General features: G+C 39.0%; 1 non-coding gene across 1 annotated transcript; it reads right to left on the bottom strand.

The window, feature by feature from the left end:
* Positions 1-19,493: 19,493 nt before the first annotated feature.
* On the bottom strand, positions 19,494-19,598 carry LOC119621098 (small nucleolar RNA U13). The gene has a single exon (XR_005237621.2). It is a non-coding gene; the product is annotated as a small nucleolar RNA U13 (small nucleolar RNA).
* Between the last annotated feature and the right edge of the window lie 41,350 nt (positions 19,599-60,948).

The raw sequence follows: 60,948 nt of genomic DNA, 5'->3' as shown, positions 1-60,948 counted from the left end.
AGATGCCCAGCCCGGAGAGAATTCTGGCAGTCTGGCCACAGCAGCCTTGCTGAACTTTAGTGGGTTTTGCCAAGTTTGAGCTTCCTGGCTGCTTTGTTTACACTGTGAGTGTAAAACCACCTACTAAAGTCTCAGCAATGGTGGACGCCCCTCCCCCCACCAAGCTCCAGTGTCCCAGGTTGATCTCAGACTGCTGCTGTGCTGGCAGTGAGAATTTCAAGCCAGTGGATCTTAGTTTGCTGGGCTCTGTGGGGATGAGTCTTGCTGAGCTAGATCACTTGGCTCCCTGACTTCAGCACCCCTTTCCAAGGGAGTGGACGGTTCTGTCTCACTAGTGATTCAGGCACCACTGGGGTATGGAAAAAAAAAAAAAAAAAAAAAGAAAAAACTCTTGCAGCTAGTTTGGTGTCTGCCCAAATGGCTGCCCAGTTTTGTGTTGAAACCCAGGGCCCTGGTAGGGTAGGCACCAGAGGGAATCTCCTAGTCTGTGGGTTACGAAGATCATGGGACAAGCAGAATATCTGGGCTGGAGTGTGCACGGTTCCTCAGGTTCAGTCCCTCACAGCTTCCCTTGGGTAGGGGAGAAAATTCCCTGACTCCTTGTTCTTCCCAGGTGAGGTGATATCCCACCCTGCTGCTGCTTGCCTCTGGGGTCTGCACCCGCTGTTCAACTAGTCCCAGTGAGATGAACTGGGTACCTCAGTTGGAAATGCAGAAATCACCTGCTTTCTGCATCGATCTCGTTGGGAGTTGCAGACCAGAGCTGTTTCTATTCAGCCATCTTGCCAGAAATTCTGTATTTTTTGTCTGTTCTCTTATTGGGCATTGGGTACAACCAGCTGGAAAAGCTATTTGTTGTGTTTCTCTAGGAACCCCTCTTCCGCTACAAAATTCCTAAAGAATAGAGAACTGTCTATATTTCTTCAAATCTTTAGCATCCAGGAAGTGCCTTGAATAAATCATCGTTTTAGGGCTAAAGGAATCTCAGAAATCATAATCTAATCCCTTTCATTTGATGGATCAAGAAGTTGAAGCCCAGAAAAAATGAGTGTGTTCCTGGATCTCTCAGCTGCCAGTTTGTTATCTGTTCAGGTATCCAGCAATGATTAGTTTTGTGGTTGATGATGATGAATTAGATTTCTAGGACTTTATTAGAGAAAAATTTTCCTGTTAATGTAGTCTAATGGGTGACATTACTCTTTGCGGATTCAAGGATAAGTCTCATTTATTCATACTCTTTTTATTAATAACAAAAGGCTAAGTTAATGTACTTTGTTTTCCTCCCACGAGAAACCCCAGCAAATTCTACAAAATGTTTGAGCCCCAAAATGAACTCATGCATTCACTGTAATGGCAGTGCTGGCTGGATTAAGCATGTTTTTCTTTCTTCTTCTTCCTCTACCTTTTTAATTTTTTTGAGAACGTAGCATAGGTAGACAGCTCTCAGCTGGAGAATAAAATAAGAAACAATTTTTTCTTCCTAAGCCATGGGTGCCCTCAGTTTACACCACTTGTCTTTATAGGCCACCCTCTTATTTTCTATTTTCCCATAAATAATGGTTAAGTCCTTGATAGTGCCTTCAAATGTGGAGTAAAGAATGCAGGCCATGCAGAATGCAAATTATTTGCTCAAATGGGGCACATGGGAATTTGGAGATGACAAATCCTTTACTAAGATCTCCATGCTTAGAATAGGTTGCAAACTCAATACATACAGAGGTCTCATAGGTAATGCAAATGAGTAAAATCATCTCAGTCGACACTAGGAACCTGGACAGTGAAAGCCCTAATATGATGATAGTTCCTTCTCAAATCCAGTCATTTGTTGCTATGAGGGAATTTGTACAAATTCTACCCAGTTGTCTGATTTTCCAAGTCAGTGCATAAATCTAGGCTTTTATGTGACGTGTATCAAATCTGAAATAATGAGCATAGGTTAAAGATTTTAAAACTCTATGCAAGCAAATAAACAAACAAAATACTATTGAAGACTGGCCTGAAGTTCTCTTAGCTTGCAATTTCTTGTTTCAAAAATTCTAGAAAATTTCTTCTAGTTATTAGATATGCAACTAATCCATCTATTATCAATAGTTTGGAGGTATTCTGTGTGTGTCAAATATTGTTTAGGATATTTAAGGGAATTTGTAGAAATTAAAGGCACGTTTTGGTGTGCAAAAATCTTTCGGTCTAGTTGGATAACATGAAATCACTTATGAAAACGTAACTAACAATTTACAGTGTAAATGCAAAGTGAGGGAAGCTACAAGTTAAATGAAGTCCCTAGACCCCACCCTTTGAGGCCAAGTTATACCTCACCTATGAGTTACATAATATGCTCTGCAAACATGTACATCTCTCTGTAAGTCCGTTCAGCTCATTATAGTACAATTAAGAATTAAGAAACTGCTTGAATCTTTTAAAATTCAAAACTTTGAGATCATGACTGTCACAATTTATATTTTGACTTCCCACCCTTAGCACAGTGACTATACATGATAGTGTAAACTAAATGTTTGTTGAGTGAATCAATAGCAAATTGAATTTTATAGGAGTAATTGATCATTACAAATGATTCATTAATTGGGAAGGAAATGGTGCAGATGGTAAAGAAAAACTTTGTAGAGAAAGTAACATTTTAGTTGGATTTTGATGTGAGTGAATAGGATTCCATACATGAAGAATCCTATGGAGAACATTTTAGATGGGGAACATTACCAATGAGGTTATAAAGAGACTAAATAGACTGATTTGGAATATGGAATTCCACTTTTTTACTATAATTTTGTTTGAATATGGTTTTGAGGTGGTTCATATATTGCACCTCAATGTTATGTGTCCATACTTTTCAGAGTATTCCCATCCCAGTTGATTAACACATTTAGTAATACACCTGTCATCCTCCAGGGAGATGGAGCTGAAGAGGTGGGGTTGTGCTTTGTTGTAATGGTAAATTTTTCCTTTATCCATTCCATTAATTGGGAGATGAATACTGAGCAAGGGGAAGTATTTTATTAGCTAGAAGCAATTTTGAATTGCTTATGTCCCTCTTTACAGTGCTGATAGGGGATAATTTTTAGAGCTGGCTAATATGAAGAGCCAATAGCTTTTAGGGATTGGGCTTTATTCTTTAAAGCATTTCCCTATTCTCTGGTTAATAGGATGTGCTCAAGAAGCCCTAGTGGGGGAAATTTATCCCTCTGGGATGGTGCCTTCTCTACATAACATGCCCAACAAGGAATTGGGTTGAGAGAACTAGGATTGAGCTTTCTACAATTTTCTGGGTGCCTTTGTAACGTGGGAATCGTGTCCATAAAATTCTCTGTCCTTGAAATTTTCTTTACCTGTTCTCTGATATCACAGCCTTATTCTAGAAGCTTCTTGAAGTTCTTCATAGAGCAAAAGGATAGTTACATGTCAGAACCCAGATCACTGTTAGCTGTAGACTTTTTGTTAGAGACGATGACAAGAATATTTTAAGAATTCAAAAAAGGAAAATTATCAAGTCTAAAGGCTTATTTTTTTACTGTAATTTTATTTATCCATGTGTATTCCAAGTGATCAATCATTCTGCCAAGCATCTTGTACTAAATGTGTTAATGAACTAGTGAATCAAATATTTTGAAAGTATGGACATGTATAACATTGATTTTCAATATTTGAATCACATCAACAATCTGCTCAAGGGAAACAACTTTATAAGGATGGATTTCCATATACCTTATTAGTAGTTGGCAGGAAGAACACTTGTGAAATTCATCACTAACTTATTTCCTTTAACTCTCCATATCTTCAATCCTCTAAGTATTTAGTGACAATATTAGTAATAATGGAATTGTAATATTCATTATCTACTGAGCGCTAATGAAGCCGTTCTTTAGGCCTACATGAATTATTACCAAAAGTAATTCACAGGTTTCTCAGGTTATTTTGAGAAACAGATCATTGATACTAGTTGAATGCTGGTAGAAAGCAAACAAACAACAAGAAGAAGAAGCAACAGTGAAGGGAAGAATTAAATGGAGAAGAGGGGCAAGGCAATGCACCGTAATGCAGAAAATGTATAAAGGATATGGAAAAATGAGAATTGAGTTCCAATATGCTCTAACTCTGAACTGGGTGAGTCTCAGCTTCTTCATCTCTACACCAGGGACAACAATATCTATCTATCTCTAACAGGAATGTGAACAATTAAGTGGATACAAATATCTGGAAAGCACCCAGCCCAGAGTAGCCCAAGATAATTTGGTTCTTTTTGTCTTTCCGCTTCTCTTCATCCTCTGACCCTTTCTTTTTCCTTTCACTACCCATTGCTTTCTAAAAATAAAGAGATAAATCTGACTTATATGTGTAGAAATTGATGTATTTGATGTGTCAAATAACATATGGTTTCAAAAGAATGACAATGTTAACTCGGTAGACTGACAAGAATGGGCAGCCAGTTTTGTCGGACACCCAAGCTTTCTTATTTTCTGTCATAGGTGGAGAGAAAAATGACATTTGTGGAGTGCTTTCTATGTACCAAGCACTGTGCTCATCTAATTTAAATCTCATAATAACGATATTAGTCTGTTTTCATGCTATTGAGAAGAAATCTCCAAGACTGGGTGTATTAGTCTGCTTTCATGCTGCTGACAAAGACATACCCGAGACTGGGCAACTTACAAATGAAAGAGGTTTAATGAACTTACAGTTCCACGTGGCTGGGGAGGCCTCAGGATCCTGGCAGAAGGCAAGGAGGAACAAGTCACATCTTTCATGGATGACAGCAGGAAAAAGAGAGCCTGTGAAAGGAAACTCCCCTTTTTAAAACCATCTGATCTCATGAGACTTATTCACTATCACAAGAACAGCATGGGAAAGATCTGACCCCATGATTCAATTACCTCCCACTGGGTCTCTCTCACAACATATGGGAATTCAATGTAAGATTTGGGTGGGGACAGAGTCAAACCATATCACTGGGTAATTTATTAATATAAAGAAAAGAGGTTTAATTAATTCAGTTCAGCATGGGTGGGAAGGCCTCAGAAAACTTACAATCGTGGTGGAAAGAGAAGCAAACATGTCCTTCTTCACATGGTGGCAGCAAGGAGGAGTGCCAAGCAAAAGGTGGAATAGCCCCTTATAAAACCGTCAGATCTCATGAGAACTCACTCACTATCACCTGAGGGTAACTGTCACCATGATTAATTTACCACCCACTGGATCCCTTCCACAACACACAGGGATTATGAGAGCTACAATTCAAGATGTGATTTGCATGGGGACACCAAGCCTAGCCATAATTAATAACTCTGTAAGGTATCAGTGTCTTCATTTTTCAGATGAGGAACTGAAGTGAAGAAAGGTTATTAACTTGTCTGATACCACATGGGTAATGAATACATCAACTGTTATTTAGACCATGTTGGCTATTACTACTAAATCATGCTGTCTGTCTCCATGGTTCTTAGCTGGTGAGAGAAGTACATCTCAATCATCTGTGGAAGCATATGATTGGTTTGAAAAATTTCCCCCAGTAATTCTGATGGGCCCTTCTTTGGCTGGGAAACTTGACTTGAGATCCCTAAGAGTCTCTGTTGGCTCTCCTTTCTAGCCTGGGGAGGGAGAAATACTAACTCTACTCAGTGATCATCAAAACAACCTGCAAATCTGAAGCAACATTATTTCTTTCTTAATGGATTTTGAGTCCTTTGTGGATATTTTCTGCATACCGTTTACCAAAGCAAATGCATTAAAGAACCAAAACTTGAGTATAGTATCTTTAGGATCTATTTTAGAATAACAAAAAAATTTAAAATAGGGAACAATGTTTATAGTTTTTTAAAGGCAAGAGAAACCTTTTTCTTATAGCTTGGCAGAAGAGATGAGGAGGTAATCATGGGCACTGGTGCTGTTGTTTACTAGCTGAGGTGCCAAAGATACCCATCTGTCAAGAAAATGTGTAGGATGTTGATCAAGCCTGGAGCCTCTGACGCTGAACAACCCGCTGGGGACTAAAGATGCCACTCCAATGAGAGAGTGCCTGCCTGATGGTGCACTGCGTCTGTAAGGAGGAATTTCCATCCATCTTCCCACTGAAAAATAGGGCTTTTATTACAGCTGAGAAAAGGGCACGAGAAAATTGCCTTGATCTTCAAAACAGGAGATGCAACCTGAGTGTTACATATCTCAGAAACTCTTTTCGAAAGATCATTTCATTTCGGACTTTGACAAACCAAAGCAACTGGCATTTTAAATACAATGAAAATAGTCACCTTTCACCCCAGTCACCATTGAGGGTAGGTCTAAAAAGGCAGATATTTGAATAATCAGGCTTCCATGACCTGTATCTTCTCCTTTTTTTCTCCCTCATCAATGCTGTAAGTTGTCGAGAGAGAGAGAGAGAGAGGTGAGAGAGAGACAGAGAGAGAGAGAGAGAGAGAGAGAGAGCGCGAGCACCACCTACTAATAAGTATGTAATTGTTGAGTAATTACATTCTTTTGTTGGTTGATATTAGACATTGGGAAAAAAAACTTGGACTTGGGCTGTAAGGATACCAACTTCCCAGGAGCTCATGAATTGACATTTTCAGTGCACCTGGGGAGGTGTCACACCATGAGGATGACAGGGACATGAGCATCACCTGGAGACAAGATCTTCCTTGTGGGGTGAAGGTAACATTGTTTTAGATTTGTTCTTCCTCTCTACCCTATGTTAGAAGCAAAAATACTTTATTTGTTTTGCATATACATTGTCATGGTGATAGAGGTGAAAATGCAAGATGAGCAGAGTTTGAGAAAATAAGGCAAAAGGTTTTATCTCTCTACAACTTTGTCTGAAAGTACTCTTTTTTGTTTAGCTTAAGACATGGGATTACTTATGGCTATGTTGCTGGTAGGCATCTTAGGAACCGGACAGTAGGGAATGCTAATCAATCACTGGTCTATGATTCCAGAATGGCTAAAGCTTCCAAGGACAGTGGCTGGGGTAGTCTCTGGAGCTTAAGAACACAGACAAGGCAGTTACTTGGTGTCCGCTGGGTAGAACAACTAGCAGTAATTAAACTCTTTCCTTTTCAGCTAATTTCTTTGATATTATGGGATTGTGTAATTATTCTCATTATTCTCCCCTGCTCCCACCTGCTCCACGGCCTTTTTCTGATGTTCTTAGGGAGGCACTATGATGATCGCCTGAAAGGTTTGCTTCTAGAGTGCATCAAGTTTGTGTAAGCTGTTCCTCTACCTGCTCACTACCTCTCCCCCTTCACCTGGTTAACTCCTATTCATGCTTTGGATCTCATTTCAAATGTCATTTCTCCAAGAAAGCCTTCTTGCATCTCTTCTACCTGGCCCTGAATTTTTCCTTCAGAGCACTTATAATTAGTAATTACAATTTGTTTGAAAAAATGCAATCTCCCCCTCAAGACTATAGGCTCCATGAGGGCAAAGACTGCTCCTGTTTTGTGGACAGTGCACACTGTAAGCCACCCAGTGCCTACAGCAGTGTCTGCCACATGGATTCCAGAATATTTATGGAAGGAGTCAGTGAAGTGCTGCATTACGCTTATTGACCAGTGTTCACCAAATGCTTCACAGCAAGCCTTGTGTTGTGTTCTTGGCAATGTAGGGGATATAAAAGATGTAGAAGCATGGATCGTGTTCCCAAAGAGCTTACAACTGGTTAGGGAAAGACCGTTCTTCAGAAGAGCAATCTTATTCTTTTTAAAAGTACATTGATGTGTTAAGCACATTGCTTCAAAAATAGTAAGTATTAATAGAGTAATATTAATGTTTTGCAATAGAAGTGTAATAAGAACAAAATTTACATTATATGTGTAGACAAATTTCTATGGCTTATGGGTACATTTATTTTTTCATATCCTACTACCTTCTTTCTAGTTCTTGTGAACACAACTATATGATCTTCTTCTTCTCTTGTTCTATCACCATCACTTCTTTGCATTTATTTTGGTCTTGTCTTAGTCCATTTGTGTTGTGATAAAGGACTACTTGAGGTTGGATAATTTATAAAGAAAATAGTTTATTTGGCTCATGTATCTGCAGGTTGTTCAAGAAGCATGGCGTCAGCATCTACTTCTGGTGAGGGTCTCAGGACTCTTCCATTCATGGTGTAGGGTGAAGGGGAGCATCACATGGTGAGAGAGGAAGGAAGACAGAGAGGGGAGGGAGGTGCTACATTCTTTTCAATAATCAGTTCTTGTGAGAACCGATCCAGTGAGAGCTCACTCATTCCTGGGAGGACAGCACCAAGCCATTCATGAGGGATTCACTCCCATGACCCAAACACCTCTCTCCAGGCCCACCTCCAACACTGGGAACTACATTTCAATGTGGGACTTGATGGGGTGCCATGCAAACCCTATCCAAACCACAGAAGGCCTCACTGCGCACTGTTGTGACTGGTGATTTGAAAAGCTGTTTGACAATATATACCATGATAAATCCAGACAGTTTAGAAAGACAACTATTTATAGGTAGAGGTCTCATTCTTATGTGGGATATAAAATAGTTAATCTAATAAAAGTAGAGAGTAGAATAGCAGTTACCAGAGGGTGGGGAGAAGTTGGTCAATGGGTGAAAGTTACGCTTAGATAGGAGGAGTAAGTTCTGGTATTCCATTGCACAGTAGGGTGACTATAGGCAACAATAAATATTGTGTACTTCGAAATAGCTAGAAGAGGCTGGGCAAGGTGGCTCATGCCTGTAATCCCAGCACTTTAGGAGGCTGAGTCTAGTGGATCACTAGTCAGGAGTTCAAGACCAGCCTGGACAACTTGGCGAAACCCTGTCTCTACTGTTCAGCATAGTGGCAGGCACCTGTAATCCTAGCTACTTGGGAGGCTGAAGCAGGAGGATTGGTTGAACCTAGGAGGCAAAGGTTGCAGTGAGTCAAGATTGCACGACTGCACTCCAGCCTGTGCAACAGAATGAGACTCCATCTCAAAAACAACAACAACAGCAACATCAACAACAACAACAAAATAGCTAGAAGAAAGAATTTTGAATATTCTCATCACAAAAAAATGGCAAATGTTTGAAGTGATGGATATGCCAGTTACCATAATTTGATCATTATACAATGTATATGTGTATCAAAACGTCATACTGTACTCCATAGACATATAGTGATTTCAATGAAACAGAAAATAAAACTTAGAAAAGATAGAAGGAAATAAAGTAGAAATTTGTTAAAACCTTTAAAAAGAGATTGACTTTCTATGCTCTAAAGTGAGAGAAGAAACGATAAGAAAGAAACCTATAGATTTTAGTTGAGAAAATCTTTAGTTCCTTTATCAGCAAAGTGTTAAGTATAGCTGGCACAGAGTAAATATATCAAAATGTTATTTATTATTATTGTTTTATAATTGTGTTGTAACCATTATAAAGGACATAGCCAAAGTAAAACAACAAAAAGAACCTAGAGAAAGTTCTTTAAAACAGAAAATATAGAAAAGTATACAGTTAATAGTTTTTTCTTAATTTTAAAATATTAATGACAATAAAGATTATATATACTCAAGGTAATTAATGTGATAATTTGATATATGTATACATTGTGTAATGATTATCAACATCAAATTAATATACATGTCCATACCATCCATACTGTACATCAGATTCCTGAACTTCATCTTATAACTATGTTAGTGTCCTTTGACCAAAATCTCCCCATTTCCCCCAAACCTAAGCTCCTGGCAACCCATTGTTCTACTTCCTGTTTCTGTAAGTTTGACTTTTTTAGATTTCACATATAGGTGAGATCATACAGTATTTGTTCTTCTGTTCCTGGCTTATTTTGCTTAGCATAATGTCCTACAGGTTCGTCTATGTAGCCACAAATGGCAGGATTTCTTGCTTTCCATGACTGACTAATATTCAGTGTGTGTGTGTGTGTGTGTGTGTGTGTATATGTGTGTATAATATGTACATCTGGCATTTTCTTGATCTAGTCATCTGTCCATGGACACATAGACTGTTTCCTTACCTCGGCTATTGTAAACAATGCTGCAGTAAACATGGAGGTGTCAATATCTCTTTGAGCTACTGATTCCATTTCCTGCGGATATATATATCCAGAAGTGTGATTGCTAGAGTATATAGTAGTGTTATTTTTAAGTTTTTGAGGAATCTCCATACTGTTTTCCATTCTGCTGTATGATGTCAATAGTTTTATTAAGGAGTTCATGCTCTTAATAATTTGACAAAAGTCCCTATAGACCTAATGTTCAAAAGAAGAAATCCTAGAAAATATACATATAGAAAAAATATTCCATCTCCTTAGGTTCGTATATTAAGTTTAGTGAATAGGATCATACAAGTAATAAATCATGTAAGTTGCAAAGGGATTCAATAGTATACGTGAACGATACACTATGCTAAGAAATCATCACCTAAAACATTGAAAACCCATATGCTCAGAGAATTTCACCAGAGCATTGCTTTTCATATTAGTGAAAAACCAGCATCCACTTACAATTTAACAACAGAGAAACGGTTGAAGTATTTTTTATTTATGTGCCCAATATTACAAAACTATGAAAAAGTTCAGGTACATAATTTTAAGCAACAGTATATACAGATGAGATTAGCTTTGGAGGCAACATGGCAGTATTTATCATAATTTCAAGTGTCCCCTGACCCACTGCTTTCACTTCCGGGTATCTGTTTAATATAGCATGTGCACAAAGACACATGTACAACATACACACTGCTTGTGAGGGTATTGATTTTAGAGCAAAAAGCAGAAATAACCTAAATATCGGAGTGTGGTTGAATTGAGTTTGGAATTTTAGTGTGATGGAAAGTTATATAGGCAATCAAAAGAATGATGTTCCAGTGTTGAAAAATTTCTAAATTATACTGTTAAGTTTAAAAAATCAAATTGCTAAATAATATATATGATATGACCTATTTTTATAAAGACAGTACAAGCTATATATGTGTCATTCAAACACATGGCTATGTATAAATCTATAGAATAAATTTGAGAACAACATGCACCAAGATGCTTCCAGATCTGGCCTCTGGGAAGGTAGAAGTTTTGGGAATGAGAGATGAGAAATGATGGAAATTTTCATTTATCACTCGTTAGGCACTTCTGAATTTGTTTAAAACAAAGAGCTTAAAATAATGTATTTATTTCATAATGTTAAAATAATGTAAGAACAAAAACAAATAAAAAAGAAACTATGGTTATTTTACTACATGAGATTAAGGGCATTGTTTTTCTTTTTGTTTTCTTTCACAACTATTAGAAGGTTAGACTCTTTTCGTCTTTAAAATTCAGAAAGAAAGTTTTTATTAGGTACAACTTTTCCCTTCAAACAATGGCTTGCAACCTCAGTTTTATAACACGCAGTGGGAAGAGGATGGGAGGAAGACTTTGGTTATCCCAGCTGGGATTATAAAATTCCTCTCAACCGGAATAGTTTCAATTTACATAAAATGAAAGTTCACATAATTTTAAACGTTCTTATCCTCTCCTTACTTTTTCTGGTTGGGGTAGAGAGGTTGGGGTAGAGCAGTTGTCACATAACAAGCAATAGGGATTTTCAGTTCTCTAAAGGCTGGAGATCACTGCTTTAAGAACTAACCATCCAAGATAGATGACATGTGACACAGTTATAAAAAAAGACAAGCAGACAACTGTACAACTATTGAAAAAATGAAGTATTTACATTATGCATGAATAATATATCTTTGTGCACATCTCCTGGGTAAACTTGTCAAGTTTTCTTTCTCCCCTCTGCTTTGGTGTTTATTTTCAAACCATTTCTATCCTGGAAAATCTTTTTGTATTACTTTGGACCCTCTGGAAATGGCTATGACATACACTTTTCCCTATCCAGTGTTTGTAAGGCTTCTTTTCCCCATAATTTTCACTTTCTGATTTGTTAGTTTAATTTAAGCTAGATGCTGACTGAATAAGGATGATTCCATCTACCTTAATGTTCTTTGTGTCATCCTTACCACATTCTGGCATCTAATGATTAAATAATTTACCACCACTACAGGAAATATTTTCTGAAACCTCACATATAAACTGGTTTAAACACCCTCCTCAGGAAAACCTAAATGGTTGAATTCACTTCTAACAATATTATTTTCAAAATAACAATAGCAACAACAACAACACTCAGAAACTAATGTTTATTTCAGGTAATGAAATTAACGGTGATTCTGTCTTTTCTTTTCACCACTATTAACACCATGTGGTTAGACTCCTACATGTTTAAAATTCAGAGAGAAAGATCCAGAAATAAAACAATCAGCAGTTACTTGCTTTAAAAATAATAGTTGCAGACTGGGTCAACCCCCAGAGCCTTTCTTCATGCTTTTCTTTTGTGTTGTAGAAACTGCCTTAGATTTGTGTGCTGCATGTGTTTTTCCGTGTTACTGTTTCTCACACTGTGTGGAAATTCCAGCAAGGGTTTTAATAATTCAACATAAAGGAAGAACAGTATTATAGTTGAAAATTAACCTGAGAAAGGCGAATGTAACCTTTTTATACAAGAAAAATAAAGGGTGAGAAGGAGCCAAATTAGCTGAATAAAGAACTGCATAATGATGTGATACACAAATAAGAATGTCATATAAGTTGGAAACTAGAGCGTGCACTGAAGAAAAATGTGGAGACAATCACTTTTAAGTGTAAAATCGGAAGAGTTAAGGCAAGAAACAAGATGCTACCAGCAAGATATTAAAGAGCAATAATGTTTCAGAGGCTTAATCTCTTCATGTCTCTTTTAAGCTCAGGTACGTAGCAGGCTCCCAAAGGTGCCTGAGCCTAAGTAGACTGTTCAGGATTGTTTTTCCTCGCCACCATGGTTGGTGTCAATGGAAGTGGATGGTTCACTTGGGGGACCCATGTGCTGGAGACCCAGCCTTTGTTCTGATTCTGGTTGCTTTGGCACCTAGCTTGAACATTTGCAGAAGCACCAGTACCTAAAGCCAGGAGCCTGGCACCTCTCCGTGGAGGCTGAACCAGATCCTGGGCAGTGATGAGCCTTTCAAATATTATCTTTGGCTCCTGGGTGAGTAAAAATCCTATCTTTTCCCAAAGGCTGACCTTGGCATAGAGCTCACCTCCTCCCTTTCTCCCAATTGTCCTTTGGGCTGGAGTGGGGTTATATCATAGGTGAGTTTCATGGTTGGAATGTCAGGCTCAGCCATTGTTTTGCATTTTCCTATGGTAGACATTTCCTGTCTTACCCTCAAAAGTCCAGTTTTTATCTTTTTTCTTCTTTCTTCCTCTTTTTAAAAAAATAAATCCACAGAAAAGGATCTGATACACTTAATAACTCTAAGGTAAAGTGCTGATAAGGTTTGAATTGTGACCCAACTTTCTGGTATGCTTGCAGCTGGCTTGAAAGCAAAGTGGGTAAGGGATGTCTAACTGAGGAATTTTAGCAGCTAGTGGTCTAGTGATTACAAAACTAGTCACCCCAAATCACTGTTGTAGACAGCGATTTCCCCACTTACAAACCATAGGCCTGTAAAGACTATATTTATCAAAATGAATTCATCAAGTAATTTCCCCCATAATGATCTTATGAGTTGATATAATTTGAGTCAAAAGCAAAGAAACTTAATATAGAATGTATAGTTTTATGCTGGACAAAAGTATAATTTGTTTTATTAATATTGGCTCTTAATCACAGTTTAAACATTAGCTCAAGACAACATGATTTTTCATCCGCGACACTACAGAATCTCCTAATTATTCTCTCTGTTTCCACACTTGCACTTTGCTTTCTGACCCTCTACTCTTTATAGAGTGACAGGCTCAAAGCGTAATTCATGCCACATCACTTCTCACTTAAAATCCTCCAATGGCTTCCCAGTCCAGTTAAGATAAGACCCAGGCCGGGCGCTGTGGCTCACACCTGTAATCCCAGCACTTTGGGAGGCCGAGGAAGGCGGATAACCTGAGGTCAGGAGTTCGAGACCAGCCTGGCCAACATGGCAAAACCCTGTCTCTACTAAGAAATACAAAAATTAACCGAGTGTGGTGGCGTGCGCCTATACTCCTAGCTACCGAGGAGGCTAAGGCAAGGGAATTGCTGGAACCCGGGAGGCAGAGACTGTATGAGCCAAGATGGGGTCACTGCACTCCAACCTGGGCAACAGAGCAAGACTCCGTCTCAAATAAAAATAAAAATAAAAGAGATAAAACCCAAACATCTTTCCAAAGCAGATCTGAGTGATTTGTCTACAGATATTCTCACTGATTTTATCTTCTCTTATTCCCCACCTCATTCTCTGAATTCTAGCCATGATTTTCTTTATTCTTATTTTTTGTTTTCTATGTTAAAGCCCTTGTTCCAGTATCCATTGTCCATTCTGCCTGGAATTCACTTCCCTAAGATCTTCATGTGACTACCTTCTTTTTAGAACTTATGTTTCAGTGCCATGTCCCTTTCTCAGAGGCTGTTTCTGACCCAAGCTTCCTCAACCCTCATATTCTCCTGCTCACCCAATCTCATCGTTCATTTTATATTTCGGTTACTAGCTCTGTCTGGAATCATCTCATTCACTTGTTTATTTATTGTCTCTTTCCACCAGATCACATGTTTCATGAGAGCAGAGACCTTGTCTTTGGTGGTTATTGTTTCAATCCCAGAGTCTGGAACAATGTGTGCCGCTTAGTTGGTGCTTAGTAAATGTTTGCTGAATATTTGAGGAAAAACACTAGAAACAGTGTCAGTTTAATTTGTACACCCATGAAGTATTAGAGCAAGTCACCAGATATCATTTATAAGCAAATGGAAAAACACAGAGCAGTGTCTGGAAGCAAGGTGTTTTAGTAAAATATTTAGCCCAAAGAAAACAAAGGGGATTTATTTTGGACAGTCCAAAAGTGAATGCACTTAAATCATGGCTGGTTGGATTGGGTTTGTCATCAAGTAGCAAAATGAACATCAGTCATATTGGAGGTTTTAGTATGTTTTGTTCTCTTCTATTAAAACAGCACTATTTTTAAATGACTTGAAGCTTGCAGTTCTGTTACAATGACTCGTCAACTTGAAAAATGTGTTTCTTCAGGGTGGGAAGAGAATTTTAATTCATAATTCACTTATTGCAATGTTTATTTATTAAAACAAAGACACAATCTCTTATACTCTTTTTCATGACATTATGCCTTTTGCCTCTTCTATGTATTATACTTTATATATGTGCACACATATAAATAAGAAATTACAAAATGCAGTTTACGTTAGCAGAAAGAGCTTTTCTTTTTTTTTTTTTTTTTTAAATATGTCCTTGTGTAGAGTGGAACATGTTGTCTTATATTTCATTATAATTTGGCTTGCCATTTTAAGGCATAGAGAGAGTATGAACACAAAGAGCATATACTTTTCTGCTTCTCTATTTATGGCTCCAAACAAGAATTTCGTCGAGTTCACATTTGAAAATATAACTTAAACAAAGCAGGGACAAAAGCTCACAGAGATCTCTGAATTAATTGAATTACTCAGTTTCATACACATCCAATAAAACAACAGATTCCCTTTAGAGTAGAAGGTATAATCTATGCGTTTACCTCTGTGTACTACCCTTCTTACCAAGGTTCTATTACACTACTGCAGTCATTAAGCCTGTGTACAAACCACCAAATTAAACAAAGAGGCTATTTTTACAGAAGGGGATGAGAAGCAAGGCAAAACATTTTTTAAAATAAAAAATAATTTTTCCTCAAAGCCCGGAACAGTAGCAGAAGGCTTTAAGAACATAAACATAACCAATCTGTCTATTCCAGGGGATAAAGGCTATGTTTCTTAAACATAAAAGAACAAAATTTCTAAGTAGCAAGCAAGTTGGAAGCATTTGCATAATGGATTCTATTTACATAAATTATGTTGCTTATAGCACTCATCTGATAAGACTTGGCAAAGGTGGAGGCAGAAGTTGAAGTGGAATGAAAAGAAGGGTGAATGTGTAGTTCTAGGATTCCTTTTATCCCTTTATGGCCTTTTCCCATTCTTTGAAGTCTTTGTTTATTTAGGGGTTAACATGTACATTTGCCCCAAACTTCATAACCATGAGTGTCAGGAAGAATTAGATTTGGTCATTGCTGCACGCTCCCCCTACCCTGTTTTGCTCTCTTTTATGAAGGTAAAAATGAGTGCATCTGTCAACTACTGGAGCATGTTAACTCATGTATGTTGGGATTTGACAGCCACTGACTGTGAATTTTCTCACCATAACAACCAAATGAAAATGTCAGCAATGAATCTTTCTGCTAAGTGCCAGATTTTCTTTCTCATATGCACCATTTCCCTTTGACCAAATACAAAATTTCAGTGTTTTACATAGCTCCAGCCAAGAGCTTATTTCTAATGGTATAACATGATAGCTGACAATGCACAGTCTCTACAAGAATGGGTAAGTACTATGTATTTTAAGTAGAACTTTAAATATATCTTTATTGGAATCTCGAGATCAAGAAAGACATTGTGGCTTCATAGATATCTGGATACAGAGAACTTATGCATCTAAGTGGGCTATACTTTAAGATTTTTTGCCTTTCTACTCCAGTTCTCCGGAACCAGTGAGGCTTCATCTGAGGGAAAGAGGTGAATGTTGGAAGGAGCTAGCTGTTCACATTCTGCTTTTTCCTACTAATTCGAAGTCTTTGATCTGATGAGAATTTGGTATAACATTATTTACTCCTCAAGTTCTAGCTTTCTGGAATTTCATAAGCATTGACAAGCTATTTCATCCACAGTGAGTTTGGGTTTTGCAAATGTGTAAACTTTTGGCCATGCTTATGGGATTCATTAGGAATGTTTTTGGCTGCAGCTAACAGCTTATCCAACGAAAGGTATCTTAAGCAAATAAGAATTTATTTTTGCAACATAACAAAAAGTCTAGGATTATACAGTTCTGGCATTTTTTGGCTGCCTAGTGGTGTCACAAGAAACTTAGTGTTTTTTTTTTTTTTCTTTTTTCTTTTTCCTCTTTTTCCACTCTAACATGATTAATGTGGTGGCTTTAATTCCCATGCTCGTTGCTTCATGATTGCAAGATGGCTGCCACCGTATCATACATAGAGATTTCATTTGATGCAGTAAGAAGGGAAAATGGGGAAAATGAGCCAGGCCAGGAGCATTTGCTCTTTTATCAGGAAAAATAACCAATTTATCCCACCTTGCCTCACCCAAATTGTCCCCACCCTTGCTCTCAGCCACTTTTCTTTCAAGGTTTTTGGTCATTTTGCCTGGGTTTTGTTGGCCAGAATTGTATAAAATGATCACTCCCATCTGCAAGTGAGGCTGAAGACGTGAGTATTTGGCTTTTACAGGCATCTAATGAAGGGAAGTCAAGGGAAAAATGTACCAAGTGAGTCAAACAATAAGGTTGCCGCAATGACCAAGGAATTATAATACTCAGGACAGATGAACATTATCTTGCATTCAAAGTCAGGAACTGACTTTCTTCTGAGTATTTCAGGGCCAGTCTGACTTGTCCCTAATTCCTACTTGCCTCTTAGGAAGAGTGTACATTGATCCTCTATTTCCTTCTCAGAAGGACGGCTGAAGTTCTTGACAGATTACTTTCTTCAGGAAGCTGCAATGTGATCCTAAATACATCTTAGCAAAAAATATATGGGATGCAATTCTTAGCAGAAGAAAGGAAACGTTGCTTTCAGTATTTAAGCAAGTTTTGGTGTCACAGTGTTGGAGTCAGTTAAGATCTCAGAGAAAGAATGTTTGCCTGTCTGTAAACTACCTTAAGTTATTAACTTATCAACACAACTCCCCATCGTTTCTCCTCCCTCCTGCAGAACACATATTCAAATCCTTAGGGTAGAAACTCTTGAAAACATTTATTCAGCCCCCCTCATCTAAGTTTCACCCTATGGTATATTGCATTATTCCTAGTAGAATCTTCCCAACTTGTGCAGCAAAGAGAAAGCAATGCATCTTGTAGTGAAAAGACAAATTCTTCTCGCTCTTCCTTGGCATGAAGCAGGCGACTGCAAAGTAAAAGTACCTGGCAGGATTCCCAGAGACAGGGCTTGGGCCATGGGTTGGGCAGAGGAGAAGTTGCCATCTCATTATTTCATTGTCATGTGGTTGCTGGGCACACTAGCTGACATGCAGAATCAAAGTAAAAATTACCACTGTCAGAGAAGTGATACTAATGGCAGTGAGTCTGTTCAGTCCTTCACCGTTCTCCAGGGACAGTCACCTCAATTTAGTGGACCTGTTTCCAGCTGCATTAACCCCCTAGGAAGATGACTGGAATATGCTTCCCGAATTGGTGATGCTGGGTGATTTGTTGTAATAATGGTTTCAGGGCAAGATGAATTAATCACTGTCACTTGAGGGAAGAAGAAGAAAGTGTATTCAAAAGCATCACCATATATTGCCAGCAGGGGAAAAAAAAGACTTAAAACCAGAAAAACAAAATAGTCTTTTAGCCCTTTTAAAAGAGAAAACATGACAAACATACATCTCAGGGAACCGTAACACAGAAATATCAGAGAAGTGAATAATTCACTCGTCATGATGTTTGTCAATAGGAAGTCAATTATTGGGCCACTAGTGTTTGTGTTTGCTAGTCTCAGTACCCTCTCCTCATTTCTCTCTCCTTTACAATCTTTCTTTTTATTAGGACTACTGATTGTTTGGGGACATCTGAAATTACTCAGGATTGTGGTGACCAGTTGAACAGAGATAAGCCAAGAGCAGGCAGTGATTTATATCCCTGCAGGTGAGATCTGGGTGCTGTCGAAAGGTTTGTTATATCCTCTGATATTCTTTCACATAATTACACTACCAGCAGATATGATCACACGTTCTTGCCTTGGTGTGTCACTCTGTACTCAAGTGTTATCGTATCATACAGGGACATTGAAAGAAGAGTTTGATTATACTCTGAGCAACTTTTCTTATTGTGTATGCACATGTGTATACACTTGTTATTCTATGTGCATAATTACCTCATTAACAGCAACAACAAAAACCTTAAAATGTGTGAGTATATAGGACCATAAGAGTGAAAAAAAAAGAAATCAGAATGAAGAGAAAAAGAAAGTAGAAAAGTAAAACCCTAGAAAATGGTAGTATATATAATAAACGGTCTGAAATATAAATTATTCACTTGAGGTAGGCTGCAAATTTGGCTCTGAGCTTTCTAGCAGTCAAATAAAAGAGATGAACTTGATATTATTCTCAATTCTCTGTAAGGGAAACAAAACAATTGCTGAAAAGAAGCAAAAAACTCTGTCTCATTTTGAAATCTGAGATAATTTTTTCCTATTCCAAACATTTTCGTTTTATAGGTGTTCTATGTTAAAAAATTTGCTACTGATATAGAAAGTGGGTAGTGCTACAAAAAACAAACAATAAACACATCAACCCAGATTTATCCCTTTCTTTGAAATATTAAATTGTTATAAATTGGACGGTTACTTAAGGCTCTGGACAGTGAAATGAACATCACTTAAAGGAGAGCTTCCCATCAATACTTACATGTTTTCATATCAGATGGGTAATGTGCTTATACTGTAACATGGTTTGAGGGAGGCACATCTCACACGTGAGCATAAAAACCCAATCGTTACACTTTACACATTACAAAAGAATCTTCCCACCAATACTTTTAAGAAAGATTAGATGGCATAAATACTGTCAGTATGTTTTTTATTTTTAAAGAATAAGGATGATTCAGGAGCTGAGCTGAGTCATTGAAAAACGTTGAAAGAGAGAATACATGAGAGCCGAAGAGAATCCAGCAATCTGAATGTCCTCCACTCTCTAAAAGACGTTCAGATGACTACCAGAGAGTTGCCACTGGTTGTGCTCTGACCACTCAGTCACCAGATAGAAGCTGCAGCCAGGAGCACCTGCTTACTACAAGGTGTTTGACCATGGTCTATGGACAAGAGGTTAGTTGATAACTGTTGCTATAATGGGTCCTCCTGCACTTAGAGTTCAGGCATGTCTACAGCATTTGGCCCAGAAAGGACAATCCATAATTCTGTCACTGGGAATGCTTCCCAGGATTTGAGTAAACTACCAGTGTCTATCACTCTTTGGCAATTCATACTTATTTTCTTTGTTGGAGGAATACAGTGGTCTTTCCATGTTTTCTCGTGTGAAACTTTTAGTTGAATGTTTGGATCTTCTCCCATGTTTAGCATCATCATAACCTAGTAGATAAGTTAAACACACCACTAAATAACAAAGACTAGAATGTACTAAAGCCTTAAAATCTTTGACTTTAATTGTTTGACATAAAGTGAGTAGGAACGACCCATAAAATGGGCAGAGTTCAGGAGACAAGACAACAAGTCAAATGGGTAGAACCATATATATATGTGTATATATACATGCATGTATATAATGTATTAGTCTGTTCTCACACTGCAGTGAGGAACTGCTGAGACTGGGTAATTTATAAAGAAAAGAAGTTTGATTGACTCACAGTTCCACATGGCTGGGGAGGCCTCAGGAAGCTAACAATCATGGCAGAAGGCACAGGGTGGCAGCAAAGAAAATGAGTGCAGAAGAAACTACCAAATACTTATAAAACCATCAGATCTCATGAGAAATCACTCACTATCATGAAAACAGCATGGGGGAAACTGCCCTCATGATTCAATTACCTCCACTTGCTCTCTTCCTTGATGTGTGGGCATTTGGGGATTATTATTCAAGATGAGATTTTGGGTGGGAAGAGAGCCAAACCATAGCATATACATATATACACTTATATATATCTGATTCTACATATACACTCATATATGTGGAATATATGCAATTTTTAAGAATTACTAGAATTTCACCTCAAAACAGGTCAAGCTATACAAACATTTAGATTTAGCAAGGAAAAATAAATAAATAAATAAATAAATAATTAATAAATAAGTAAACAAACTAGAAACACTTTTAGACCACAACCACTAGACATGAAGCAGTCAATCAGCAAATAAAATAATTAAATGAAAAAGCTGTTACAGAAGGCACATGCTTCAACTCTATGCCCAAGCCATGGTAAAGACAAATGTTTCAGGCACACACTTAGAAAAATAAGAGTAGCATTAGAAGACCAATGGACCACTGACGTTTTACATTATCTCTTTTACTGCTGAAAGAATAAACACAAACAAGCCTGTGTGGGTCTTTGGAGACCACTTGGCCATCCTTACAGGTAGAATATTTTCTTTATGGATGTGAAGGCAACCATGCATGCTTTGTAAAAATTGTAAGAAAATATGTAAAGTCTGGTGTTGAAGAGAAGAGACAAAATGACAAAATGATGAAGTGGAACCAGCCGCTACAAAATGTCCATTTCTGGCTCAGATGCATTTTTCTCTCCATTTCCTTTCCAAAATTGGCCCCTTTTCTCCCATTTTCTCTTGATTTCATGCATCAGAGTTAGAAATCAATAGATATTATTTTATAAAACATTCCTTTGTTGTGTGAGTACAAAGCAAGAGAAATAAGGGGTTTGGACCACTTGGGGGTTAAACTAGGGTGACATTGGATAGTGCAGGGTGATTCGGTTCTCTAAAGCATGTTGTTTAGGGAAAGTTTACAAGATTAATTACTGGGACATCATAGCAAGCAGATAATTTTGGGGAGGACTTTATCATGTTATATACATGTGACAATATTCTAAGATGGATCAGCAGTAGCTGTTTGTTACTTGGTAAACTATTGAAGTTTAAGAATCAAATATTTTCAGCTAATGTTTATCAAAAGATGTACACACTGTATAAAAGAAGTCTGAACACTAATGATTAATATCAAACACTATCTTTTTTTTTTTTTGGTAAGGAGTCTCACCCTGTTACCAGGCTGGAGTGCAATGGCGCAATCTCTGCTCACTGCAACTTCCACCTCCCAGCCTGCCTCAGCCTCCTGAGTGGCTGGGACTGCAGGTGCCTGCTGCCACGACTGGCTAATTTTCTGTATTTTAGTAGAGACGGGGTTTCACCATGTTGCCCAGCTGGTCTCGAACTCCTGAGCTCAGGCAATCTGCCCTCCTGGGCCTCCCAAAGTGCTAGGATTACAGGCATGAACCACCGCCCCGGGCCACTATCTTACTTTTTAGCATGTCTGAATTAAAAACATAAAGCTTTCTCTATGTATGTTGATGATAAACTTTGGGTTTCAAGGAAAAGAATCACTCAGGTAAATTCCAAGAATGGGAGAGGAGAAGGGGTTATTACAGGATACAGTGGAAATAAATCTGGGAGGAATCTCAATCATGTTCCAAGAGCTCACAGGGGCCCAGAGAAATTCTCACAGGAAAAGCAAGAACATAGACAGCAGGAAAGCTTGGAGGCTAAGAGTTCCCTTGGAAGTTGAACTACTGCCTGAGAATATTAAAACAAAAACAGAAACACGTAAATAACCAGTCCTGAAACGAGCCTCTCAACTTCTGATAGGTTATATCTACATTTATGTACTTTCCTTTCACAGTTTATTCTAAGGCTAGTAGCCTTGAGTATTTTTAGGGCTGCAATTTGCACATCATCTAAGCTAACAGATGAAAAGTGCAAGTGTAGTTACCTAAGCACAAGTACGTTTCAACAACAAATCTTTACCTGAATGTCCATTGTATGTCCAAAACCGTCCGGTATCCTGGGGGTGGCAGCCTGGGGACCTGGGAGGAGTTTGAGTGGAGCTAAAGAAACAGAAAACAACTTTGACTAATACAGGCCTGTTAATATCTCTTGCTATGGAAATTTTCAGTGGCTTGATTTTTTACTTGTCTACTTTGAAGGTAAAGTTACTCACAGGCAGGTTTCTTAGTTTACAGACTTCGCTTTTCTTCCACTCCCAGCGTATTATCATTTATCAACTATTGTCACTGAATGTCCTTACACTAGGCATGGTAGATGGCTTTTCAGCTTCCAGACATCGTGCTGTGTCTTTGTATTCTTCAATGGTATTGCTTTAAATTGTAGGCATCCTTGTAATGGGTTTTCTTCTTTTTCTGACCCATAAAAAATTTCTGATAACATTTGCTGAACTCTGATCTCATTAAATTAAAATTTTAGTTATTAAAAGACAAGGTGTCACTTTTCTCAATCTTAGAAACAGATGAGGTCAGCTGCACTCCCTGCCCTCAGAGGCATATGTTAATCAAAGTAGTACAAAGTTAGATTTTTAAGCCACTTCCAATGGACAACTGGTTTAATTTGAGCAGTCATCAAACTGATTGTCATGTACTTGATCATAAGCATTTCTGAATAAAGTTCAGTGCTGGGCAAGATGATGGCTAAGATAACTAGAGCTTTCTATAAATCTCAGACACTATGCTATGCAGTGAGGGAGTAAAGATGAATTTAATGTGATTTTTAAAAAAAGTCTCCTCAAAGAGCTTTAGATTTATTTTTGATATCAAATAGTTTGAAGGACTAATAAGTGGTCAAGAGTTTGATTTTGAGGATTAATACATTATTAAAAGCTCTTTCTATAATAATTTGTGATATAATAATTTGTGGGATACTGATAGTGGAGTAAATATAAGGGCCTGAAGAAGAAAGGGAGCTATATGGTTGGGTCACACAATGAAGGCTGTATGTGACAATTAGTCCCTCCTACCAGACCCTGGCATTAAGAAAACCGCATGAGAAACCTAAACCAACAAGCAACAATTGAGATGAACATTTGAAACTTCTATACTTTGTAGAAACCTCACATTTACTAATGCTCAATTGGAAGCTAACAAGAAAAAAAAAATGTTAGGCAACTGAATTATCTTTACAGGTTAATGAGACTGCCAGAAAGCAACAGAGAAAGTACTTTCAAGAGGGGAATTATTTAACATAATGACATTTCTTTTCATGCAAACCAAATTAATTTCTGGAAGTAAGTGAGAAAATACTTACCCCTCCCTGCCTTACAGGTTTGTAAACTAAATCACGTTAGGTCTAGAAAACCACTAAATAGCCCCCCTGCTTATCTTCAGGAGTCTTTAAAATGAAAATGTGGGTGAATGGAGTAGTAAGACTGATGACACCAACAAAGATAGCTCGAAAGTCTATCCATATCAAGGACCAAGCATAAGGTCTGCACTGTCAGTAATTAGCATTCATACTGGGAAGGAAATTACATATTAATATACTGTGTGTTCTTTTATTAGGTGGCTCATTTTTTAACGGTGACATGCCTGTGGACAGAAATGTAATTCTTCACAGAGATTTAAAAAGTTGGGACTACATGCAATTCACCACATTAATCATGTGTTAGATCAAATAAACACCCATTGTGGGCTTTTTGTATTCATCAAGAGTTGAGCAGCAGTAACATATTCTGTTCTAAAACTGCAAAAGAATAAAATCAGAACTAAAAAAAAGGGGGGGAAAACCCAAGAACCTAAGAGAGAAAGGCAGAGCAAGATGGCCGAATAGGAACAGCTCCAGTCTCCAACTCCCAGCGCCAGCGACACAGAAGACCGGTGATTTCTGCATTTTCAGCTGAGGTACTGAGTTCATCTCACTAGGGAGTGCCAGACAATCGGTGCTGGTCAGCTGCTGCAGCCCGAACAGTGAGAGCTGAGGCAGGGGGAGGCATCGCCTCACCTGGGAAGTGCAAGGGGGAAGGGAATCCCTTTTCCTAGCCAGGGGAACTGAGACACACAACACCTGGAAAATTGGGTAACTCCCACCCCAATACTGTGCTTTAAGCAAACACGCACACCAGGAGATTATATCCCATACCTGGCCAGGAGGGTCCCACACCCACGGAGCCTCCCTCATTGCTAGCACAGCAGTCTGAGATCTAACCGTAAGGCAGCAGCAAGGCTGGGGGAGGGGCGCCCACCATTGCTGAGGCTTTAGTAGGTAAACAAAGCCACTGGGAAGCTCGAACTGGGTGGAGCTCACAGCAGCTCAAGGAAACCTGCCTGTCTCTGTAGACTCCACCGCTGGGGACAGGGCACAGCTAACCAACAACAAAAGCAGCAGAAACCTCTGCAGACGCAAACGACTCTGTCTGACAGCTTTGAAGAGAGCAGTGGATCTTCCAACACGGAGGTTGAGATCTGAGAAGGGACAGACTGCCTGCTCAAGTGGGTCCCTGACCCCTGAGTAGCCTAACTGGGAGACATCCCCCACTAGGGGCAGTCTGACACCCCACACCTCACAGGGTGGCTTACACCCCTGAGAGGAAGCTTCCAAAGCAAGAATCAGACAGGTACACTCGCTGTTCAGCAGTATTCTGTCTTCTGCAGCCTCTGCTGCTGATACCCAGGCAAACAGGGTCTGGAGTGGACCTCAAGTAATCTCCAACAGACCTACAGCTGAGGGTCCTGATTGTTAGAAGGAAAACTATCAAACAGGAAGGAAGCCTACACCAAAACCCCATCAGTACGTCACCATCATCAAAGACCAGAGGCAGATAAAACCACAAAGAGGGGGAAAAAGCAGGGCAGAAAAGCTGGAAATTCAAAAAATAAGAGCGCATCTCCCCCGGCAAACGAGCGCAACTCATCACCAGCAATGGATCAGAGCTGGACGGAGAATGACTTTGACGAGATGAGAGAAGAAGGCTTCAGTCCATCAAACTTCTCAGAGCTAAAGGAGGAATTACATACCTAGCGCAAAGAAACTAAAAATCTTGAAAAAAAGTGGAAGAATTGATAGCTAGAGTAATTAATGCAGAGAAGGTCATAAATGAAATGAAAGAGATGAAAACCATGACACGAGAAATACGTGACAAATGCACAAGCTTCAGTAACTGACTCGATCAACTGGAAGAAAGAGTATCAGTGATTGAGGATCAAATGAACGAAATGAAGCGAGAAGAGAAACCAAAAGAAAAAAGAAGAAAAAGAAATGAACAAAGTCTGAAGGAAGTATGGGATTATGTAAAAAGATCAAATCTACGTCTGATTGGTGTGCCTGAAAGTGAGGGGGAAAATGGAACCAAGTTGGAAAACACTCTTCAGGATATTATCCAGGAGAACTTCCCCAACCTAGTAGGGCAGGCCAACATTCAAATCCAGGAAATACAGAGAACGCCACAAAGATACTCCTCGAGAAGAGCAACTCCAAGACACATAATTGCCAGATTCACCAAAGTTGAAATGAAGGAAAATATGTGAAGGGCAGCCAGAGAGAAAGGTCGGGTTACCCACAAAGGGAAGCCCATCAGACTAACAGCAGATCTCTTGGCAGAAACTCTACAAGCCAGAAGAGAGTGGGGGCCAATATTCAACATTCTTAAAGAAAAGAATTTTCAACCCAGAATTTCATATCCAGCCAAACTAAGTTTCATAAGTGAAGGAGAAATAAAATCCTTCACAGATAAGCAAATGCTTAGAGATTTTGTCACCACTAGGCCTGCCTTACAAGAGACCCTGAAGGAAGCACTAAACATGGAAAAGAACAACCGGTATCAGTCATTGCAAAAACATGCCAAAATGTAAAGACCATTGAGGCTAGGAAGAAACTGCATCAACTAATGAGCAAAATAACCAGTTAATATCATAATGGCAGGATCAAGTTCACACATAACAATATTAACCTTAAATGTAAATGGACTAAATGCTCCAATTAAAAGACACAGACTGGCAAACTGGATAAAGAGTCAAGACTCATCAGTCTGCTGTATTCAGGAGACCCATCTCACACACAGAGACATACATAGGCTCAAAATAAAGGGATGGAGGAAGATTTACCTAGCAAATGGAGAACAAAAAAAAGCAGGGGTTGCAATACTAGTGTCTGATAAAACAGACGTTAAACCATCAAAGATCAAAAGAGACAAAGAAGGCCATTACATAATGGTAAAGGGATCAATTCAACAGGAAGAGCTAACTATCCTAAATATATATGCACCCAATACAGGAGCACCCAGATTCATAAAGCAAGTCCTTAGAGACTTACGAAGAGACTTAGACTCCCATACAATAATAATGGGAGACTTCAACACCCCACTGTCAACATTAGACAGATCAACGAGACAGAAAGTTAACAAGGATATCCAGGAATTGAACTCATCTCTGCAGCAAGCAGACCTAATAGACATCTATAGAACTCTCCACCCCAAATCAACAGAATATACATTCTTCTCAGTACCACATTGCACTTATTCCAAAATTGACCACATAATTGAAAGTAAAGCACTCCTCAGCAAATGTACAAGAACAGAAATTTTAACAAACTGTCTCTCAGACCACAGTGCAATCAAACTAGAACTCAGGACTAAGAAACTCAATCAAAACCGCTCAACTACATGGAAACTGAACAACCTGCTCCTGAGTGACTACTGGGTACATAACAAAATGAAGGCAGAAATAAAGATGTTCTTTGAAACCAATGAGAACAAAGATACAACATACCAGAATCTCTGGCACACATTTAAAGCAGTGTGTAGAGGGAAATTTATAGTACTAAATGCCCATAAGAGAAAGCAGGAAAGATCTAAAATTGACACCATAACATCACATTTAAAAGAACTAGAGAAGCAAGAGCAAACACATTCGAAAGTCAGCAGAAGGCAAGAAATAACTAAGATCAGAGCAGAACTGAAGGAGATAGAGACACAAAGAACCCTCCAAAAAATCAATGAATCCAGGAGCTGGTTTTTTGAAAAGATCAACAAAATTGACAGACCGCTAGCAAGACTAATAAGGAAGAAAAGAGAGAAGAATCAAATAGATGCAATAAAAAATGATAAAGAGGATATCACCACCGACCCCACAGAAATACAAACTATCATCAGAGAATACTATAAACACCTCTAAGCAAATAAACTAGAAAATCTAGAAGAAATGGATAATTTCCTGGACACTTACACTCTTCCAAGACTAAACCAGGAAGAAGTTGAATCCCTGAATAGACCAATAGCAGGCTCTGAAATTAAGGCAATAATTAATAGCCTACCAACCAAAAAAAGTCCAGGACCAGATGGATTCACAGCTGAATTCTACCAGAGGTACAAGGAGGAACTGGTACCATTCATTCTGAAACTATTCCAATCAATAGAAAAAGAGGGAATCCTTCCTAACTCATTTTATGAGGCTAACATCATCCTTATACCAAAGCCTGGCAGAGACACAACAAAAAAAGAGAATTTTAGACGAATATCTCTGATGAATATCGATGCAAAAATCCTCAATAAAGTACTGGCAAACTGGATTCAGCAGCACATCAAAAAGCTTATCCACCATGATCAAGTGGGCTTCATCCCTGGGATGCAAGGCTGGTTCAACATTCGCAAATCAATAAACATAATCCAGCATATAAACAGAACCAAAGACAAGAACCACATGATTATCTCAATAGATGCAGAAAAGACTTTTGACAAAATTCAACAGCCCTTCATGCTAAAAACACTCAATAAATTCGGTATTGATGGAACATACCTCAAAATAATAAGAGCTATTTATGACAAACCCACAGCCAATATCATATTGAATGGGCAAAAACTGGAAAAATTCCCTTTGAAAACTGACACAAGACAGGGATGCCCTCTCTCACCACTCCTATTCAACATAGTGTTGGAAGTTCTGGCTAGGGCAATCAGGCAAGAGAAAGAAATCAAGGACATTCAGTTAGGAAAAGAAGAAGTCAAATTGTCCCTCTTTGCAGATGACATGATGGTATATTTAGAAAACCCCATTGTCTCAGCCCAAAATCTCCTTAAGCTGATAAGCAACTTCAGCAAAGTCTCAGGATACAAAATTAATGTGCAAAAATCACAAGCATTCTTACACACCAGTAACAGACAAACAGAGAGCCAAATCATGAATGAACTGCCATTCACAATTGCTTCAAGAGAATAAAATACCTAGGAATCCAACTTACAAGGGATATAAAGGACCTCTTCAAGGAGAACTACAAACCACTGCTCAGTGAAATCAAAGAGGACACAAACAAATGGAAGAACTACCATGCTCATGGATAGGAAGAATCAATATCGTGAAAATGGCCATACTGCCCAAGGTTATTTATAGATTCAATGCCATCCCCATCAAGCTACTAATGAGTTTCTTCACAGAATTGGAAAAAACTGCTTTAAAGTTCATATGGAACCAAAAAAGAGCCCGCATCTCCAAGACAATCCTAAGTCAAAAGAACAAAGCTGGAGGCATCACGCTACCTGACTTCAAACTATACTACAAGGCTACAGTAACCAAAACAGCATGGTACTGGTACCAAAATAGAGATATAGACCAATGGAACAGAACAGAGCCCTCAGAAATAATACCACACATCTACAGCCATCTGATCTTTGACAAACCTGAGAGAAACAAGAAATGGGGAAAGGATTCCCTATTTAATAAATGGTGCTGGGAAAATTGGCTAGCCATAAGTAGAAAGCTGAAACTGGATTCTTTCCTTACTCCTTATACGAAAATTAATTCAAGATGGATTAGAGACTTAAATGTTAGACCTAATACCATAAAAACCCTAGAGGAAAACCTAGGTAGTACCATTCAGGACATAGGCATGGGCAAGGACTTCATGTCTAAAACACCAAAAGCAACAGCAGCAAAAGCCAAAATTGACAAATGGGATCTAATTAAACTAAAGAGCTTCTGCACAACAAAAGAAACTACCATCAGAGTGAACAGGCAACCTACAGAATGGGAGACAATTTTTGCAATCTACTCATCTGACAAAGGGTTAATATCCAGAACCTACAAAGAACTCAAACAAATTTACAAGAAAAAAACAAACAACCCCATCAAAAAGTGGGCAAAGGATATGAACAGACATTTCTCAAAAGAAGACATTCATACAGCCAACAGACACATGAAAAAATGCTCATCATCACTGGCCATCAGAGAAATGCAAATCAAAACCACAATGAGATACCATCTCACACCAGTTAGAATGGCGATCATTAAAAAGTCAGGAAACAACAGGTGCTGGAGAGGATGTGGAGAAATAGGAACACTTTTACACTGTTGGTGGGACTGTAAACTAGTTCAACCATTATGGAAAACAGTATGGCGATTCCTCAAGGATCTAGAACTAGATGTACCATATGACCCAGCCATCCCATTACTGGGTATATACCCAAAGGATTATAAATCATGCTGCTATGAAGACACATGCACATGTATGTTTATTGTGGCACTATTCACAATAGCAAAGACTTGGAATCAACCCAAATGTCCATCAGTGACAGACTGGATTAAGAAAATGTGGCACATATACACCATAGAATACTATGCAGCCATAAAAAAGGATGAGTTTGTGTCCTTTGTTGGGACATGGATGCAGCTGGAAACCATCATTCTTAGCAAACTATCACAAGAACAGAAAACCAAACACCGCATGTTCTCACTCATAGGTGGAACTGAACAATGAGATCACTTGGACTCGGGAAGGGGAACATCACACACTGGGGCCTATCATGGGGAGAGGGGAGGGGGGAGGGATTGCACTGGGAGTTATACCTGATGTAAATGATGAATTGATGGGTGCTGACGAGTTGATGGGTGCAGCACAGCAACATGGCACAAGTATACATATGTAACAAACCTGCACGTTATGCACATGTACCCTAGAACTTAAAGTATAATAATAATTAAAAATAAAGAACCTAAGAGAAGGATTTTTTTCTTATTTATTTCTCAAATTCATCTTCTTTTTCCATAATTGAGGTAAAACTTCAGACTAATCTTAGAGTCATCCATCTGGCTAATATGAGTGGTTTGTTACTATTAATTGCTGTAGGAGATAGGATAAATCAAAATGTATAACAACCAAAGGAAATAATTTTAAGAATTTACTGCTATTTAATCAGCGTTGAAAGACATTTTTATGCGAGTGAGTCTCTTTTGCTTCTGTGTGGTATAATGCCTGGCAGCAGGAGAGAGGGAGAAACTCTTTGTTTCTGATTATGTAACACATTCCAACAGAAGCTTATGGTGCACTAAGAGTGTATAAGGCTAATGACCTTTAAATGCTGCAATGCATTTTCAGAGAATTAGAATGTATAAGGGCATAGAACTTCTTACAGTTTATTGTTTAAAAGATACCAACATTGGAAACAGATTTTAAAGCACTATTTATGAATCTACATTGTGGTATCGTTTAAAATAACATGATGTGAAGCATGAATTGCATTCATACATGAAAATGAAATTTGAATGCATTCTGTTAATGGAAGGCAAAAGTCAATTGTCATTTAGGTCACTGTGTGACAGTAGGAAATCATTTTAATGAAGCCAGCCCTGTTCAAAACAGTTTGGATCTCAGCATAAAAAAGAATATGAGTTCCCAAACAGGATTTCACTGGAGGCAAATACTATCAAGACAGCAACTCAAGTGTACAGTAAAAGCTCCCACTAGCAAAAGGTTGAATAAGCTTGAATCAACAAAATAGATGGTTTTAAGTATTTTATTCTCCATATTTTTGATGACTTTAAAAGTAGTACCCAGCTGCTTGCACTGTGTGAATTTTGCGGGCAGAATTGTGCTCATTGCAACCCTTAACCATAGTGAAAGCCTGCCCTCCATTTCATTAAAATGATGCCCAAAGATAAACAATTAAGAACACTGAATCTTCACTGGAGAAAACAAGGGCTGAACTGTATTAATTAAGCCATTATACAGCAAGTTTCTCCTCCTCTTCGCCGTCTTTTCCCAAATCAGAATCCTTCCTTCAATTCTCAATTCTGTTTTCCTCTTCCATTCTTCAGAATTAGCTATCAGACTATTAAGAAATAAAATCCTTAGCAAGCCTTCCAGTTAAAGGCACTCTTGTGGAAGATTTAATGGTAATCGGGACTTCAGGTTCCCACATTTCCAGTCTTGTTTCAAAGACAGCACATCTTGGCAAGGAGCTAAGAAAGTACAGTCCTTAGTTCAATCTGCGTTTATTCAAGGCCGTGCTGTATGCCCTTGGGCAATCAAAGAGTCTCGGAATGTTTGCCAAGTGTCATGTTGTGGAGCTTGCTGCTGCCATCTTCTCTCACCCAGGAAGGCTGAAGGGGGAAGATGCCGACCCCAGGGAAATCAAGTCAAGTTTATTCAGCATTCAGTCTCAGGCTATTGGTTAAAGAGACAATGGGAGTTCTGGATACAGAGGCTCTTCATTTCTCATCTCCCTCTTCTTTCCACTTAGTGGAGAAGGGCAATTGAATCAATGTGGTGAGATTTATTAATGCATGAGAATAAAAAAAGTTCATCATATGCCTGTGTATCACAATGTTGTAATTCTTTCCTATTACATACATTTTGTAGAAATGTGTGTTTTTTGTTTAGGAATAGTGAAGAAAAAAGTTATCCAACCATAATATAATGTGATATGCAAAATCCTTAGACACTGCTGGGAGCCCTGCCCCCTAGTCCAGCTGTTGTGTTTTAGAGTTAAACATATCTAAGTTAGTAGACATCAAGTAAAACAAATATTAGAAAAAGAGACAATTGAAAGATGATAAGACAGAATAATTTAAATGCCATCTTAGGAAGACTTTTCTGACTTTGGCAAATTAATTTCTGTAAGTCTCAGTTTATTCATCTGTAAAATGGAGGTAGTAAAATTAAGGACTTTTAATTAGATAGAGTGATATTATTTATCTAAAGAGCTTAGCATATTGCCTGGGTGAAATTAAATGTTGATCATTAATAATGTTAAAGTATTATTTTAAAAAACCCACATGATTAGACCTTTAACATTACTCCTAGGTATTTTATTGAAGTTATTCACTCTTCTGTAAAACAAAACAAACAAACATACACAGAAAACCTCTATGTTTCTTTCTTCTTTTTTGTTTCTCTGTAAAAAGGTATTTTCTGTTGCCCAGGAAATTGCTTTAGGGCCCATAGATGAAAATAACAGGTATTAAGTATTCCTAATTAAAAAATAATGTTCACATTCGGGGACAGACTTATGTTTAATAAGGGGTACAGAAGTACCACTAGCCACCACTCAATCACACCTTTCTCAGCCAATTTAAAAAGACTGGGGAGTGGGGAAAGAGCCTCCAGGGTCAGCCTTAAAGCAGTATTTGTACTGTGGGAGCAGGATAGGGTGCCAAGCTCTACCCAAGTTCAAGTGAGAGGAACCTTCAAGGTAAACACTAGCGAAGTTTGAGGATACCTACATAAAGGGACTCGGCAGAGTTCTTACAGGCCCTTCGAGGAGGACTGCATTCCCCAAATTTGGTGGTATAATGATACCCTCATGTATCAAGTTAATAACATGGGCGATATCTGGGATTGAACCACTTGAGTCATATGGAAAAGGGCTCAGCAGCAAGTGAAGGTGGACTATATCACACATGGAGGATGCTAAGGTAGAGTAGAAGAGGCTGAGTTGTGCCCCCACCTCCCACACTAGGGAGCTGTGCAGTGAGTCTGCCCTGCATGATGCAATGAAAAATGTACATAGGTGTTCTACAAGTGAGCCAGCATGTGGATGCCTAACATATGGAGGTCTTGACTCAAGGGAGTAGTGACACCAAGGAAAGAACTAAAACTGCAGGGAATTAAGTAAAGGGAGATTTGCTTTTGACATTCGTTCTTTCTTGCTGCGCCCTAGCCATGTGAGAGGTTAGACCCAGCAGGAAAGGGAGGAGGAGTTTTAGGTGTTGTCATGTTTCCATCCATCCTCTAAGAGGCTAGAGTTACTGAAGGGAAAGAGCAGACAACATTTCCCTCTCTGCTGCAGGTGCCTTATGTCAGGTGTCTGGTCTACTGAAGCAGATGATGAGAGTTTTACTTTTTTTTTTGAGATGGAGCCTCTCTCTGTCACCTAGGCTGGAGTGCAATGGCACAGTCTTGGCTCACTACAACCTCCACCTCCTGGGTTCGAGTAATTCTGCCTCTGCCTCCGGGTAGCTGGGACTACAGGTGTGAGCCACCACGCCTGACTAATTTTTGTATTTTTAGTAGAGATGGGGTTTGACCACATTGGCCAGGCTGGTTTTGAACTCCTGACCTCAGGTGATTCACCCGTCTTGGCATCCCAAAGTGCTGGGATTACAGCCATGAGCCACTGTGCCCTGCCAAGTTTTCCTTTTTAACTGGACTGTTTTCTCTATTTCAATACAAGTCAGTACCCTGAAGAGATTTGCTTTTACCTGGTAGGGTGAGAAGTGATGTTCCTATCAACTTTGCTTCAGAGTTATGGCAATTCTGTAGTTCTGTGCCACAATTTAGTTTGCAGGGACTTTCACTGTCTCACCATCACACAGGAAACCATGTCTGTATACTATATTGAGGGCCTATAGGCTAGATGCCTTGATGCTTTGGAAAATACTTAAATGCTAGAGGATGGGAGATGACTCTTTTAACAGATAGGAATCTATAACTCTGGTGAAATTCCTGAAGCTCTAGTGGTCTGAGAATTGTCTGGAGATGTCTTCAAATTGGAAAAAAAATTGTGAGACTTTTTAACCCTCCATCAATAAGGAAGAGGTGATGGAAGGGCTCTTTGTATTTTGGAATCAATGTATGCAACATATGACTTGTGATAACAAAAGCTACCTTTTTTTTTTTTTTTTTTTTTTGTGGTGTTTAGAGCAAAAGGAACTACTCCAACAAGTCTAAACTGCTGTAAAAGTAATTCTTTCACTCTTACTAGGTGGTGAATGCAACCAGTAGTGGTCAAAGTGTCTGAAACAAATTGAGATGTTCACTGGAGCCTGTTGCAGATAGGAGAATCAGAGTGGAAATACCTACTGTTTTGGAGCAAAGCCATGCTCTTTTCAGTAAGTAATATTCTCTCTTTGAAAAACAGATCTTGCTTTGTTAATGAACACTGATAGAGACTAAATTCTGAAGGTTAACCAGGTTACACAAGCTTTGTGATTTTCATAAGTGTAGTTGACAGGCAGAGCCAGTCTCTCACTAAAAAATGCTGTAAATGTCAGATACTAGCTCTCAGCCTCCCTCAAACCTAGGGCATCACCATATGAACTACTCTCTACCAATTCGATGTATAGTTCTAGACTATTTTTTCTTCTTCAGAGTGAGGATTTGAACTCAGATTTTTGTGGTTCTAAAAGTCCGATGGCCCTTTCACGAAAGCGTGTCACTAACACACGTGAGTTAAGAAGCTCCATCACCTACTGGCTTTGCGATCATGGGTAAATCACTTGTCTGAGCTTTGGTTCCTTGTCTGCAAATTGAGGATAAACAGAGTTCACTTCCACAGTGACTTGTAAGGAATAAATGAAAGGATACATACAAAATACATTGAGATAAAGTGTTAAGCAAGGACTATACCTGGGAGCTCAGTCATGCAGAGAAGCAGAGATTGTAGGAAGGGCTCTTTGGAAATGATCTTGGCAGCAGTGAGCCTGAGTTCCCAGGGCATTCCAGCAGTGATGTCAGCCCCAGCCTTTCATGACCACGGCGGCTCTGCTGGTGGCTGTTTTTTCCAGTAGATGAGTTCTGTGGTATGATGAAGCACTGCTCCAGTCTGGGAAACTCCAGCGTGTTTCTTCAGTGCTCCAAATGATTCTGTGCACTTCCTAACAGTCTTTCAGTAAAATTCCTTTACTGCTTATGCCTGCCAAGCACGAATTTAGTTGCTTGGAACTCTGAAACTTTGCTGTTTCAATGGATTGGGCTTTAATCCTGGTAGTAAGAAATGCATGACTTTTCAAAATCAGACAAATCTGGTTGGAATCTCACTGTCATTTACCAACCCAAGTGACTTGTTTAAATTTCTCGAACTTTTTGAGCTTCTAACTTTCTTATCCTTAAATGGAGATAATAATACTTACTTTGCAGGGTAATCAAAAAATTAATTAAATATTGTGTATACAAATACCTATCACTGAGTCTCACTTCTAGTAAGCATGCAAGACAGATGAATTTCTTCCTCTAAAACCAGTATGGGTGTCTTTGCAGTTTTATGATAGGGATTAGGCTATATGAACATTATGCAAATAACCATTACCCCAATATTGGGATGAACCAGAGAAACTGGGAGAGGGAAATGCCTTTGTGAGGACACGGAAAATAAAAGGGAATTTCTCTAGCCCTAGGACTGACTGAACGGAGTAGAAAGAATGGGGATAACATAGAATGATACGTGTTGTATCTCCAATTGCCTTTTGCCTGCATTCAGTGGTAATTGAGTCTGCATTATTTGCAATTTTCTGCATTATTTGTGTTGAGACCATTAGGCAACTGCATCATTAGTATTATATTCACAAGTGTTATCATGCAGTTACAGCCAACAGACACTTAGTGGAAAAATCCACTTTGAATCGTGTGGGTGTTTTCTTTCTTTCCTCCTTATTTCTTTTATTTTGCTGAACACACACACACACACACACACCCACACAATGTAAACATGCTATATATGCCAACCTCTCCTATTTATGATTAAAAAAAATCTATCTATGAAGTGTGCCCAGGGTAATAATTCAGCAAAGTCACATTAACTCACCTACTTTGGGTATTAGAATTATTTTGTTTGCTGTTTTATTGCTATTTTTTAAAGCGTGGCTTTAGAGCAGAGGATTTGAAACATAACAATCATCAAGGAGAGATCACTAAACATGTAGATTCCATGGCCCGCTCTGATGAGGTGGGTGTTACTATAGCTTTACTTCTACAATGTGGAAACTGAAAAACAGGAGTTAAATGACTTGATCACCCTCACTCAGGGTAAGAATTCAAACCGGGTATGTCTTGTCTGGACTCCATAATACTTAGAGCAAAAAAGTAAAGAGTAATGTGCCCTTTAAGAGGCAACTAAGGACAAATTTACTTTTATACCCTTTTCTTAGTCCAGTGACTGGGGTACAAGACTTTGTTGTTGTTTTTTGATATCAATTAGATATTACCAGTCTTTAATAGGAGATGACAATCCACACTCTCTCAATTCTATTTCTTCTGTCACTATGTCTTTTCCTAACTGAGTGAAAATAGATATCAAATAACTGTGCAGGAAAGCAAACACTTGAAAGAGTAACCATTTAAACACCTTCCTTATTTTTCCGGATCTGTCAGATCTTTACGTGGATTTAGGACATGGAATTGAGAAACAGCCCCTTTAGAAGGGTTTGAGAGGAATGATTTTGGGAAATTAATCCGTGATAAAAATGTGTTTAGCCTGCTGGGATTTTCTTAAACTTCATCTAGAGAAAATTCATGATTCTTCTTCCTCCTCCCCTCAGTCCCTGAGTTCCAAGGTTTTAAAATTACCATTTGTCAAATGCATTCTATATACAGTGATTTATACGTGGTATCTTATTTAATCCCTACAGCGACCTACAAGATAGGTCTTACTCTTCTCATTTTATAGATGAACAATCAGCAGCTTAGAGAGACTAACGTCTCTAATATCACACAGCTGATCATTAGCAGAGCTAATTTATTATTTCACTCCAGTTTCATCTCACTCTAAAACCTGTGCCCTTATCTGCCAACACTATTTAACAGCCTGCCTGTCTATTTAACAGAATCATAAGTTTTTATGTTCTCAGGATAAGCCAGTGATAAATTCAACAATAACAACAACAAAAAGCTAAACAAACAGATTGTACTTTCTCTGATTCCAATGCTATGGAATTGCTCTAAGGATTAGATAATTAAACATCAGTGGAATGAGAAGCTTTATGACATATAACTGCTCTTGTGTCAAAGACAAAATGGCAGCAAATCCACATGCAGGTGACAGGAGCCCCAGCACAGTACTCGGTTTGTGCAACCTTTATTAAACAGAGCCGTTGGCTACCACCTGTGGTTTTGTAGTTGTGTCTCCCACTGAGCACACATTTGATCTTCTGATTAATTAGGTGCACCTTGGCTAGCAGCCCGCGATCAAGCATACATATTTCAAAGCTTAAACTGGGTTCTTCCTAAGATGAAAGCAGAATGTTTCAAAGAGTAACATAAATCGTCGTGGCATCTTCTTGGAAAATGAATGGCATTAACAATATTAATTTATTGATAAAATAAAAAACATTATAAGGAAACGATGCACTTCAACTTTTACTTCTAATTTGTATTTTTATGACAAGTTTTTTTTTTTATTGGAGTAAAGTGGCAGTGATCTTTTTGAGGAGATCTTTAATTAGAACAGATTAATTCCATCCTTTCGGCATTAAGAAGATAAGAAAATTGGACTCCCAAAGACATTGTCTTGAAATGCTTGAAAGTCTACCCACATTATTTCAAAGATAAAGACATTGCATTGCTTTTTATTTCTTCTTAAATGGATTCAATATTCGATGGGACAAGTAACATTTCTCTATTTAATTGCTATTCTATCTAAGAGCAGTGTCACCAAACTCCTTTTTCAAGATTCCAGCTGTCTCAGTTGCCGGTTTATTCTCCCTTCCTTTGACTTTCATCCAAACATGTGTCTTTCATCTCTGCAGTGAGCAACGAATAACCAGCCAAGCCTGTCTCCCCATCTTACCCCCTTTCTCTGTGCTAAGGTAATCTCAGTATGCCGTGTTTCCTTTCTCTGCAGTGGTTAGAGTACTGCCAGCATGTGAGACACCAACAAATTCATTTCCCATCTTCAGCCATGTAATTAACAGCAAAGATAAATAGATAGAACCAGGTATCATTTGTGCAGACTTGGTGGCTCTCTTTGTGTTTTATCTAGGATGGATGATCTATATTTTTATTTTCTTACTCATTTGTTTACCTTAATAGGGTGCCCTGATAAATGTATAGTAGCAACCGGATGTTTTCTCATCAGCTCTGTGGTATAGATCATTCTTTGTTTTAAACTGGTCTGTGTGAGGCCATTAGATCCAGTGGGGGTGAGCAGAAAAGATTCATGATGAATATAATTTGAATTGTCCTTTCTGTGTCATCTTTTATCAACTGTCTTTAATAAACCTTCAAGACGTTTTTCCTTTAGATTTTTGCTATTAGATTAGAAAAAAACCTTACCAATGTAAATGCACTCGTTATAACAAATGAAAAAATAAAAGGCTTTGTAAAGAAGCAGCTAATAATTTTCTCTGCTTCCCATCTCCTTAAGTAGAAAGCCAATGCTAACATTCAGGAATGTGTGTTTGTATCCTTGTTTGCATAGATACATGTATTTATGTAATATTAAAAATATATGAATGTGTGTGCATGTTTTAATATTTTCATGAAATTGAAATAACCATTCTTCTATACATTTTTTCTTGTATAATAAAATATGTTCTTTTTCAATTTAAAAATACATCCATTTAAAGTAGTCCTGAACATCTCTATGTGCCAAGCAGTGATCTAGGCATTGGGAATATGATGGTCAATAAGATGGATAAATTCCTGCCCTCACAAAGCTTGTAATGTTAGTGAATCACAGATACCCCTCAGGTCAGTAAACACCAAATCATTTAACAAATTGGCCTCATAAGCTTGTGAATTTCCTTTCCTAAATTTATGTGTTTTCTATTTTTATTATTATTGCTGACAGTGCTGTATTAAGCATTCTCATATAGATTCTCTTACATCCCAGTGCTTTTTTTCTTTAATTCTGGAATTAAAATAGGAATTTCTCAGGAAAATAAACATATACTTTCTATTTTAATAAACATTCTAAGTACCTTTCCAAAAATTTGCAATAAGTCCACTATCCACACGTCTGCCAAAAATGTTGGTGAGTCATTGTTTCCTCTTTTTTGTTTCTTATTATACTTTAAGTTCTAGGGTACATGTGCACAACGTGCAGGTTTGTTACATATGTATACTTGTGCCATGTTGGTGTGCTGCATCAACTCGTCATTTACATCAGGTATAACTCCCAATGCAATCCCTCCCTCCTACCCCCTCCCCATGATAGGCCCCGGTGTGTGATATTCCCCTTCCCGAGTCCAAGTGATCTCATTGTTCAGTTCCCACCTATGAGTGAGAACATGCGGTGTTTGGTTTTCTGTTCTTGTGATAGTTTGCTGAGAATGATGGTTTCCAGCTGCATCCATGTCCCTACAAAGGACATGAACTCATCCTTTTTTATGGCTGCACAGTATTCCATGGTGTATATGTGCCACATTTTCTTAATCCAGTCTGTCACTGATGGATGTTTGGGTTGATTCCAAGTCTTTGCTATTGTGAATAGTGCCACAATAAACATACATGTGCATGTGTCTTCATAGCAGCATGATTTATAATGCTTTGGGTATATACCCAGTAATGGGATGGCTGGGTCAAATGGTATTTCTAGTTCTAGATCCTTGAGGAATTGCCATACTGTTTTCCACAATGGTTGAACCAGTTTATAATCCCACCAACAGTGTAAAAGTGTTCCTATTTCTCCACATCCTCTCCAGCACCTGTTGTTTCCTGACTTTTTAATGATCACCATTCTAACTGGTGTGAGATGGTATCTCATTGTGGTTTTGATTTGAATTTCTCTGATGGCCAGTGATGACGAGCATTTTTTCATGTGCCTGTTGGCTGTATGCATGTTTTCTTTTGAGAAATGTCTGTTCATATCCTTTGAACATGTCTGTTCACAATCCCACTTTTTGATGGGGTTGTTTGTTTTTTTCTTGTAAATTTGTTTGAGTTCTTTGTAGGTTCTGGATATTAGCCCTTTGTCAGATGAGTAGATTGCAAAATTTTTCTCCCATTCTGTAGGTTGCCTGTTCACTCTGATGGTAGTTTCTTTTGCTGTGCAGAAGCTCTTTAGTTTAATTAGATCCCATTTGTCAATTTTGGCTTTTGTTGCCATTGCTTTTGGTGTTTTAGACATGAAGTCCTTGCCCATGCCTTTATTCCGAATGGTATTACCTAGGTTTTCTTCTAGGGTTTTTATGGTATTAGGTCTAACATTTAAGTCTCTAATCCATCTTGAATTAATTTTCATATAAGGAGTAAGGAAAGGATCCAGTTTCAGCTTTCTACTTATGGCTAGCCAATTTTCCCAGCACCATTTATTAAATAGGGAATCCTTTCCCCATTTCTTGTTTCTCTCAGGTTTGTCAAAGATCAGATGGCTGTAGATGTGTGGTATTATTTCTGAGGACTCTGTTCTGTTCCATTGGTCTATATCCTCTGTTTTAGTACCAGTACTATGCTGTTTTGGTTACTGTAGCCTTGTAGTACAGTTTGAAGTCAGGTAGCGTGATGCCTCTAGCTTTGTTCTTTTGACGTCGGATTGTCTTGGCATTGCAGGGTCTTTTTTGGTTCCATATGAACTTTAAAGCAGTTTTTTCCAATTCTGTGAAGAAAGTCATTGGTAGTTTAATGGGGATGGCATTGAATCTGTAGATTACCTTGGGCAGTATGGTCGTTTTCACAATATTGATTCTTCCTATCCATGAGCATGGTATGTTCTTCCATTTGTTTGTGTCCTCTTTTATTTCACTGAGCAGTGGGTTGTAGTTTTCTTGGAATAGGTCCTTCACATCCCTTGTAAGTTGGATTCCTAGGTATTTTATTCTCTTTGAAGCAACTGTGAATGGAAGTTCATTCATGATTTGACTCTCTGTTTGTCTGTTACTGGTGTATAAGAATGCTTGTGATTTTTGCACACTGATTTTGTATCCTGAGACTTTGCTGAAATTTCTTATCAGCTTAAGGAGATTTTGGACTGAGACAATGGGATTTTCTAAATATACAATCATGTCATCTGCAAAGAGGTACAATTTGACTTCTTCTTTTCCTAACTGAATACCCTTTATTTCTTTCTTTTGCCTGATTGCCCTGGCCAGAACTTCCAATACTATGTTGAATAGGAGTGGTGAGAGAGGGCATCCTTGTCTTGTGCCAGTTTTCAAAGGGAATGCTTCCAGTTTTTGCCCAATCAGTATGATATTGGCTGTGGGTTTGTCATAAATAGCTCTTATTACTTTGAGATATGTTCCATCAATACCGAGTTTATTGAGTGTTTTTAGCATGAAGGGCTGTTGAATTTTGTCAAAGGCCTTTCTTGCATCTATTGAGATAATCATGTGGTTTTTGCCTTTGGTTCTGTTTATATGCTGCATTACATTTATTGATTTGTGTTTGTTGATCAGCCTTGGATCCCAGGGATGAAGCCCACTTGATCATGGTGGATAAGCTTTTTGATGTGCTGCTGGATTCGGTTTGCCAGTATTTTATTGAGGATTTTTGCATCGATGTTCATCAGAGATATTGGTCTAAAATTCTCTTTTTTTGTTGTGTCTCTGCCAGGCTTTGGTATCAGGATGATGTTGGCCTCATAAAATGAGTTAGGGAGGATTCCCTCTTTTTCTATTGATTGGAATAGTTTCAGAATGAATGGTACCAGCTCCTCCTTGTACCTTCGGTAGAATTCGGCTGTGAATCCGTTGGGTCCTGGACTTGTTTTGGTTGGTAGGCTATTAATTATTGCCTCAATTTCAGAGCCTGCTATTGGTCTCTTCAGGGATTCAACTTCTTCCTGGTTTAGTCTTGGGAGAGTGTAAGTGTTCAGGAAATTATCCATTTCTTCTAGGTTTTCTAGTTTATTTGGGTAGAGGTGTTTATAGTATTCTCTGATGATAGTTTGTATTTCTCTGGGGTCAGTGGTGATATCCCCTTTATCATTTTTTATTGTGTCTGTTTGATTCTTCTCTCTTTTCTTCTTTATTAGTCTTGCTAGCGGTCTATCAATTTTGTTGATCTTTTCAAAAAACCAGCTCCTGGATTCATTGATTTTTTAGAGGGTTTTTTGTGTCTCTATCTCCTTCAGTTCTGCTCTGATCTTAGTTATTTCTTGCCTTCTGCTAGCTTTTGAATGTGTTTACTCTTGTTTCTCTAGTTCTTTGAATTGTGATGTTAGGGTGTCAATTTTAGATCTTTCCTGCTTTCTCTTATGGGCATTTAGTGCTGTAAATTTCCCTCTACACACTGCGTTAAATGTGTCCCAGAGATTCTTGTATGTTGTATCTTTGTTCTCATTGGTTTCAAAGAACATCTTTATTTCTGCCTTCATTTTGTTATGTACCCAGTAGTCATTCAGGAGCAGGTTGTTCAGTTTCCATGTAGTTGAGCAGTTTTGATTGAGTTTCTTAGTCCTGAGTTTAGCTTTATTGCACTCTGGTCTAAGAGACAGTTTGTTATAATTTCTATTCTTTTATATTTGCTGAGGAGTACTTTACTTCCAACTATGTGGTCAATTTTAGAATAAGTGCAATGTGGTGCTGAGAAGAATATATGTTCTGTTGATTTGGGGTGGACAGTTCTGTAGATGTCTATTGGGTCCGCTTGGTGCAGAGTTGAGTTCAATTCCTGGATATCCTTGTTAACTTTCTGTCTCGTTGATCTGTCTAATGTTGAGAGTGGGGTGTTGAAGTCTTCCATTATTACTGTATGGGAGTCTAAGTCTCTTCGTAAGTCTCTAAGGACTTGCTTTATGAATCTGGGTGCTCCTGTATTGGACACATATATATTTAGGATAGTCAGCTCTTTCTTTTGAATTGATCCCTTTACCATTAAGTAATGGCCTTCTTTGTGTCTCATTTGATCTTTGATGGTTTAACGTCTGTTTTATCAGACACTAGGATTGCAATCCCTGCTTTTTTTGTTCTCCATTTGCTTGGTAGATCTTCCTCTATCCCTTTATTTTGAGCCTGTTTGTGTCTCTGCATGTGTGATGGGTCTCCTGAATACAGCAAACTGATGGGTCTTGACTCTTTATCCAATTTGCCAGTCTGTGTCTTTTAATTGGACCATTTAGTCCATTTACATTTAAGGTTAATATTGTTATGTGTGAACTTGATCCTGTCATTGTGATATTAGCTGGTTATTTTGCTCGTTAGTTGATGCAGTTTCTTCCTAGCATCGATGGTCTTTACATTTTGGCATGTTTTTGCAATGGCTGGTACCACTTGTTCCTTTCCATGTTTAGTGCTTCCTTCAGGAAGGGCAGGCCTGGTGGTGACAAAATCTGTAAACATTTGCTTGTCTGTAAAGGATTTCATTTCTCCTTCACTGATGAAACTTAGTTTGGCTGGATATGAAATTCTGGGTTGAAAATTCTTTCCTTGAAGAATGTTGAATATTGGCCCCCACTCTCTTCTGGCTTGTAGAGTTTCTGCCAAGAGATCTGCTGTTAGTCTGATGGGCTTCCCTTTGTGGATAACCCGACCTTTCTCTCTGGCTGCCCTTCACATTTTTTCCTTCATTTCAACTTTGGTGAATCTGACAATTATGTGTCTTGGAGTTGCTCTTCTCGAGGAGTATCTTTGTGGTGTTCTCTGTATTTCCTGAATTTGAATGTTGGCCTGCCTTACTATGTTGGGGAAGTTCTCCTGGATGATATCCTGAAGAGTGTTTTCCAACTTGGTTCCATTTTGCCCATCACTTTCAGGCACACCAATCAGACTTAGATTTGGTCTTTTCACATAATCCCATATTTCTTGGAGGTTTTGTTCATTTCTTTTTCTTCTTTTTTCTCTAGACTTCTCTTCTCGCTTTGTTTCATTCATTTGATCTTCAATCATTGATACTCTTTCTTCCAGTTGATTGAGTTGGTTACTGAAGCTTGTGTATTTGTCACATATTTCTTGTCTCATGGTTTTTATCTCTGTCCGTTCATTTATGGCCTTCTCTGCATTGATTATTCTAGTTATCCATTTTTCCATTCTTTTTTCAAGATTTTTAGTTTCTTTGTGCTGGTTATGTAGTTCCTCCTTTAGCTCTGAGAAGTTTGATCGACTGAAGCCTTCTTCTCTTAACTCGTCAAAGTCATTCTCCATCCAACTTTGATCCTTTGTTGGCGATGAGCTGAGTTCCTTTGGAGGGGGAGATGCACTCTGATTTTTTGAATTTCCAGCTTTTCTGCCCTGCTTTTTTTCCATCTTTGTGGTTTTATCTGCCTTTGGTCTTTGATGATGGTGACGAACTGATGGGGTTTTGGTGTGGGTGTCCTTTCTGTTTGTTAGTTTTCCTTCTAACAGTCAGGACCCTCAGCTGCAGGTCTGTTAGAGATTCCTTGAGGTCCACTCCAGACCCTGTTTGCCTGGGTGTCAGCAGCGGAGGCTGCAGAAGATAGAATATTGCTGAACAGCGAGTGTTGCTGTCTGATTCTTGCTCTGGAAGCTTTGTCTCAGGGGTGTACCCCGCCGTGTGAGGTGTGAGGTATAGGTCTGCACCTAGTTAGGGATGTCTCCCAGTTAGGCTACTCAGGGGTCAGGAACCCACTTGAGCAGGCAGTTTGTCCGTTCTCAGATCTCAACCTCCGTGCTGGGAGATCCACTGCTCTCTTCAAAGCTGTCAGACAGGGTCATTTACCTCTGCCGAGGTTTCTGCTGCTTTTTGTTTTGCTATGCCCTGTCCCCAGAGATGGAGTCTACAGAGACAGGCAGGCCCCCTTGAGCTGTGGTGGGCTCTACCCAGTTCGAGCTTCCAGGTGGCTTTGTTTACCTACTTAAGCCTCAGCAGTGGCGGGTGCCCCTCCCCCAGCCTCACTGCTGCCTTGCAGTTAGATCTCAGACTGCAGTGCTAGCAATAAGGGAGGCTCTGTGGGTGTGGGTCCCTCCTGGCCAGGTGTGTGTTATAATCTCCTGGGGTGCCATTTGCTAAGATCCTTGGTAAAGTGCAGTATTAGGGTGGGAGTTACCCGATTTTCCAGGTGTTGTGTGTCTCAGTTTCTAAAGGGATTTCCTTCCCCCTTGTGTTTCCCAGGTGAGGCGATGCCTTGCCCTGCTTCAGTTCTTGCTGATAGGGCTGCACTAGCTGACCAGCACCGATTGTCTGGCACTCCCCAGTGAGATGAACCCAGTACCTCAGTTGAAAATGTAGAAATCACCTGTCTTCTGTGTCGCTTGTCCTGGGAGCTGGAGGCTGGAGCTGTTCCTATTGGGCCATCTTGCTGGCATTCTGTTTCCTCTTATTGTGGGTAGCAGCTCTCTTATACCATTCAGAAATGTAAAAAGTATAGTGCTATTTTGAATATGAGTTGCTCTTTCCTAATTATTAGTGAGATAGAGTACTTTTTCATATTTTTTGGCCATTTGCATATCCTCCAGACTCTTTGGGTGTATTTTTAATATTTCTTTGTTTCTTTCTTTTTTTCTATACATATTGGAGATACTAATGCTGGGTGTCTTCTTTGTGTTGCAGACATTTCCTTCAGTTCATCATCTGTATTTTCACTTTTAGGTCCTATTTTTCAACATAAAATTTCTAATTCTTTATGTAGTCTAATGTATTTAATTTTCTGTCTGTAACTTCTATTTATTTATTCATTTGATGGAGTTTTGCTCTGTAACCTAGGCTGGAGTACAATGGCACATTCTCAGCTCACTGCAATCTCCACCTCCTGGGTTCAAATGATTCTCCTGCCTCATCTTCCAAAGTTTCTGAGACTACAGGCAGGCACCACCATGATCCGCTAATTTTGCATTTTTAGTTGAGACAGAGTTTCACCATGTTGGCCAGGATGGTCTTGAACTCCTGATCTCAAGTGATCCTCCCACCTCAGCCTCCCAAAATGTTGGGATTACTGGCCTGAGCCACTGCATCTGGGCTGTCTGTGACTTCTAAGTTTCCTCTCTTGCTTAAGAAGTACTTCCTTACCCTGAGATGATTCACATGTCACTCTGAAGTTTGTTTTAATTATTTTATTGTTTTATTTTTAGATGTAGATACTTACTGTAGTAAGATTTTGTTTGTGTACGTGGTATGGATTTTTCTATGTACAAGAGTTTCAGCTTTGTTTTCTTCCAGACTGGTAAATAATTGCGCCAGTGCTAGCCATTACACACTTCCCACAAACAGAATTGCCAACTACCACATAGATTCCCACGTGTAGTTGGATAAAGGTCTGTACCTCCTGTTAGAGTTCATAGCCCTTCTAGATTTCCCTAAGACCTGTAATACAATGAAAGGAAAAGAGTGAACAATTGAGTCTAGGAATGTAATGGTGAATTTATATTAGTTTCTTTTTTGCCCTGCCCTGCCCTGCCCCGCCCCGCCCCGCCCCGCCCCGCCTCGCCTCGCCTTGCCTTTTTTTTTTTTTTCTTTCTTTCTTTCTTTCTTTCTTTCTTTCTTTCTTTCTTTCTTTCTTTCTTTCTTTCTTTCTTTCTTAGACTGAGTCTTGCTCTGTTGCCCTGGCTCATGTGCAGTGGTGCGATCTCGGCTCACTGCAACCTCTGCCTCCTGAGTTCAAGTGATTCTCCTGCCTCAGCCTCCTGAGTAGCTGGGATTACAGGCACATGCCATCATGCCCAGCTAATTTTTTGTATTTTCAGTAGGGATGGGGTTTCACCATGTTGCCCAGACTGGTCTCAAACTCCTGAGTTCAGACAATCTGCTCACCTCAGCATCCCAAAGTGCTAGTATTACAGGCGTGAGCCACTGCACCTGGCCTATTAGTTTCTTATTAATGAATAATCACTCAAGTGCTATTCCTTCAGGACTAATACAGGATGCTACAAATATTATTACCACATTTTCTTCTGATAAAATTTCTGTATTAATAAACATAATTCATGGAAAAATCTAAATTCCCTGCAGTTTATTTTAAACATAATAAAATATCCTTGCATCTCATTATATTATGGGTCATACTGCTTTATAATCAAGTTAGCATTATCCAGGGACATTAAAAGCTTTACTATTTACTTGTTTCTAACATGCTTTTAATTGATTAAATTGACATTGCTTTTTAAACCCATCACACTATAAAAGTCACATATGAAAGCTAGATACTGAAAAGGTCAAAAAACCAGGTAACTCCCTCCTACTCCCACTGCAAACATTGGCCAGCTCTATATCTTAAAGCCTTTAGCTCAATATTTCTCAGACTGTGTACTGTGGAATACTGGATCCATAGGATGTAATTTAGTTTTAGACACAAAGGAAGTACTATGCAAAAAGTTTGGCAAATGTTACATCAAAAACATTTTAATAGAACTTTAATTACAGGACTTCTCAGAGCCTTTAGTATGCTTCTGTGGACTGTAGATGTCCGATAAAGGCATATTGTATGCAATGTTTCCCAAGCTTATTTGACATTAATTACTTTTTCTTATGGTGGATTTATAGAGCTTATGTTTCATAGAACATGTTTTGAGAATGCTGTGCAAGCTTATTCTTGCTAGTCGTTATAAGCTTTCATCTTCCCCAAAAAGAAGAAAGTGCAAATATGAAAAAATAAGAACAACAGCATTATCTGAATTGGATTAATTTGGCCTTGTAGACATTCTTGCTTCATTACTGGTTTTTGCATGGTGTCTCCACCCAAAGCTTCATGCTTTCCTGGACCTCATCATCACAGCCATTCTACTTTCAAAGCTACTACCAAATGGTCTTTTCAATAGGGGCCTTAGATTGTTATGAACCTTTGTAAACTCTAACAGAAAAAAATTCTTATTTTTCTAACATTATACTCTCTTCAGTTCCCTGGGGGTTCTTTCTAAACACACTGTGAGCATTGAGTGGTTGTGGGAGTAAGTGCTTATTAAATTCTATATTCTGCTATTTGAAACCTATTCTTGTAGTAAAGAAAATGACTCCAGGAATCTGTACATAAAAGGCTAGTTTTGCTTCTTTATTCCCTTAAATCAAGATTATAATCAATCCTGTTACCTCTTGAACTTTCTCCAACTCAATTCTATCTTACTGGTGGTGATTTGGTTAAAAATCAGTGTTTCTGGTAGTTATAGTCACTGATTCAGCAATTCCATGCTTTTAATTTTTTATCTAGGGAGTTGGTGACAAGAATACTCAAAAATTTAACTTGCCTATCCTGTCTCTTCCATGATGGCAAGAGCAAGTTTACAAGGAGAAGATGGGCTGACTTGATTTTTCCATAAAAAAATATTAAGTATATTTTAGTGTTTTAGTGAAAGTATTGAGGTCTAATAGACTAGTAAACTTCTTTTGCCTTTTATTCTGTCTCTCTCTCTTCCTACTTCCTTCTCCCCACTCATGCCAATCTTCCTTTTTTTCTTGAGCTGTGCCATCCATTGATGTAAGACTTGCACTGCAACTTTTGCAGAGAAGGTAAGAGAGAGGGAGCATCTGTAATTAGGGAAGCAGTGGGTTGTGCATATACAATTTATTTAAGACACAATTGCTGGTCCTTCCTTTTATTTTTCCAAAATCGCAGTGTTAAAAACACTAGTTCATGTCTATTTTCAATAGATTTATGTAGAAGGAGAAAGTTTCCACACTCTTTTCTCTTTGTATGCTACTCAGAAAACCATTTGCTATATTTACTGGTTACTCTCGTTGTCATTCAGAAAGCCATATAATTGTTCCTAATGCCTTTAGTTTTTCTTGTCCATGGAGATTGCCTGTTAGACTACTTTCCTCTCTGATTTTAGTTGTCGTTTTTATTTGCTCCCATGAAAAATATTTTAAACAAGAACATCTACATTTATATAGGTTTCTATGTATTTCTCTCTGTCTATTATATTTATGTGTTTCTATATATTTTAAACATAACTTTTTCTATGATTGTTTTTCTTTTTTCAAAAACCTTTTAGGTGTGGGGTACATATGCAGGTTTGTTAAATAGGTAAACTCATGTCACGGGGGTTTGTTGAATGTATTTTATTTTTGTCATTCAGGTACTAAGCTTAGTACCCCACAGTTGTTTTTTCTAATCCTCTCCCTCCTCCTGCCAACCACTCTCTGATAGGCCCCAGTATCTGTTGTTCCCTCTTCGTGTCCACAAGTCCTCATCATTTAGCTCCCACTTATAAGTGAGAACATGCAGCATTCTTTAGAGGTTTTCTTTATTTCTATTCATTATTCTTTTCTTTTCTTTTCTTTTTGTCTGACTGTCTTATTTCAGAGAGTCAGTCTTTAAGTTCTGAGATTCTTTCCTCAGTTTGGTCTATTCTGCTGTGAATTCTTGCAATTACATTGTGAAATTCTTGTAGTGTGTTTTTCAGCTCTATCAGATCAGTTAGCTTATTTTTTATATTGGTTATTTTGTCTGTCAGTTCCTGCATCCTTTTATTGTGATTCTTAGATTGAGTTTTGGCATTCTTCTGAATCTCAATGATCTTCTTTCCTATCCATGTGCCAAATTCCATTTCTGTCATTTCAGCAAAAATCTGCCTCGTTAAGAACCCTTGTTGGAGAACTAGGGTGATCATTTGGAGGACATAAGACACTCTGGCCATTTGAGTTTCCACAGTTCTTACGTTGGTTCTTTCTTATGTCTGTGTGTGGGTGCTACTTTAACTGCAGTGTAGGCTGAGTACAGTCAATAGATTTCTTTTCTGGATGTTTTCACAGGGCTGAAGTTTTGTGTAGGGTCTTTATTTGTAGCTGACTTCCTGTCTTTGATTTCACAGGGGAATATGCTAGTGGGGTATTTTTGGTGTTGGAGCTTTGAGGTGTGATCCAGGAGGTGGTGCTTAGTTGTAGTGGTCAGTAGGTAGGTTCTGGCTCAGTCATGTGGCCGTCTTGTATGTCCTCGCAGTTGCAGCCATGCTCTCTCAATGAACTGAAAGTGTGGCTCCTCTCCCACTTGAGTTGTGGCTATAGCTTGTGGCTTGGCACTTTTGGGCTGCCCACTGCAGTTTTGGGGTGATCTCAGGGTTTTAGATTTCTCCCTAACTTGGAGGCAGCAGAGGAAGGGACCTTAGCAGTGGTTATGGTCAAGAGTCTTTTGCTTGTCTCCTAGTGGAACTACCCCAGAGAGATGGGGGTCAGCAATTCGTCAGTGAAATCAACCCGGAATAGGGGATCAGTGCTATGGGCCCAAGCTGGGGGTTCTTTGCCTGGTGATGAGCAGGGGGGATAGGTGGGACCTGTGGAGGATGGACTGGCTTCCTCTCCTTGGGTAGACTGCCACTTGTTGCAGGTATAGATAAGGTACTTAAGGTCTTTGCTGCTTTGTTGGTCCAAGGGTAACAGGGGTGGTACCACTGCAGAGATGGTGTCAGAGAGGCTTTCATATGGCCCTAGGAGCTTCAACTCTGAGAAACATGGAGCCACTGTTACTGGGAGTGTTCTGCTGGTGGTAGTGGCTTCATTGCGGGAATGAGCTTGGGGATCCATTTGTTGGGGAGCAGGGGGTTGAGGGCTTACCGGGAGGAGAGACTGGTATACTCTCCCTATGGTGACTGTGGCATGTTGTAAGCTTAGGTGTATCCCTCAGGCTCTTTGTTTCTTCCCCAGGTCAAGGGCAGTAGGGACAGAACTGCTGCTGGGGGTCTATTGGCTGACTCTGGGAGTCTCTCCCCAGGGAAACTCTGGGCCACTGCCAGTGGGTGTTCTCTACCTTGGGTGGAATGACTGTTCTGTGGTTATGAGCCAGGGGCCCCGCCTGGTGAAGAGGGGTGGGTGGGGGTTCCCAGGGAAGAGGGGCTGAAATTCTCTCCATATGGTGGCTGTGGTATGCTAGATGTGCTAGCCTAATGACTAGGCCCTTTTTTCCTTCCCCAACCCAAGGGCTGTTAGAGCAGGACCACTGTAACTGTGGTGGTGGAGGAGTTGTGGGTTGACTCTGAGATTTCCTCCTCAGAGAAATGCTGGGCTGCCTCTGATTGAGATAATCAGGTGGGAGCAGTGTGGTTGTGCTGGAGTCCCAGGTTGGGCTGCCCTGCCTAGTGAAAAGTGAGGACCAAGACCTGCATAGGGAATACTCTAGCCACTTTTCCATGAGGTAATTGCCTGTGCTCGGGGTTTGGACCAGAGCCTGGAGATGGCAAGGGTGAGGGCTGTGAGACAGCAAAGATTGGAACCCTCCCTTCCCACTGGGAGCTCTATCCCAGGGAGTTGTAGCGCTGCTACTGGCTTGATAGCTCTGGCTGGGGATGGCTGGAGACCCAGGCCTAGAACACCCACCCGATGAGGACAAACAGGATCAGAGACCCATGTAACGAGCAGTCTGCCCACTTTTCTGTAAGTCTGCTTCAGTATGCTGGGGATCTACTCCAGTCCCTTGTCACCTCGAATTTTCCAGTACCTGAAGGCACCAGCAGTAAAGATTGCCACACTGCAAAAATGTCAACCTGCCCCTCCCTCTGGGAGCTCTGTTCCAGTGAGGTACAGACCTGTTGCTGGTCAGAACATACTTGCAGGAGGTGGCTGGAGACCCTAGTCCGGAGAGCCCACCCAATGACGAGAAACGGGATTGTGGGTCTGTGCAAAAAAGCAGTCTATCTGCTTTTTGGTAGAGCAGCCATGTTGTGCTTTGCTTGGGGTGTGCTCCAGCCCCCATTTGCACTGGACTTTCCAAAGCCCAAAGGCAGGAACGGCTAAGGCTACTAAACAGCATAGATGATGGCCCATCACTCCCTCTGGGAGCTCCATTCCACAGAGTTTGGAAATGCTCCTGGCTGAAAAACACTGGCAGGGGTAGCAGGAAATCCCATTCAAGGGATCCTGCCTAGTGAAGAGGAACAGGATTGGGACCTGCATAAGAAAACAGTCTGACTGCTTTTTCATAGGGCATCTGTGCTGTGCTGGAGGTCCACTCCAGCTCCTAGTCACTTTGGACTCTCCAAAGTCTGAAAGCAAGAACAGCTAAGGTTTCATAACAGCAAAGATGGCAGCCCACCCCACCTCTGGGCACTCTGTTCCAGGGAGGCTTGAAACTGCTATTGGCTGGAAAACATTGGTGGAGGTGACCGGAGACCCCAGTCGGGAGATTCCACCCAGTGAAGAGAAATGGGATCTGGGATTCACATGATAAGAAATCTGACTGCTTCTCAGTAGAGCTGCTGGACTGTGCCTGGGGATGGCTCCCGTCCCTAGTCATCTAGGATTCCTGCTTCTATGGATGAGGGAGGCTCCCCTGGCTCTGTGTCACTCCCTGGTACGTGGTCACCTTGCCTGGCTTTTCTCCATTCTCTGTGAGTCAAGTTGTTTCCTTGATGAGTCCCAATGAGTGTACCTGGATGTTTCAGTTGAAGGTGCTGTATTACTTGCCCCTTCCATTTCTCTCTGTGACAGTGATGCAGGTTAGCTTCTAGTCAGCTATCTTGGGCAACCCCTATGATTCTTTTTTCCCCTGACTTTAAGCATAGCATAATACAGATATGATAATATCCATGAATAAAAGGATTTCTTTATATTATCTTATTAATTCATGGTGATAGATCAGGAGTTGAGAAATTTGGGTTTTTATTACTGGCTCTGCTTGGTACTTACATGCATTTTTTCTTTTTAAAGAGTAATTGGTAATTAGCCGGGTGTGGTGGCATGTGCCTGTAGTCCCAGCTATTCAGGAGGCTGAGGCTGGAGAATAGCGTGAACCCGGGAGTCAGAGCTTGCAGTGAGCAGAGATTGCACCACTGCACTCCAGCCTGGGCGACAGAGGGAGACTCCGTCTCAAAAAAAAAAAAAAAAAAAAAGGTAATTGGCAATAATAAGTTTTGGTCTGTACATTTCATTTATAAATGTGGGATGTTGAATATAAAAGAACAAACAGAATAGCTGTAATAAAATACTAATATAAATCTTATATGTGTTAATTGATTTATGGAATTATATTATGTATTCATCTCGTATTAGCTCAAATGAATTCAGCATCTGGAATGTGCCAAGCATTGTGCTACATGCTGTGGATACATCAATAAATAACAGAATTCTTCTCTCTCAGAATTTCCTGAAAAATGAACTTATAATTGTTATTATTTTCCTTGATCTGATTTTGTGAGTTCTCCTAAATTTTAATAGTTTCTTAATTGTCCAAGTTTGTTTATTTTTTCTATGATTAGGCAGAGTAGAGGTTGTATAATTTGACTAATAAATTCAAGATCTAGATAATGTCTGGATTTTTATGATTTTTCCATGATTTTCCATGCCAACTTTATTATTTATTGAGCACTATTCCTATTTCTCTTTAGTATCTTAGCTTGCCTCTTGTGTTTTAGACTCACTGTTTTATTTTCTTTGACAGACTTTGATATCTTTGCCTCAAACAGTTTTGTTATTGCCTTTATTTTCTCCCTATCATAAATTATATATTTCATCTGTCTTTAGCTTTTGTTCTCAGTGGAGAATTGTATTTACACTCAATACCAAATATTTCCTTCAGGAAACAATTATATATTGTTTTTCTTTTTTGCCAAGGTATGTGATAAACGTACTCTGGGGCATATGGGGGTTACTGTCCTATGCGCCTGTTGACATCTGTGGCTTCTTCATAGCCTTGGGCCTGAGCTGCTCTTCCCTCCTTCATTTCTTATGCTTTAGTTCTAGGGAGTACTATCAGCAAGATGACAAAGTAACAGATATCAGTATTCATCCCTTCACAATTAACGAGAGAGGTTTCTACAAATGCAAATAGCCCTGGGAAGTTTCTATAATCCTGATAAGAACTTGTAGCAACACAGTAGAGCAAGAAACAAAGAATAATGGCTTAGCAAGGATTGCTGGTGAGAGTGACATACCTGAAATTTCTGGAGATGGCTAAGAACAAAGAAGAGTGGGGGCTATCAGTATTAGTCAGGTGGTGGGGACCTGTTCTTCAGAGGACCCTGGTGGCCTGTTCTGCAGAGGACCCTGGCAGCCTTTGTCATGGAGGACCTCAACAACTTCTGTGTCCCTGCAACTCTTTCTTTCTTTCTTTCTTTCTTTCTTTCTTTCTTTCTTTCTTTCTTTCTTTCTTTCTTTCTTTCTTTCTTTCTTTCTTTCTTTCTTTCTTTCTTCTTTCTTTCTTTCTTTCTTTCTTTCTTTCTTTCTTTCTTTTTTTAGATGGGGTCTCACTTTGTTGTCTAGGCTGGAATGCAGTGACTCAGTCTTGGCTCACTGCAACCTCCACCTCCTGGGTTCAAGCAATTCTCCTTCCACAGTCTCCCAAGTAGCTGGGATTACAGGTGCCCACCACTACCCCTGGGTAATTTTTTTTTGTAGTTTTAGTAGAGATGGGGTTTCACAATGTTGGCCAGACTGGTCTCAAACTCTTGGTCTCAAGTGATTCACCTGCTTCAGCCTCCCAAAGTGCTGGGATTAGAGGTGTGAGCCACCGCTCCCAGCTCTATGTATTCCTGCCACTCTTATAGCAGAGGTCATCCTAGAGTTCACCGGTGTGGATCCCGGTGGCCTGCTTCACAGAGGACTTTAGCAGATTTTGCCACTATTGTGCCACTCTAGAATGTGGATACCATCCCTCTCAATGCTGTGCATGCTTCAGACCCTGGAGCCTCAGTTCTGTGTGTGGCAACACTCTAAAACAGCCTTGGGGCTGCACTGCCATCACCTGCACATTAGACAGTGAAACTACTGCATCAGTAGGCACATAAGTATCCCAAACCCCAGCACTTTGGTTCCTCCATTGGCTCCTGCACCTTGCACAACATTTCCAGTGTTGCAGTGGCAGGGCTTGGACCTCTGGCACTAGTGCCACCACCTTCATGGATCCTGGAGCAATTGTCTTTTCATATGTGCTCACACTTCATATCCCAGGTCCATGGCCACCCATGGGTGCTCTGTATCAGACTGGTGCCACTGCCATCATGTGCATGCCCATGACACAGATCTGGTGCCCAAAGGGATCCCCATGGTTATGACATCCCCCGTGGGAGAAGAAGAAATCAGGAGAATCCCAGCAGCCTTCACACCTGAAGACCAAAACAGTCCTCACTCGCTCTATAGCCTTGGACACTAAGGACTCCTGTAGTCTTCACTGATAATGACCTTGCTTGATGGAACAGCATGGAGACTATGCCAATGCACCATTACTATAACTGGAACCACTGCACCCTACCTAGCCAGTGATTTTATACTCACCTGAAGGTGAAGGCTTTTCCCTACCTAAACTAGTCTGTAAAGCCTGAAAGAGGTGAATCCTCCATCAAATGCAGACATCAACACAAGACAATAAGAAACAGGAAAAAAATCAAAGAAACATGAGGCTATCAAACAAACACAATAATTTTCTAATAACCAACTCCAAGAAAAATGAAGACATAGGAATTACCTGAAAAAGAATTCAAAATAATTGTTTTAAGAGTGCTTAGTGAACCAAAAGAGAACACAGATAGACATCTTAATGAAATCAGAAGAACAATAGGTGAATAAAATGGGAAATTCAATAAAGAGAAGTAATAAAAATGAAAACTCGAGCTGAAGATACAATAAATGAAATGCAGAATGCAATAGAAAAACGTCAATAACACACTTGATCAAGTAGAAGAAAGGCTCTGTGAACTTGATAGGTCTTTTGAAAATATCCAGTCATATGAGAAAAGGGGAAAAAATGTAAAGAAGTAAAGACAGCCTAAAGGATTTAGGGGACACCAACATTCACATTATATGCACATTATACAAGTCTCAGAAAGATAGAGGCAAAGGCAAAGAGATAGAGGAAGAAAGCTTATTCAAAGAAATAATGGTTAAAAATTTCTTAAATTTGAGGAGACATGGACATTTGGGTGCACAAAGCTCAGTCTCCAATTAGTTTAGACACAAGAAAGACTTTACCAAGACATATTATAATAAAGCTGTCAAAATAAAAGACAAAGAGAAAATCTTGACAGCAGCAAGAAAAAAGAAGTTTCTTACAAGGGAATCTTCATAAGGCTATCAGAGGATTTCTTAGCAGTAAATTTTTAGGCCAACAGAGGGTGGGATGATATATTCAAAGTGCTAAAAAAAAAACAAAAAACAAAAAAACAAAACTGTCAGGGAAGAATAGTTTATCCAGAAACGCCATCCTTCAGAAATGGAGGACTTTCCCAGACAAACAAAAGCTGAAGGAGTTTATCCCACTAGACTTACTTTAGAAGAAATACTAAAGGGAGTTCAAGTTGAATACAAGAATGCTAATTAGTAACATGAAATATCTGAAAGTAGAAAACTCACTAGTAAAAGAAAGTACACTGTAAAATTCAGAATACTTTAATATTGTAATGATGGTGTATAGATCACATAATTCTAGCATAAAGTTTAAAAGATAAAAATATTAAAAACTATAGCTAAAATAATTTATTAATGGAAACACCATATAATTTGTAAATTATTACATCAAAAACATAAAATATGTTTGGAGGGGACTAAAAGTGCAAAGTTTTTGTGTGTGATTGAAGTTAAGTTGGATTAACTTGAGATGGACTTTTATAAGTACAATATGTTTCATGTATGCCTCATGGTAACCATAAAGCAAAAACATATAGTAGCTACAGAATAGGTAAAGAAAAAAGAATCAAAGTATACCTCTACAGAAATCATCAAATTATAAAGAAAGACAGAAAGAGAGAAATATAGAAGCAAAAGGTGATATAATGGTCAGAACAAAATTAACAAAATGACAACCATAAATTTTTACCTATCAATAATTATGTTGAATGTAAATGTATTAAATTCTCCAATCAAAAAACATAGAATGGCTGAATGTAAATAAACAAGACCTAATATGCTGTCTATGGTGTGTGCAAGAGACTGGTTTTCAGCTTTCAAGTCATATATTGACTGAAAGTGAAGAAAAGGAAAAAATATTCCATAAAAATGGAAGCCAACGGAGATAGCAGTAGCTGCACTTACATCAGAAAAAATAGACTTTAAGTCAAAAGCTGAAAAGGATGCATTACGTGAAAAACTTCTGCACAGCATAGAAAACAATTAACAAAGTGAAGAGGCAACCTACAGAATGGGATAAAATATTTACAATTAGTAACTAAAATATATAAAGAACTGAAACGTCTCAGTAGCAAAAATACAAATGAAAATGAAAACAAATAATCTGATTTAAAAATGGGCAAAATATCTGAATAAATATTTCTTAAAGTAAAACATACAAATGACCAAGAGGTACATGAAAAAATGTTTACCATCACTAATCTCCAGGGAAATGCAAATCAAAACCACAATGAGATATCATCCCACCTCAGTCAGAATGTCTATTATTAAGAAAGACAAAAAATAACGAACTCTGGTGAGGATGTGAAGAAAGGGAAATGTTTGCATATTGTTGGTGGAAATGTAAGGTAGTACACCCATTAGAAAAAACATTATTGAGGTTCCTCAAAAAACTAAAAATAGAACTACCATATTATCTAGCAATCTCACTTCTACGTATATGTATTGTATGTATTATAGTCAATTTTAGGTATATGTATTATAGCCAATTCTCACATTGCTATAAAGAAATACCAGATAGTGGCTCATGCCTGTAATTCCAGCACTTTGGGAGGCCAAGGCAGGCAGATCTCTATGTCAGTAGTTTGAGACCAGCATGATCAATGTGGTGAAACCCCGTCTTTACTAAAAATACAAAAATTAGCCAGGCATGGTGGCACGTGCCTGTAGTCCCAGCTACTCAGGAGGCTGAGGCAGGAGAATCACTAGAACCCAGGACATAGAGATTGCAATACTCCAGCCTGGACGATAGAGCAAGACCGTGTCTCAAAACACACACACACAGACACACAGAGAGACACACACACACAGACACACACACACACACACAACAAAGACTGGGTAATTTATAAAGAAAAGAGGTTTAATTGGCTTGTGTGTCTGCAGGCTGTACAGGAAACATAGGGGGATCTGCTTTTAGGGAGGCCTCAGGGAGCTTTCAATTGTGGTGGAAGGCAAAGGCAGAGCACACACATCACATGGCTGGAGCAGGAGGAAGAGAGAGAGTGGGGAGGTGTCAGACACTTTTAAACAACCAGATTTCACAAGAACTCACTCACTATCATGAGGATAGCACCAAGTGGTACTAAACTATTAATGAGAAATTCACTCCCATGTTCCAATCACCTCCAAACAGGCCTTACTTTCAACATTGGGGATTACAATTCAACATGGGATTTGGCTGCAGACATGTATCCAAACTTTATCAGTATTTGTATCAGAGAAAAGAAATCATTATACCAAAGAAAAGAAATCAGTATACCAAAGAGGTATCTGTACTCCCATGTTTATTGCAGCACTATTTACAATAGCCAAGATAAGAAATCAACCTGTGTTCATCAATAAATAAACAGCTGAAGAAAATGTAGTATACATACATAATGGAATCCTATTCAGCCTTAAAATAGAACAAAATTGCATCGTTTGCAGCAAGATGGATGGAACTGGAAGTCATTATATTAAGTGAAATAAGCAAGGCATGGAAAGACAAATATTGCATGTTCTCACTCATAGATGGGAGCTAAAAATGTGTATATCATAAAGGTAGAGAGTAGACTGGTGGTTACCAGAGGCTGGGAAGGGAAGAGGAGATAAAGAGATGTTTTTTAAGGGGTGCAAAAACATAGTTAGACAGAAGGAATAAGTCCTAGTATTGCATAGTACAGCTGGACATTTATAGTAAAAAATAATTATTGTATATTTCAAAATGCTAGAAGAATTGTAATGTTCTCAACACACAGAAATGATACTTGTTTGGGGTGATGGATATCCCAATTACCCAGATTTGATCATTACATTGTATACAGGTATCAAAACATCACATGTGCCCCCAAAATATGTGTAACTATTACATGTCAATTTTTTAAAAACTGTAAAAAGAGAGAAAGAAGGTCATTATACCATGATAACGGGGTCAATTCATCAAGAGGATATAACAATTGGAAAATACATGCACTCAATATTTAAGTGCTTAAATATATTAAGCAAAATTTAATAGATCTGAAGGGACAGATAGTAATACTGTAGTAATAGAGAATTTCAATACTGCACTTTCACCCATGAGTAGACCTTTCAGATAGAAAATCATTTAAAAAATTTGGATTTTAACTGCACACTAGACCTAATTATCATATACAGAACATTCCTCCCAATGGCAGTAGGATACACATTCTTCTCAAGTGCGCACAGAGCATTCTCCAAGATAGATCATGTTTTGTTACAAAACAAATCTTAACAAATTTAAAAAGATTGAAATTATGTCCAATACCTTTTCCAACCATAACAGTAATAAACTAGAACTTAATCACAAGAACAAAAGTTGAAAATTCATGTTTATGTGGAAATTGAATTATATACTCTTGAACAACCAATGGGTCTATATCTGTTTTGTTTTGCTGAAACAAAAAACCACCTATTAGGTAATACATGAAGAAAACATTATTTCTCACAGTTCTGGAGGGTAGAAAATCCAATATCAAGGTGCTGACATTTGGCAGGGGTCTTCTTGCTATGTCATCATATGGCAGAAAGTGAGACAATGAGAGAGGGTAAAAGAGAGCAAGAAGGGGTGAAATTTGATTTTATAATAAAGCCAATATTGTGAAAATGATATGGTTTGGCTGGGTCCCCACCCAAATCTCATCTTGAATTCTAACCCAACAGTTTCCACTTGTCATAGGAGGAACCCGTGTGGGAGGCAATTGAATTATAACGGTGGATTTTTCCTGCACTGTTCTCATGGTAGTGAATAAGTCTCATGAGATCTGATGGTTTTAAAAATGGGATTTTCCCTGTACAAGCTCTCCTTTTGCCTGCTGCCATCCATGTAATAAGCGACTTGCTTCTCCTTGCCTTCCACCATGATTGTGAGGCCTACCCAGCCACATGATACTGTGAGTCCAGTTAACCCTTTTTCTTTTGTAAATTGCCCAGTCTTGGGTATGTTTTTATTAGCAGTGTGAAAATGAACTAATAAAGTAAACTGGTGCCAGTAGAGTGGGGTGCTGCTGAAGATACCTGAAAATGTGAAAGTAACTTTGGAACAGGGTAACAGGCAGAAATGGGAACAGTTTGGTGGGCTCAGAAGAAGAAAGGAAAATGTTGAAAAGTTTTTAACTTCCTAGAGACTTGTTGAATGGCTTCGCCCAAAATGCTGATAGTGATATGGACAATAAAATCCAGACTGAGGCTGTCTCAGATGGATGTGAGGAACTTTTTGGGAACTATTGCAAAGGCTACCCTTATTATTATGTTTTAGCAAAAAGACTGGCAGCATTTTGCCCCTGTCTTAGAGATCTGTGGAACTTTGAACTTGAGAGAGATGATTCAGAGTATCTGGCAGAAGAAATTTCTAAGCAGCAAAGCTTTCAAGAGTTGACTTGGGTGCTGCTAAAGACATTCAGTTTTATAAGGGAAATAGAGCATAAAAGTTCAAAAAATTTGTAGCCTGACAATGCAATAGAAAAGAAAATACTATTTACTGAGGAGAAATTCAAGTTGGCTGCAGAAATTTGCATAAGTAACTAGGAGCTGAATGTTAATCCCCAAGACAATGGGGAAAATGGCTTTAAGGTATGCCAGAGGTCTTCACAGCAGCCCCTACCTCCACA

This window comes from Chlorocebus sabaeus, chromosome 7, assembly GCF_047675955.1.
Source record: "Chlorocebus sabaeus isolate Y175 chromosome 7, mChlSab1.0.hap1, whole genome shotgun sequence".
Classification (NCBI taxonomy): Eukaryota; Metazoa; Chordata; class Mammalia; order Primates; family Cercopithecidae; genus Chlorocebus; species Chlorocebus sabaeus.
Note: the sequence above shows the minus strand (reverse complement) of the source record. Positions and strands in the feature narration are given on the sequence as shown.